The 70,907-nt window shown below is 47.2% G+C and overlaps 4 protein-coding genes across 5 annotated transcripts; 3 read left to right on the plus strand and 1 right to left on the minus strand.

Moving 5' to 3' along the window:
- Positions 1 to 1,306: 1,306 nt before the first annotated feature.
- LOC124700610 lies at positions 1,307 to 2,087 on the plus strand. The gene is made up of 2 exons (XM_047232702.1): positions 1,307 to 1,393; positions 1,506 to 2,087. The coding sequence occupies exons 1-2, from the start codon at positions 1,307 to 1,309 to the stop codon at positions 2,085 to 2,087; spliced, it is 669 nt and encodes a 222-aa protein (XP_047088658.1).
- Positions 2,088 to 17,489: 15,402 nt separating this feature from the next.
- On the plus strand, positions 17,490 to 18,287 carry LOC124700611 (NADPH-dependent aldehyde reductase-like protein, chloroplastic). The gene has a single exon (XM_047232703.1). The coding sequence runs from the start codon at positions 17,490 to 17,492 to the stop codon at positions 18,285 to 18,287; it is 798 nt and encodes a 265-aa protein (XP_047088659.1).
- Positions 18,288 to 26,704: 8,417 nt separating this feature from the next.
- LOC124704364 (casein kinase II subunit alpha-2-like) lies at positions 26,705 to 32,923 on the plus strand. Of its 2 annotated transcripts, XM_047236617.1 has the most exons (11): positions 26,776 to 26,792; positions 26,888 to 27,003; positions 28,098 to 28,227; positions 28,988 to 29,182; positions 29,670 to 29,827; positions 30,811 to 30,901; positions 30,995 to 31,060; positions 32,000 to 32,082; positions 32,165 to 32,228; positions 32,312 to 32,380; positions 32,692 to 32,923. In XM_047236617.1, exons 2-11 carry the CDS (start codon positions 26,918 to 26,920, stop codon positions 32,749 to 32,751), a joined length of 1,002 nt encoding a protein of 333 aa, XP_047092573.1. In that variant the 5' UTR covers positions 26,776 to 26,792; positions 26,888 to 26,917; the 3' UTR covers positions 32,752 to 32,923. The 2 variants fall into 2 exon arrangements, with proteins under 2 accessions (XP_047092572.1, XP_047092573.1); XM_047236616.1 differs by having other exon boundaries at positions 26,705 to 27,003.
- A 793-nt stretch (positions 32,924 to 33,716) lies between these two features.
- On the minus strand, positions 33,717 to 38,478 carry LOC124697504 (probable prolyl 4-hydroxylase 9). The gene is made up of 8 exons (XM_047230088.1): positions 38,332 to 38,478; positions 38,129 to 38,251; positions 36,579 to 36,736; positions 35,318 to 35,420; positions 34,654 to 34,749; positions 34,206 to 34,271; positions 34,016 to 34,135; positions 33,717 to 33,806 (listed from the first exon to the last, which is right to left on the minus strand). Exons 1-8 carry the CDS (start codon positions 38,476 to 38,478, stop codon positions 33,717 to 33,719), a joined length of 903 nt encoding a protein of 300 aa, XP_047086044.1.
- Between the last annotated feature and the right edge of the window lie 32,429 nt (positions 38,479 to 70,907).

The following is a 70,907-nucleotide window of genomic DNA, read 5'->3' on the forward strand; positions in this document are numbered from 1 at the left end:
TATACGTATTAACTAACTTGGCCAATGGATCTCATGCCCTAACTCCTTCCACCCAATTGTCTGATTACTCCAGCGATCCGCCTTCAAGCCGGTGACTGAAACGAAATTCATAATAAAGCTTGTTTTTATGACTGTTGCCAACGGTATGCATGTTAGCACTGGATCTGGTGGATAGATCTCTCCCTACTGTACCCTACCAGGCAGCATAACTTCGAAATGAAAACGGGCGTTATGGTAAGAACAGGACTGTCTCCCTGTTACTACGAACCACAAAGTTTGGTGTTGACATCCTGTACTGCTGTACACACGTCGGTAGAAAAGAATTCTGTATGACGTATTGCTGTCATCCTAAAGCTTCTCCTCACCATCATTTTGGCCCCAAAAAGCTTCGCATACATCCATCCACCACGCCCGTTTTCTCTCAGTCAGTGAGCAACGATCTTTTACTCTCGATTTCAGGAATAGTAATTCTCTATCGACAGATCCATGGTGGCATGTGAAATTTAGGTGGTCCGTTCCTTACTCCACCTCCAGTCCTGTCCCCTCTGCCATTCAGCTCAGCTCAGCTGCATGCAGGAGCAGGAGGAAGAAAGATACTCTCTTGTTCGGCATGCCTGCCTGCAATGCAACGCAGGCCTGAATAAAATACTACTGTGAAAGGAATCTTACATCATTCGTGTCTTGTCTCCTCCTGCCTTTTTCTCCAGAGAGGATAGAGAGGAGATGGATGGATGGAGAGGAAGGAAGGAGACGATGGTCTGCTGGGTTGTGTGTATAAAAGGGAAAGCCTGTGGCCTTTGGAACCATACAATGATCAGGAACTGAGAGTGAGAATAGAAAGAGAGGTCGAGTAGTAGTGGTGGCGGTTAGAGCTCAGGAGGATTCAGTCTTTGAGTCACTTCTCTGACATCCTAATTGATAGGTGAGAAATGAGCTCTCAATCCTTTCTTTTTTCCTTCGATTCGCTTGATCATCAGTCTTTAGTACCCCGTTCAATCATTTTTTAGCCTTTTCAGGCTTTTCTTTTGGCATTCGTTTTGACGTAAGACTGGTTTCAGAATACAGTTACTCCTTTCTTAAAGCCAACTTATACAGATTCTTCTAGCGCCATGCACTGTAGTTCTTCTCATCTTCTCATTCTTGGTTCTAGCTTCCAGGCTCCAATTCTGTGTGTATTCAGCTCACTTAAAAAAAAAGTTCATTTCTGTTTGAAAAGATGCAGTACAGTTAGAAACTCTTGAATCAAAGGCTTATCTGCTTCTCCATGCAGGTCCGGAGAGCAAGAAGCAGAAATCTCCACACAACAATGCCAATGGAGCAAGTCTACGGGCACTGTGACAAAGACACCCTGAAGATGGCCATGCTGAAGCATGAGGAGACATTCAGGCAGCAGGTAAGATACCAAAGCTCAAAATGCTTCGAATTTTGCCAAAACGAGCAATGCACTGACAAGCTGCCAGAGCATCCCATGAGGCCATGATCTCTACTGACGTTGTTAATTGCAGGTTCACGACCTCCATCGCCTTTACAGAATCCAGAAGCTTCTGATGCGAAACCTCAAGAGGGAGATCAAGAGCCAGCAGAGCAACTTGTCCGCCTCCCCCAACGGCTCCGGCGGGGCCGAGAACAACTGCGGCCACAGAGCGGCCTTGCTCGATGTGTGCTCCTACGAGCAGCAGTGGCCAGGCGCCGCCGCCACCACACGCCGCGGCAGCCACGCGGCTGCGACGCCACGAGCCGCGCAGCGTGCCGTGGAGGTCGAGTACGCCGCGCAGCTGAGCCCGGAGGCGACCGACGACGAGGAGGCGGAGCTGGAGCTCACGCTCGCCGTGGGCAACGGCGCCAAGAAGCGGTACAGCAACGAGCACTACTCCCCCGGGCAGAGCTTCTCGTCGTCGTCGACAGAGTCTGATACGCTCGTCGGCAGCCGGGAGTGGCAGCACCAGCAGCTGGTCTGCAGCGGCGCCGGCCTGCCGTACCACAAACGGAGGCCGGCAGGGTTCGACGTGGTGCAGGTGGCGGAGGACGGCGCGGTGCAGCAGCCTTCGCCCCTGCTGTTCCACTGGCTCAGCCTCCGGATGGCATGAAGGGAAAATGACCGGCCGGCGCATGCACGTACCGTCTACGTCTGTCTCGTTGCTAGTGGCAGACAGTTTGACTTCCTGTTTGCTGAGTTGTACTAGGAGTACTATGTTTCTTTGCTTCCAGCTTAGTCAAATGGATCAAGCTAATCCACAAATAATTAACTTCTTGTTGAGGAGAATGTAAGTCACTTTCTAGAAGCAGAGAGGAGAATGTACGTAGGAGCTTTTTCAGGTGAAGCTAAGCATGATTAGCACCCGGTGTAGCTTTGGTTTTCTTCTCAGCTTTTGTAAGCATGCAGTACTTTAGTACGAAATCAAATTCACCGAGAACCTTTGCAAATCAAATAGGAGTAACGGAATTGTGTTTTTTTTTCTCTCTATTAAAGCAACACGCGCCCTCATTTTAACATGAAAGTGACAAGACAGCAGAGCTCCAAAACCAAACAGACCATAAACCTCGTCAAGAAAACATTTCAGCTTCTACGTTACTGTTTTATAACTGCAAACTAAATTGACTGAACATAGTTGTGCTCTCAATTGCCTAAACGAAGAGGCCAGCTAATTTCACCTATGCTCTTACAGCCTTACTGGTGGTCTCAAACCAACATAATGTATTTAATGCTTTGATTGTATCACGTTGATTGAAGTTCTAGTGTTTTTGAAAGAGTATCTAAACCCTAAATAGATTTGATACTTAATGATAAGCAATTGAAAACTGACATGCGTGTTAAGTATATGGGACAAGTTTTATTTGCACACAGGTCTATGTTCTATGGCTGTGGGTGAGGCGATGACCGAGGCGACGCCGGAGGCGACGCCTGAGGCGCCTCGTGCGCCCGATCCATGGCTGGTGCCGGGCCGTTCCTCCCGCCGGCGATTCCTTCTGCCGCCCATCTCCTTTCAGGCCGATCCCTCCTCGTGCTCAGGGAGTCGTTTTGAGGCCTTAGAGGTTTCGGCGGCGGATGAGGAGATGACGGTGGCGGAGGAAGTGGCGTGGGCAGGGCTTGGCGACGAACCGCGAGTCTTGCCGATCGCCACGGTTGGGTCTCAAGATCGGGCAGCGGTGTTGGAGGATTTTTGGGAGAAGATTGGATTCCCAGGTGCTGATGCAAGGACATGGGAGCGGAGGACGCAGGCGACGTCGATCGGGGCGAGAGCTCGCTCGGTGTCTCCCTCGCGGCCTCCAGTGAAGGCGAATGCCAGAGCTATCTCTAGTTCACCGCCGGGACGCCGGCTTCCTCGCCAGCCCTTGAGGATCAAAGGATGGAAGGGTCCTCTTCCTCCAAAGAGGTTCACGCCGCCGGCGGTGTTCGGCGATTTCATCGACATTGCGATGAGGGCGTCGGATCGAGCGGGCGGCGGATCCTCCTCGCCGGAGTTGGAGGCGCAGGAGGCGGATCCTCCCCGTTTCGAAACTGTGGAGGCGGGATCGGCGGCGTCAGACGTTGGTGGGCCGCGGAGCTGCTGGGCCGGCCTGTGTAGGGCGTTGGTGGGCTTGCAGATGGATGATCGGCGTACGAGATATTCGATCTCTGCTGACCGACATACGATCATACGATCGCCTCCACTCCAGAACCACGCCGTCGCCGCCTCGATTTCTTCCGCGCCGCTGCGATCTCTACGTCCTTCAATCTCGCCACCCTTCTTCAGCACGCCTCGCAACCGTTCCTTCGCCGACGTGGTTGCTAGGGGAGTCGTGGCTGGAGGCATGGCCGGGCCGCCCCGTGCCGTGCCGCCGGGGGCGCAGCAGGCCCCGGTAGAACCTCCGCGTGCCGCGCCGCCAGGGGCTCCGCAAGGCCCGGCGGTGCCGTCTTCTGTGCAGCCGGCTGGTGTGGCGGCTAATGTTTCGTACCAAGGGCCGCCGGGCTTCCGGGGTGGCCGGCGGGAGCCCTCATGCCGCCCGCGCCTTCGGCTCCGCCTCGACCTCGGGTGGGGTTCCGCCCGCCTCCACCTCGGATCCCGGCTGCGCAATTCATGCCGCGGCGGCAGCGAGCCGTTTGCGCCGCCACGGCGGTACCGGCCCGTACCGGGGCGATGTTATCACTATCCTACGGTGCAGCGGCCGGTCGCACCTCCGCAGCCGGCTAATCGGCGGCGGCCGGCACAACCGGGGCAAGCCAAGAAGAGGAGAAAGAAGAAGCCCGTGGGCGTGGCTCGCTGTGGCGGGAGGGGCAGCTGCCGGTGCCACCACCTGCCGTGCGAGTATGGTGCGGCAGCCACCACCTCCAGGGGGTATGCCGGCTGCTAATCCTTTGGTGGAGGCGCCCCTGGACCGCGGCGGTTGCCCATACCTGCTCCTGTCGCCGCAGCTCCGCCTTTGAAGCCGAAGAAAGTGGGTCGCTGCTGGAAATGCGCGGACAATTCTCATGCGACAAAGAAGCGCAAGGTGATTCACTATTGCTTGGTGCTGCGACTCCGGAGCACACCCGACCATTCGGTGCCCTCGTTCGAAGACTCCCGGGCCCATGAGCTCTTTGGTTGGATGTGGTAATGACGCTACGCTTGATCTTCGGATCCACGATTCGGCTGTATCGGCCGCGAGTTGTCCTACTCCGGTGCACCTACGGCCTTGGTACAAGTGTCGGGGAGGGGACCGTCGGCTGCGGTAGATGTCCGGAACCTCATGGCTCGCATGTGTCCGGGTAATCCTACTTGGAAGTGGGAGGCGGTGCCTCATGATAACAATGCTTTCTTGATTGCGATACCTACAGTCGAGGACTTGTTGAGAATCGACGGTATGCGGATGAGTGTACCTAAGGTTAATGCGCGAGGTTGTTGTTTCGGCTTGGGTTCATCGGGATGTTACTCCCGAGTTTGTCATGGAGCTCGTGTGGGTGCATGTCGAAGGTGTACCAGATTCGCTCCGTCATTTTACTGGGTTTATGGGCCATTGGGACTTTTATTGGTTCTACTCTTGATGTGGATTTATATACACTCCGGAGTCGGGGGATAGTTCGGATCCGGGTGGCCATGAGGAATGTTTCTGTTTTGGAGAAGGATAAGTCTCGCGACAGAGCTCCATGCTTAGAGGTCTTGGCTCGCCTTCGACTTAATGGTTACGGATTTCGTTTTCGTCGTGAGGCCACGGGGTATAAGCCCGATCCGCGGTTTAGACCTTTCTTCTGGAAAGGGGATGATGATGATGATGCGTCTCACGGCTTTGAGGATGAGGGGCTTGATGATCCCGCAGCAGATTTGGCACCAGGGTCATCACATATGGAGGTCGATGGTCACGCGTCTGGACTTTCTTCTGGCACAGTTTCGGCACCGGTTACTCAGGTGGCTTTGACCCCGTTTAACCACTCGCCGAGGACGGACAGGGGCCGGGAGATTGTGGCGCGAGCTTTGACGGTGTCTCCACATTTGGTGGCCACTCCGCCACCCTCGACCAGGACGTCTTCTCCGTCTCGCGTTCGATCTTTTATGCGGGGGAGGACTCGTCCCGTTTCGTCGGCTTCGCCGATGGGTGCTTCCTCGTTAGTGCCCGCTCCGTCTTCTACATCACCTCAGACGGAGAGGGTACAGACGACGCTTCCTCTTGAGTCGGCGGAGCACACGGCCACCCCGGGGCATCAACCCACCGAGGTTGTGCCGGCGAGGGCGCAGGCGTGTGACGCCGCGGAGGAGCAGCCGCGGCCGGCCGGTGGCAGGCCGGCGACTCTGCTGCAGCCGGCGGCCTTTGGCGGGGGCCGGCGAGGGACCGGCACCGGCCGGGCTGGGCGGCGGCCGCCCTGGCGCTGGCCGATGAGAGGATGGGGCCAGTGGTCGCCCCAAGTCTTTCCTTCGGTGGCGGTACCGGTCGGGTTGGGGAGGAGCCCCAGCCCACCCGTCGCGTCTCCTTCGCCTCGCCGGGGTGGTGGCGTCGAGCCTCTCTCCGACGGGAGTGCAGGTCGGGCCGGAGAGGAGCCCCGACCCACCTTGCGCACCTCCGTCACCTAGAGGGGCAGCGGCGTCGCGGCCGAGCTCGGTGCGGGGGCTTCCTCGACATCCACCCCCGCACCGCCTGTTCCTCCTTCGACGTCGTCTATGGTTTCGCCTCGCCTCGCTCGAGTCCGTCTCCCCCACCGGCCGCACCGCGGCCTCGGCCCACGGGTCCTCCACCGGCTATGCAGCCGACGGTGAGGAGGAGTGGGAGGTATGCGGTGGCGGAGGATGGAGCGGGTGTCACGGATGAAGATGTGATGCGAGAGAGCTATGCGGCGCAAGGCGGAGCTGAACCTCGACACGGCAGGTACTAAACATACAGCCAAGTCGTTTACTTCTTTTTCGGATTCTCGAATTGCATCTAATTTATGTAGAGTAGGGGTCTCTTTAGGTAGTCGGTCTGATGAGATTGTAGCTTCGGCTAATGTGTTGAGACAAATGGAGCTTGACCGTTTAACGGTTGCTTCAAATGGATCCACCGAGCTCGCCACCTCAACCATAGACGATGATGAAGATGAGGACATCCTAGATGGTCATCTTCTCTCGGCTATAGTTGGGAGTGTTACGGAGGTCGATTTAGAACACTCGGAGCTCGGCTCGGTTTATGATCTTGATGCTTCGCTCGTGGTTCTAGATCGTCCGCGGTAAGAAGTCTCGTAGATATGGCAAAAATACTAAATCTAAAATAGTCTCTCGATGAATGGCATGTTTCGGAATAGCAAGAGGTCTTGGTGACTTGGCTAAACATTCTCACATTGCTGATGGTTGTAGAGACTATGATTTAGATTTTATCGCTATATCCGAGACGGGCGGGCGAAATTTCTCACGAGTTTTCTCGACCGGATATCCGGCGGGATTAACTTTCGGTGGTTTTCTCGCCCGCCTCGTGGTAGATCCGGGGGTATTTTATCGGGCGTCCGTATAGACACCATGACGGTCTTAGCTAGTTCCGATGGCGAGTATCATATTAAACTCGATATTCGGAACAAAGCGAGATGGTTTCATTTGGAGTCCGGTCGCCGTGTATGGTGCTGCCCAAGACGCCTTTAAGGCCGACTTTTTACGTGAGTTGGTAAATCTTGCAAAAGATAATCCGCACCCGATTTTAATCGGAGGGGATTTTAATTTGCTGAGATTCCCTCATGAGAAAAGCAAAGGTCTTTTTGTTGGACATTGGCCTTTCTTGTTTAATGCTGTCATTGATAGCTTAGATTTAAGAGAGGTTTTCATGTCGGGTCGACAGTTTACTTGGGCCAACAGTTTACTCGAACCCACATACGAAAAACTAGATCGCGTGTTGATGGATACCGAATGGGAACAAAAATATCCTATGGTGTCCGTCCGTGCACTAGAACGTATCGAAAAACTGTCCGACCATGCTCCTATCCTATTAACCACCGGGAATCCTCGATCTGTTTGTAAGCGACCGTTCAAATTTGAACTTGGTTGGTTACATCGTGAGGGTTTTCATGAGATGGTTAAGACGGTTTGGGAAAGACCAGTCCGGGGTGGCTCGCCAATTTTGAGATGGAATAATAAGATGCGCGCTATGCGCAAGCATCTCTCCGGTTGGGCTGCTCATATGGCGGGTATTTTGAAAAAAGAGAAGGCTCGCTTGTCTAAAGAGATTGATGATCTTGAGGCCATCGCGGAAGTGAGACCGCTGTCTACGCGGGAGATTGATCTTAAGAATCAATCCAATGCACAAATGGCGAGTCTTCTTCGTGAAGAGGAACTCAAATGGTATCAAAGATCTAAAGCCCAATTCATTTTGGAAGGAGACTCGAATACGCGATATTTTCATGGTTTAGCCAATGGCAGACATCGGAAAAAGCGTATTCATTCTCTTGTACAAGAAGAAGGGGTGATTGAAGGCCACGAGCAGCTTAAATCGTACATTACTAATTATTATAAAGCCCTGTTTGGTCCTCCGGAGGAAAGCTCTTTCTCTCTTAACGAGGACTTAACGGAAGATATACCCCAAGTTTCTATGGAAGAAAATGGCCTACTAACCGCACCTTATTCTGAGGATGAGGTTAAGAAGGCTATTTTCCAAATGGAATGCAACAAAGCACCGGGTCCGGATGGTTTTCCAGCAGAGTTTTATCAAACCTTTTGGGATACTATTAAATCGGATCTTCTAGATTTGTTCGGTGATCTTCACACGGGACAACCGGAATTATTTCGTCTAAATTTTGGTGAAGTAATTTTGTTACCGAAGGTTAATGAGGCGAAAGGATTCAACAATATAGACCTATCTGCCTTTTAAACGTCGGTTTCAAGATTTTCACGAAAGTGGCCACCATTAGACTTAATACGGTTGCGGATCATGTCGTTCAACCTTCACGAGACCGCTTTTATGCAAGGAAGGAATATCCTTGATGGAGTGGCAGTGTTGCATGAGACGGTACATGAGTTACATTCTAAGAAATTAAACGGGGTAATTTTAAAATTAGATTTCGAAAAGGCGTATGACAAGGTTAAGTGGTCTTTTCTCGAGCGAGACACTTAGGATGAAAGGTTTTTCTCTCGAGTGGCGCGCTCTAATTTACGATTTTGTGTATGGAGGTAGTGTGGCTATCCGGGTTAATGATGACACCGGCCACTATTTTCAAACACGAAAGGGGTTACGCCAAGGGGATCCGTTATCACCGATGTTGTTTAACATTGTAGCGGATATGTTGGCAATACTCATAGAGCGAGCTAAGTCTGATGGCCAGATTGAAGGTGTGATCCCACATTTGGTTGATGGGGGTTTATCTATCCTTCAATATGCCGACGATACAATTATTTTTATGGATCATGATCTCGAAAAAGCTCGCAATCTCAAATTAATTTTGACGGCGTTTGAGCAGTTGTCGGGATTAAAAATCAATTTCCATAAAAGTGAGTTGTTCTGTTTCGGTGAGGCCCAAAACGATATGACTCTATATACGGAGTTGTTTGGTTGTGGGCAAGGCCAATTTCCCATTCGCTATTTGGGTATTCCGATTCATTATCGGAGACTAACAATTGCTGAATGGAAAATTGTGGAAGAAAGATTACAAAAACGCCTTAGTAGTTGGAAGGGTAAATTGCTGTCCCTCGGAGGGAGATTGGTTCTCATTAATTCAGTACTGACAAATATGGTACCTGTATATGTTATCATTCTTCCTGCTGCCAAAAGGAATTTTGCATAAACTCGATTATTATCGATCCAGATTCTTTTGGCAAGGGGACAGCGAGAAAAAGAAATATCGACTGGTTAAGTGGAGTGTAGTCTGTAGTCCCAAAGATCAAGGTGGACTTGGAGTTCATGACCTAGAGGTTAAGAACTCAGCTCGCTAGGTAAATGGCTTTTTAAGCTTCTTACTCGAGGATGGGATTTGGCAAACTATTCTTCGTAGAAAGTACATTGGCTCGAAGGCGTTATCCCAAGTGGTTTGGAAACCCGGGATTCTCACTTACGGGTTGGTCTAATGGCGACTAAGAATGTTTTCTTTCGTCATGGTACTTTCTCTATTAAGAATGGAGAACGGATACGCTTCGGGAAGATGTTTGGTTAGACAATGCTTCCTTGAGTGAGCAAGTATCCTGCCTTGTATAGTATTGTCCGTCGCAAGGGTGATACCATTGCCACAGTAATGGCTACCTCACCACCTAATGTGACGTTTAGAAGGGTTTTGCTTGGACAAAGGCTTGTTGCATGGAATGATTTAATTCAACGGTTGGGAGATATTCAATTATCAAGCTGAACCGGATGAATTTAGATGGAATCTTCATGTAGATGGTACTTTTTCAGTCAAATCCTTGTACAATGCGATTCTCCATTCTGATATACCGGTTGATAATAACAAGAAAATCTGGAAGATGAAAATACCACTAAAAATAAAAAATTTCGGATGGTATCTTCGTCGCGGAGTTATTCTTACCAAAGATAATCTTGTCAAGCGGAATTGGCATGGAAGTACTAGGTGTGTTTTTTGTCAACAAGATGAAACTATTAAACACCTTTTTTTCCAATGCCATTTTGCGAGATCTATTTGGTCGATCATCCAAGTTGCTTCTACCCTGTATCCCCGACTAGTGTAGCCAATGTTTTTGGCAATTGGCTCCACGGTATCGATTCAAGGTTTAAGTTTCTTCTTAGGGTGGGGGCGCTAGCGATTATCCGGGCACTACGGCTAAGTAGAAATGACAAGATTTTTAATGATAAAAATTGTTCTTTGTTGCAGAGTCATCTACAGATGTACGAGGTATTCTCCGTTCGTGGTTACCTCTTCGGAGGATGGAGAACCGAGACCTATTTACGGAGGTGCAGTACACGGTTGGAGGATACGGCGAGGGATACTTTTTCCCTACATGGGTGGCAGCATAGTCTACGGATTGCAGCACCACCCACACCTTAGGCGATTTATGATTCATCGTTCCGATATGTACTTCGCCTAGTTTTTCTTTTACATTGTTGGTTACAGACTCTTTGAACAGCTGTGTGCATCCTGGTTATGCAGAGGCTGGATGTAATTGCTTTCCAAAAGTAATAAAGCATCCTTTATCGAAAAAAAAAAACATATAGGTTACGGGCATCAGTGACCTCCAAAATGAAAAAAAAAATGAGGCGGCTTTGAGGAAGTTTATTTCTATTTCTCTAATGTATTTGTGAATTTGTGTATTATGTGTGTCAAAGGGAAGCCAAACTATTACAAGGAGAATTCAAAGGCGGAAGAGAGTTGCGTAATTGCGTAGTGTTTATGTGTCTTATGTTGATGCCAAAATCCAAGAGACAATGTCATAATTCCTAAGTGAAAACTTGTATTACGTTTTGCTCAAACATGGGAAACAAAACTATTCGGATGGAACTTTAAACCTTGAATCCTAAACCGTAAGAGGTCATTCGGGCCGTATGTGTTTGTGGGCCTCACTCTCCACGACTTTAGGCCCACAGGTGCACATTAGACCCATTCCTTTAGCTAGGTCTTACTAAACTTTGATCCTCCGGTTTAGTGGCACCTTGGATTGTCCAAGTGCATTTGGTATAGACTTTTTTGGCGTGTATTTTTTCCCCTTTAAAAGCCACTTTCATCCTTTCACTATAAATAGTCCACACCACTTTGAAATATTTTAGATCTGAGATTCAAAGCCATTCCCCACTCCTCTAAGCCTCCATTTGAGCAAACCTAATGAGGGAGCAAGGGGATCACCTTTCTTTCAAGTCCTCCCCTATTGCAAGCAAGTTCTCTAAGTCTTCGCCGCGAGCTTGGATGGCTCCTAGGTGGCACTTGTTCACTGAGAGCATCTCATTTGAGGAGTTGCCCTAGGATTTTGTGAAGATTGGAGATCATGTAACCATCTACCATTTATGAGAGAAATAACACTTTGTCAGGTGAAGCTCTCGAGGAAGAACACCGAGTCAATGAGATCGTGTGGGTTAGTTTTCCCACAACATCTGGAATGGAGATTACAGTCCCCCTCCAAGGACTTGAACTTTGGGACATTGTCCTCGTTTCTACCCCTTCAGTTATCTCTATCCTTGCTACTCCCCAGTTCCATATTACTTGTCACTGATTTAGTACATGTTATACTAAATTAATGACGAGTAATATGGAACGGGGGAGTATTATCGTTCATAGTTTTTTCTATAGCTTGTTTGCCTTGTTGCTATTGTAACCTTTACTATATAGGATAGTATTACTCGGTGTGTAAATATTTATTTATGTATTTCTTTATAATCAACAAACGTGATAAAAAGAAGTGGTAGTGTCCTATTCATAGCCGCTCCTTAGTTGACAACATTCACCCTTCAGCCATGCAATGGACAACTTGTTTGTGTTGGCATATGTTAAAGTCACGGTGAGGAACTCGGACAAAATCTCACAAAAACTTGATAAAACTACATGACATAACATGTGCATTTTATGTTTCTAATTTTTTGAAAAATTAAATTACCTATGGATAAAAAATAAATTTTTATTTGATATAAAAAATACGAGGCCGTCTATTCTATGAGTTCTGAACAAGCATTTTTTTAGGACTACTAGTGCATTAGGCTATGAAAAATAGCATCGAAGAGTTCGTGAACATTTGTAAAAAAAGAAATTTACCTAGAAATAAAGTAATATATATTACCTAGAAATATATTTATAAAAAATATAAAAAGTTTGCTAATACTATTAAGTTCAGACATGAAGTGAACAACATCATGTTGGGACTATTTACAATGTAGTATGTCCCTTTTTGTATTTCATTAGTCATAGATCCAATTTGGTTTGTGAATTTAGGAGTGATTCCACTTTTTTACACTGTCATTTTGCATTTGTAAAATATATTACCCCATTTAGTGGAACTTTTAGCAAAATATCCCTTCTAGGAGACTTTGAACATGGTTTTATCCTAGTATGATATTTTGATTGTTATTGTTAGATAGAACATGCATGGTACGTCGATGTGATGTAAAGATTGGAGGACGTTAGCAACAATTATGTCCAACCTTCTTTTATCCACATGTTTCCTTTCTCGCCGTGTTCTTGATATTTTTCGACTCCGATCATGATAAAATGAGGACCCAAAAAATAAGAACAACATCATCATACAACCAACAACATATAACATTTATATTTTACGCATGTTTCAGTACTGAATGTTCTTCTATTTAGAAAATGACAGAAAATATTCACGTAAACTTGCATACTCCACAATACAAGATTCATCTAAACTGCTACACACACACACTACTGATATTGCTGAAAATGGCCAAACCATTGAACAACCTTCAGTAAATGACACACGTACGCTACTTCCCTTGGGAGGGAACTAAAGGAAACATCTCGATTTGTTGCTCTTTTCTTTTTATTACTTACTTGTTGTGATTGTCTTGTATTGCATCATATATGATCATCACCATGCTTAAATTGCTCAGCTTTATTTGTTGCAAAGCCTTAAAATTGAAAAATCCTTTCGCAAAAAGAAATTGAAAAATCCTAAAAAATTAAGGTCGTTCAAACCAACTTTCAGCTATAACAAATGGAAATCCTCCTTAGCCGTTGTTTTGCCCACAATTACGTGCCAACATTTAAGCCTACTTTAGGTTGAGTTGTAGAATCGGATATTCACATCAGCTCAACTCTTTCTTTGGTTCACAAGGAATATCAGAGGAATTTTTTTGGACTATGAACTTTTTTTTTTTGGCAATATTCATCCTTTTGATCCAGAGAAACGAACATATGCGAAGTGGAGAACTTTTTCTTGGGTGTGGGTATCGAAGAAAAAAATAGAATAATTCAAACGATTCACTCAAACCTCTTTTTTCTATTTCTGTGCACAAAGAACATGTAAATGTCATAAGCTGCATAAAAATGATCTAACATCTTACCTTTGCATTTTTCTAAATCTTGATTTGCTTATACGCGTGTATGTGAGCGTCTGCGTTTATATTGTGTTTCTCAAAAAAAAAATGAAAGCGCTAATCACTGGCGCTAGGATCAAATTCCCAACCGTTTTGGTTATTTCCTACCCCATCCCAGGAATTTGCTTAGCCTCGCTGCAAAACTTGGAGCCGAGCGCTCCATCGTTTTTACCCCTCTTCTTCTCCATGTGGGTTTCCACCACCTGTTGGCTTGGTTTTTGTGAATGCTGATGCTGCTCTGTTCAAGGCTGAGGATCGGATTGGAGTGGGTGTTGTGGTGCGTGACCATATGGGGTCTCTGAAAGGACACGGATGTCGCCTAGAAGGGGGGTGAATAGGCGATTTAAAACTTTTACGAGATGGGCTTCACAAATGCGGAATAAAACTAGCTTTTACTTTGTTAAGCCCAAAGCCTATATACTATGGTTCACCTACGTGCACCAACAACTTATTCTAAGCAATGCAAGCAACTTATGTGATAGCAAGATATATATAACTTCAAGCACGATGGCTATCACAAGGTAGAGTGCAAAAGTAAAGAGCTCGGGTATAGAGATAACCGAGGCACGCGGGAGACGAAGATTTATCCCGAAGTTCACACTCTTGCGAGTGCTAATCTTCGTTGGAGAGGTGCGGTGGCTTAGTGCTCCCGAACGCCACAAGAGGCTCACCTTGAGGTGTGGTTGCTCGATGCACACCAACGCCACAAAGGCCTCACCCCAAGATGCGGTACTCACACCACACACCGAGCGCCACGAAGGCGCCTCACCTAAATCTCCGGTGACCCTCGCCACAAAGGCCTAGGTCACGGTTCCACTAAGGGATTTCCTTCGAGGCGGAAACCGGACATTACACAAAGGTTGGGGCACACATCCACAACTTAATTGGAGGCTCCCAACAAATCACCACAAAGGTCTAGAATCCGTCTAGGGTTCCAAGAACCCAAGAGTAACAACCTTCTTGCTTTCACCTCCACGAATCACCGTGGAGAACTCAAACCGATGCACCAAATGCAATGGCAAGAACACCACAAAGATGCTCAAGTCCTTCTCTCTCAAATTCCAATAAAGCTACAAAAGCTATTGGGGGAATAAGAGAGGAAGAACAAATAAGAAGGAGGAACACCAAATTTCTCCAAGATCTAGATCTAGTGGATTCCCCTCACAAAGAGAGGGATTTGATTGGTGAAGATGTAGATCTAGATCTCCTCTATCTTTCTCTCAAATGGATGCAAGAATCATTGGAGGGAGAGGAAGATAGCAAGCTCAAAGAAGGTCAACAATGGAGGCAAAACGAGCTCAAACCGACCAGGAACTTTGGGGAAGAAAACCCCCTTAAATAGGGGCCAAAATATCTGACCGTTATGGCCAAAATCGCGTCCCGACGGCAGTGCCGAAGTGCTCCCGGCGGCAGTGTCGGAGTGCTCCCAGCGGCACTGCCGGCCTCCCTGTTTATACCCAAACACCCGGTACGAAAACATTAAGAACTTTTGCATCCGGACTCCGATTTCGATGATCTTGGGCTCGTTGAAATCACAACAACGAGCTCTACAACAATATGCATAGAAACATCATAGTCCAGCAAAGTAGGATAGAAACAAATGAATAAAGATTTTACCTATCTAAAAAAGGCAAACCGGTAAAACCTCCAATATGGAAAATGCAACAACTTGAGGTAGGAGACTTGGATTTAGGTGAAACCAATTTTGTTGTAAAGAGGATGACAAGAGCTAACCCACAAAGAGTGAAAAGCTTAAGAACAAGTGGGGTAGGTTTTTCTATGTATTTTAGAGTGAAATCTCTCAATACGAGAAACCGAGAAAAACTCCAATATCGAAAACGCAACAAGTGATTCATGCGGAATCCGTTTTCGATGAACTAGAGCTTGCTATGGAAATAACCACAAGCTCTAAATCACCTCATGGATAAGATCCAAATAACAACCAAGAAAGATGATGATGAAGCAAACTCGAAAACGCAACAAGTGACCTATGTGAAATCCGTTTTCGATGAACTAGAGCTTGCCATGAGAATAAGCACAAGCTCTAAAACATCACATGGATAAGATCCAAATAACAACCAAGAAAGATGATGCAAGGATGCAAAGGTTTGAGCTCTCTCCGAACGATACGATCGATTTACTCACTCGAGAGCCCTCTTGATAGTACGGCAACTAAACTATAAACCGGTCTCCAACTACACCATGAGACCGGTGAGAAAGAAACCCTATCAAGAGCAAACCTTAACCTTGCGCATTCCACTTGAGCTTGATGATGATGGTCTTGACCGCAACAAGATGGAACGCCTTTCTTGATTGTGCTTGCTTGACGAAGTCTTGTAGATTGCTCCCCCATAAAACACCATGTGAGAGCTTCTTCTTCGGCGCAACTTCACATATCCATGATCACCATATGGATGGCAAGAGTCAAAGGATCTCTTCGAGATGGCTCATCTTGAACTAGCACTTCATTTCTTCATGGCAAGCTTCAAGCTTATGATCTCTTCGAGTTGTCTCATCTTGAACTTGCACTTCATTTCTTCATGGCAAGCTTCAAGCATATGATCTCTTCGAGTTGGCTCATCTTGAACTTGCACTTCATTATGTTGATGTCTTGAAGTAACTTTAGGGCTCACTTCATCTTCATCTTCAAGACATACTTGACACTTGATATCCTTCATCAATTTCTTCTTATTGCAACCTTGAAGCCAAGATATGGTTCAAGCATTGTCTATGGACAACTCTTCATCTTCATCTTCAAGACATACTTGACACTTGATATCCTTCATCAATTTCTTCTTATTGCAACCTTGAAGCCAACATATGGTTCAAGCATTCCCTATGGACAACTCCTACAAATATAACTCAATGCAAACATTAGTCCACAGGGATTGTCATTAATTGCCAAAACCACACATGGGGGCTCCATGCACTTTCAGTGTCTCAAGGTGGCTTGCAGTGAGGGGCTTGCTAGATGTGTCTACCCTGAATTGACCGAGGCTTTGGCGGTTCGGAGAGCTCTTACTCTAACTAAGGATCATGGATTCAGGAGCATCATCCTCGCGTCGGATTGTCTATCTCTCATCCAGAAGATTTCTTCTTCCGTGAGGGACGGCACTCTTGTTGGTTCTTTGGTGGGCGATATCCAACGCCTTGCTTCAGAGTTTTCTGTTTGTTCTTTCAAACATGGGCGTAAGCTGAATGGCGCCGCTCATATTTTAGCTCGTACTAGTGAGCTGTCTAAGTGTAATCTTTCTTTTGATGTTATTCCGGATTGCATCCGTGATGTACTTTGTTCTGATGTTGTTTAATCAATAAAGCGCCATATTTCTCTCAACAAAAAAAACTCCATACAATTCGCCCAGCAAAGAGCGTTATCCACACACGGACTAGCAGTGGCGGAGCCACCCTTAGGTTGTGTAGTCATTTGACTACACAAGTTTTTGGCAATACGAGCTTAAAATGTGTAAAAAATAATTAAAAAATTATAGAAATACATGTATTTGACTACACAACTTTAACATGACTACACATGTTTGATGTTCTGGCTACGCCACTGCGGACTAGCGCCTCAAGTATGGAGATCTGAGCTCTTACGTTAATACTTTTGTTATTTTTTTTCATAGCAACTTAAGAGTCTACTACACAAGAGGCTGGCGTTGTACATGCCCTTATGTGTTTATCAAGTTGACGCTCAAATTAAACATTCCCTAGGTGCCGTGGCAGCCGCCACCTCTTGAGCCCCAGCCCGCCGCCTCTCGACTGAGGTTTACAGAACCCGAGCCGCCGCTGCCATCCACCACGAACGCCATGCCAAGTTGCCAACCTCCGTCCCGGCGCCGCAGACGATCAAGCAGCGCCTTATCCGTCGTCACTCATTGTGTCATCGACCTCAATACATAATTCACCACGTCATCGTGTTGCTACTCTTCTTCTTTTTACTAACAATAACACCACAAGAACTGCGACACGTCTGATTACTTTCCCATCATGCCTATATATTGCCATTTTGCAGCAGCGAAGGCAATCGAACTCGTGCACGAACAACAAAGACTGAACGACATCAAAAGGCAGTACTAAGGTAGTCATAGCCGCCTGGTGCCATGGCAGCAAATGTGGGGAACAGCAAGCCAGCGCCGCTCCCACTCGACGGCCGCGTCGCGCTCGTCACGGGCGGCTCGCGCGGCATCGGCCGGGAGGTATCCTCCCACCTCGCCGCCCTGGGCGCTCGCGTCGTGATCAACTACGCCTCCGACTCCGCCAAAGCATCCGCGCTCGCCACGGAGCTCAACTCGCGCGGCCTCGACGGCGGCGTCCGCGCCGTGGCGTTCCAGGCCGACGTATCCGACCCCGCGTCGGTGCGCGCGCTCTTCGACCACGCGGAGGCGGCGTTCGGCTCCCCGCCGCACATCGTGGTCGCCAGCGCCGGGCTCCTGAACCCCAAGTACCCCGCGCTCGCCGACACCACCGTCGAGGACTTCGACGCCATGTTTGCGGTTAACGTGCGCGGCACGTTCCTGGTGTGCCGCGAGGCGGCCAACCGCATGCCGCCCAGCAGCGGAGGCCGAATCGTGACCTTCTCGTCGTCCATCATGGGCACGCTCCTCCCGGGGTACGCGGCATACACAGCGACCAACAGCGCGGTGGAGGCGATGACGAGGATCCTGGCAAAGGAGGTGGCGGCCAAGGGGGTCACGGCCAACGTGGTGGCTCCTGGGCCGGTGCGCACGGAGCTGTTCATGGCCGGGAAGGACGAGGCGTTCGTGCGCAGCGTGGAGGCTCGGTCCATGGGGCGCCTCGCCGAGACGACGGACGTGGCGCCCGTGGTGGCCTTCTTGGCGAGCAACGCCGCGGGGTGGGTCAACGGCCAGGTCATCAGGGTCAATGGCGGTTTCGCGTGAGCTATAAAAAAGACTGTATTTTTTTTTACAATTTATACCACCTATATTTATAGTAATGAATAGTCCACGGTAGAGACGCATGCTTTCTCCAACTATTATAAAATAAGATCTAAAAGATACTACTTCCTCCAATTCATATTACTTGGTGCTAATATAGATATATTTAGACACATTTTAATGATATATAGATCCATTTCAGCATCAAGTAATACGGATCAGTGGGAAGCAAATTTTCGTGATCTTTAAACTCTTTATTCTTACAACATAGAATCTTGTACTCCCTCCGGTTCATATTACTTAGGCTAATATAGATATCTAGACACATTTTACTTCTAGATAAATCTATTTTAGTATCAAATAATATGGACCGGAGGGAGTACTTTTATGAAGGCATAAAAAATAGATAACAAACCGTAGATTTGTAAATACCAACGAAGGTTCTCTCATAATTTTAATTTCGGTTGCAATGACAAGGCTGCGTGCACGCACGTAACCCTTAAAGTAGTCAATCAACGTCAGCAAGAGTACCAAAACCAGTATGTTAGGGAATAATAATCGACCAGCCTTGACGATGTTGCTCGAGAGCCGAGAGTACGAATCACCATTGTTAAGGACATAGCAGTCGGGACAAAAACTTCGAGGGTAATCCTCGCCGTGACAACCATGAAAATCGGAAAGCGCATACCTAGAGAATTGTATCTTTTAACATCACCATTGATGCCTGGAAGGATATCTCGTCGTCGAGCGAAAGTTTAAGGGGAAACCAACAAGAAGACGTCTACCAAAACTCTAACATAATCTACCAAAAATACTACTTTTACTAAAAACTCCATGCATAGATCGGGTTCCCCACTCCTCCTGACACCGGCGAAGCCTACCGGAGGAAGGGAAACAGATCTATGGACACTACAACATTCTCAGTTTTCGCTGAAGATTTTACTTCATCGGTGAAAGTAAAAATAAAACATCACAGACATGCCATACTAACAATTTGGAAATCGGTGGGCAACCTCACGTCATAGATGGCCGGCTGATGGTTTGACTTGGCTGCCATGGAACCATGACAGTTAGGTCCAAGCGCAAAATCCCATTCGGCCCAGTCTATTGCGACGAGAATTATCGCCATGCTCGTAAGAAACGAGGTGGCTGAGGGAGGTCAGATATGTCAGAGACGATCTAAACCTATCGGCTCTATCATCATATGGCTGAGGGAGGAAATTTGGCCGTGCGTTGCAGCGGGAGTGAAAAAGCCTTCCAATGGTGATTCCACCATAGTGACAATCACTGACCATGCGGAGCTGCAAGCTTGTACTCCGTGTAGCTGCTCTTGGATTGCCGAGGTGTAACACCGACACGATGCTAACCAGGTTATGGTTACCTTGGTCTCTGGTTTTTCCGTCCCACGTCATTATGTAGGAAGCGATCTCGATGCCCTGGTTTTTCTGGCCTACGAAGCGACGAACGACGGAAACAAACCAAACGGACAAAACCCCGAAAATGATATGCATGAATATCTCTACCAAAGAAAATGTTATTATTGCCAATGGACCAACTAAATCAGGATAGTATGTAAAAAGTAAGTAAGCGGTTAGAGAAGAAATACATAAATAATCTTCTACAAATGATTTGCTCGAGGTATTTTTTATATTCTTAATCCCGTTTTCTAGATATTAAAATCGCAAATGATTCCCAACTCCCAAGACATATCGCATAATTGCAACAATTACCAATACTAATTTCTTCCGACGAGGAAAATGCCCACCTTACTGATCTTATTCTGATTATTAGAAAATAAAAAAGAAGACAGTTTTCCAAATTAAAGAAGCACAACAAAGCGGTTGAGATGATTTTTCAGCTGATTTTTTTTCAGAATTTCTAAGAGATCATCAAAACGGATCTGGTCAAGCTATTCAAGGCTCTTTACTCTCAATATTATAGGCTACGGGTTGAGTTTATGAAATACAACCCAGATTCCATCATGACCATTCTTGCACATGACGATTCCAGGTGAATCTGCCTTGTTGATGCTATGATATACAATGTCGTATGGCTTCATGACCTCTATGGTTGGAAATTCATTGAACAACTGGAGGCATACTTGCTGAAGTGTAGAATTTTTTTAGTCTGCAATGCACATACGTCGGTGAATTAGGTGGCTTGCCACTGCCAACAAATAGAGAGATGTAACGTAGACAATATCAAGAGCACTTCACTGATGATGTGCTAGTGGAAAGCAAATAGGAGGCGGCGGCGGGGTGCCGCATGTATAGGAGGAACTCGATCACCATCTTGCCACCTGGTGCCGTGGCGCCCGACATAGACAACGACATCCTGACGCCCTTGAGGAACTCCTTGGGGTGGACTGGCGGGAGTACTTCCTTGATAGAGGCCTCCAAGCTCAGGCTGTAGGTGGGCCTGTCCATGGGCGCCCACTAGCTGACCACCTCTGCCCGCCTGACTTGGGCTGGTCACCGCTACATGTCCGTTCCTTTCCTTGAGACTAGGTGGGCGTTCGCTACCGCACGCACAGAGGAGCTATGCACTGACGCCTCAAAGCTCAGAGTGAGCACTTCGCCAGCTGCCAGGACGAGGCAAGGATCAATTTTTGTCACATCACAAAGCTTCCTTCAGACGACAGATTTGGTACACCTCCTAGCACATACACTTACTACAGTATAATACATTCATGTATAAGAACACGTCCAGAAATTCAGACTATCTTTAAACCAGTACAAAGGGAAATGACAGGAATATGTCTCAGGATATTCACAGTATCTCAAAACAATACAAAGGGAAATTACAGGAATATGCCTGTCTTAGGGCATCTCCAACGCGGGTACGCAAACGTCCGCGTGTGTCCTTTTGGGTAAAAACATGACCCAACGCGCAGACCCAAATGCAAAACGAACGGCCCGCGAGGTCCGGCACGACCCAAAGCCAGCTCAAATTTGTGTGGCTTTTGGGGCAAGCCGGACGAGCGCGAGCGTGCTTTTCCATCCGCACATGTCCTTTCGTGGCCCATTTGGCAGTGACAAAAAAGTCCCATATCTTCTCTCTCCTTTATCCCTTCTCTGTTTGCTTTTTTGCCATGGATACCTCCATTCTCCCCGTCAGATTGGAGCTCGCCTAGCTAAGCTTCGTCGTCGCCCTCGCCTAGAGACTCCCAGCGCCGCCGCCTCCTTTTTTTCAGCCCTGCTGAAAGTCCCCGGAGCAGAAACAAGCGCCGCCGGCCTCGACGCCGCCGAGCAAGACGAAGACGGGGCGGAGCTTGCCGGGGCGGGACGTGGACGGAGCCCAAGACGGCCACACGCCGCTCTGCCCACGACGCCCGCGCCATGGCTGGGGGCGCCGCTCCGCCCAGCTGCCCACGAGCGACCGCGCGCCAAGACCACGCCACGGCCGACTTCTATTACACAATGAAGACCATTGCACTAGTACTGCACATTTCTGCTGGCAAACTTCATCAATTGCTTTGTAGAATCTGAAGAGCTGATACTGCTGGCAAACTTCATCAGCATTAGTTGTACATGATGATACCACGTTACTACTAGCAGATTTCCGTTGAAAGGTTGTGCAATATTGCTACAGTAGAGTGATGGATAATAAGAATCAAGTACTGAATTGCTCAAGCTGAGGGATTAAAAAAAGTTCCAGATCTTGACAACAATAATAAACACTAGCCTCTGAAATTATAACTTCATGCATATTTGGATGATCACTGAAGCTGAACAACAAAAAGAAGAAATTATAACTTCTGCATCAGACATCATGCATACAAGAGACACAGGAACATACAAATGGTAATCTTTACTGAGATGAAAGGATTCAGCAAACAAACTAGACAGAACACTCCCTTCTAAATTTAAAGTCATGATTTTAAAGTCATGCATGCGCACATTATCAGATCATGGAAAAAGTAATTGAGTGTGCAACAGTAGATTCTTCTGGCAAGAGAAGCAACACATAGGCAACGGGGCCAAACTGAAAAACAAACAGAACAGCAACATTTCTGAAGTGATTAATTTCAGGGCTTCAGAGAAGGTAACACATAGATCAGACCAACGCAACACTTAATTCTTATTACGAACAGGTTAAAACCAAAGAGTAAGAACTAAAATGTCATTGAACAAACAAATTCATAGTAACAACTACAGTATCCCCAGATCCAAATTGAAACGGTCATGAGCAAGATTGAAGCAGCAACAGTAATATTTCTTCAGATTGAAATAACAGTTGTAATCATTTCTTACACGATGCGACATGGTTACAAACACACTTCAGACATCTAAGAACTACAGACGAAATAGATGACAGAGACTTGGGGACTCTCCAAGAACACAACGACAGTCTAGGAGGAGGTGAACTTGGTAGCAACCATTCAAGTGATAGTTCTAGTTGCTACACTGCAGCATGTCGCAAGCTCAGTGACGACCGTCTCGACCTCGTTGGTTTCTCGCAGGCAGCTTAGACAGTGCCGCGGTCGTGGTCGTCTCGCATGTCAATGCCCTCGCCGAGGCCCATGTTCAGGTCAAGCCGAGGAGACTGTCGCAGAAGAACGCAGCGGCTACAGCTCGTGAACTCGTCATGTGATTCCAACGGTGAGGAGGTATACATCAGCAGCCTGAACCCGTCCTGCGCCGAGGTGCTCCCTGATGCTCTGCTCCACCTGAAGGGGAACATAATTTTCATCTCCTGCTCATTGCATTGATAGCCATAGCCCATAGGTATATAAAAAATATAGTACAGGGATATAGTCGGTTAACTAACGGAATCAAATTAGAGTTACTAAGGGCATCTCCAACCGGGCGACCCATCCTGCAAGCCAAGCGTCCGGATGGAGTCCAGCCGACAAAAACCCGCCCAGCCGCGTGACCCATCCCTAAAACGGATGCCCGCGGCGTCCGGAACGACGCAAACCCGGCCCAAATCTTGGCCGGGTTTGCGTGGCCGCTGACGCGAAAGGCTGGTCGCTCGCGTCCGCCCGCTGTCCGCCCTCGGCCCGCGTGTCATAGGCATAAATAATATGTTTCATTAAATAGAACTCATTACAATTTTTTTAGCTACTACTTCTATCCTATACGCACGGGGCCGGCGGCCTCGCCGGCGACTCCTCGCCGGCTCGCCGTCGGGGCCGTGGATTTCACTCGACGCGGGCGGCTCAGCACGCGTGAGGATTCCACTCCAGCCTTCCTACGGGCCGGGTGGCGCGTCGGCCGGCGGCGCGGGCGTCGGCGGCGGCGCGGCGGCGGCTCGCGGGCCTCGGCAGCTTGGACGGAGGGCATCATCCTCCTCCTTTCCGCCGGCCGTAGCTCGGGCGCGCTCGCGCTCCGCTCCCCGAGGCGGAACCATCCGCTTCCCGCATAGCTCAACCTCCTGCAGGGCGGCGCGTTCCACGGCCGGTGCGCGCCTCCGAGCGGACGCGGCCGGCTTTCGGGCCTCGTGGTTGCCCCTGCCGCCGGCGCATGCGCTCTGCCGGCCGCGCTCCGCCGACGCAAAGCATCCTCCCGGCGCGCCGCTCGGGCGACGGCATCCGGATGAGGTCACGGGCTGCTCGCATAGCGAGCGGCTCGTTCTTCCGGCCGGCGAGGTCGCCTGAGCGGCGGCGGCCGGCCCGCCGGATGCCCTCGTGCTCCTTCGTCACGCGCGTGAGGTCGGCGAGACGCTCCTCGATGGCGGCGTTGATGTTCGCCGGCGCGAGGTCCTCCGCGGCGACGGGCTCCTCCGCGGCGTCCGCCCTCCTCCACGGCCGCGTACCGGCCGTCCGGGTCTCGTGCCGCCCTCCGCGGCCGCTTCCCCATCTCCGCGTCACCGGCCTTCTTTGCCGCCGCTCGCGGCGACGCGGAGCGCCTCGTCGTCGGCGACCCACCGCGAGTCCGCGCGTCCTCCTCGTCCGTCCGCGGGAACCCGGCCCGGCGGCGAGGAGAGCTTGGCCCATGTGGACTCGAGGGTGCGCGGCATGGCGCCGGAGAAGGTGGAGGAAGAGAACGGTGATGCGGTTCGGGCGAGACCGCCGCCGTCTTTTATAGCCGGCGGTCCGGCGGGAAACTTGGGCGCGAGCGCGCGCCAATGGCGTCGTGCGCGGGAACCTTGGTGCGCGCGGGATCTTTCCCGCACGTTCCACCTCCCGCCATGGCTGTCCCGTCGAGGCCCGCCATGGCGCAGCGCCGCGCAGCCGAAGACGAACCACGTGGCGTCTCTTTGGGTCGCCGCGCTGGGCGCCGCGTGCGACCCAAACGGACACGCGGACGCGGGGCGCTGTCCGCGTGTCCGGGCGGGCACGCAAACGGCCCAAAACGGACGGCCCAGCGCGTCCGTTTGGGTCGCCCGGTTGGAGATGCCCTAACAACACAAGGATACCTAAGCTATATCTCCGATGCTTCCTCGACGTGGCCGACTCCTGGTTTGTATGCGTGTGCGTGTCGGTCGGGAGGTCTTGTCCGCCGACCAGGTCGGTGCGGATGGGCCACCGCACACCCACCCCAGGTATGCTGGGCCGGCTCAGTTTGTTTTTCCTTTTTCCTTTCTCAAGTTTTTTCTTTCCATTTTTTCTCTGTTTTGAATCTGAACAACAAATTTGAAAAAAATTCGAATTTAAAAGATTTTTGAATTTGAACGATTTCTGAATTTGAACAAATTTCAAAATTGAACGATTTTGGAATTTGAACAAATTTCAAAATTGAACGATTTTTGAATTTGCACAATTTTTGAATTTGAACAATTTTCGAATCCCAACAATTTTCAAAATCTGACATTTTTTCAAAAAACTCAAATTTGCACATTTTCTGTTAAAAGCGCGGAAGATATTTGCACCATCACCGTCCTCAAATAGAGTGTTTTCTATGGTCGCTCTATGAATAGCGCATAGCAGAGCCGCGCCTAATACTCCGGATTTTTTCAAAATTCATTTTTATGAAATTTAAACAATTTAAAATATGCACACTTTTTGAAAAATATTATTTTTTAAAATTTTAGAAAAAATATACAATTTTTCAAAATTTAACGTTCTAAATTAAATCTTAAAAGAAAACAGGAAAAAGAAACAGAAAAGAAAACAGAAAAAAGGAAAAAGAAAAAAAGGCCAGCACCTAACTGGGACAGCCCGTACCGCGCGCGGTACACGCCGACCTGGTCGCTGTATAGGAAATTCCCGGAATTCCTATATGCCGACCAGGTCGGCACCTGCACCGCGCCACACACCCCCGCGCGCGGTGTGGGCCGGCCCGGTTAGGTGTTTCTTTCTTTCTTTTATCCTTTTCTTTTCTGTTTTCTGTTTTTTTTTCTTTTCTGTTTTCTTTTTCACTGTTTTTTTCTCACATTTTTATTTTATGTTTAAATATAATTTTCGAAAATTATAAAATTTGAAAAATGTTCAAGTTTTGAATTTTTTTTGAACGAATTTCGAAATTTGAACAAAATTTTAATCTTGAACGAATTTTGAAATTTGAACAAATTTTAAGTTTTGAATGATTTTTAAAATTTGAACGAATTTCGAATTTGAACAAATTTTTAATCTTGAACGAATTTCCAAATTTCAGAACAATTTTGAATTTTGAACATAAAAAATTCGAACGGTTTTTGAAATTTGAACGAATTTTGAAATTTGAACAAATTTTAATCTTGAATGAATTTCCAAATTTCAGAATAATTTTGAATTTTGAACAAAATTAAATCAAAATCTGAACAGTTTTAATTTTCAAAATTTCGAAACTGAACAGATTTTAAAATTTTGTTCTCCAAATTTTTTTTTTTAAAGTTAGATATTGAAAAAGAAAAATATTTACAAAAAAGAAACAGCAAAAAAAAAACGTACCTACTACTAATGGGCCGCGGCCCAATCAACCGGCCTGGTCGGTGGGGTGTGCGGTGGCCCGTACACACCGACCAAGTCGGTGTACAGCACTCCCCGGAAATGCCGTGTCAGTCGGCTGGCATATCCTAGTTCTATGTCGGTCGGTCCGGCCCAAGGTTACATACTTACATGGCCTTCCGGGAGGGTGAGAGCTGTCGGCTGCAGATTATTTTACGAATAGAAGTCTGTCTTTGTCACGATTTGAAATTTAGAATAGCTATTTTTGAGCGATTGACTGAAACACCCACGGACGAAACCAAGGCAGACGAGACGGATGAAACGGACGAAAATTTGCATACCACGAAAACACTTCGTATTTTATTATTAGGTAAAGCTAAAGATTAGATATAGATTGCTTTTTATTTCTGAGAATCAAACACATAGCTTCACGACGCAAACGCTCCTATCATAGTTGTGTTTTTTTTAAATATACGTATATTCGGACCTTTTTTTATCTTACAAATAAAAGAGTGACATTGTTGGCTGGCCCATGTCGGCACGCCAGCAGATTCAGAGTCTCCGTCCCGCTCCACCTCTCTGTCCACGCCAGAATTATTACTTAGATCATCTTCACCTCTCCCCTCCACCAACCTTCGGCCGGAAACCCTAGCCCGCCCACGCCGCCGGCGATGGCCGCATGAGCGCTGCCCCTCCGAGTAAGCGCCCACCAGCCAGCTTCGTATTTTCGACCGCCGCCGCCGTCCTCATAGCCGCCCTCGCGTCCTCCTTCATCACCCTCTCCCCTCGGCAGGCTCCGCCCGCCGCGGCACTCAGGCCCAACATGTCGAAGGCCAGGGTTTACACCGACGTCAACGTGGTGCGCCCGAAGGAGTACTGGGACTACGAGGCGCTCACCGTCCAGTGGGGGTAAGACGCTGACGTCATGTCCTAATCAGCAGCCATAGCTGCTAAGTTTTATGTTCTGTCTGCCTCTGTAAACTGCGGGTTAAGGTGGAAGCCGAAGGATGTCTTGCTTGTTTTCCTGTGGATTTTGGTTAGTGTTCGGTGTGGGTTATTCATTGTGTTCTGCAATGCAAGGATAGGCGTTTGTTAGTAGGATTTTAGTGAGATTCGCGGATTTACCTCTGATCACTGTCAACTACAGCTTCTGTGTGTTTGCGCGCGTGCACGTCTGACAAGAAAATTAGATTGAAATAATGGAGTTTGACTTTGCAGTATAGTGCTATTTTTTACCTTGTCAAGCATTATCTTTCACCCCATTTGTCTAGCATTAACTTAGTCAGCCGCTGGTGTAGTTGCAGAGTACATAGGCAGCTTTTGCACTAGAGTTTCAGAGATTGATAGATGAAGTACATAGCAGATAATCGGACCGATGTTGATCAGAACTTAGAAGTTAACAATTGTGTATACTCCGGTCATGCGGCTGTAAGATTGGGAAAACTTGTGGATGTAGTCATGTCCGGCCTTCACCTCAGCCCCTTCAACGCATAAGCATCAAAATCATCATGTGCATGTATGTTGATCAAATGAGGATTATTATGCAAATAATATTTTAAAAATATGAAGGATCAACCCCAGAGCACCATGCATGATTACTCGAGATCCCTGGTGATGGACGGGTTTCACCGCTGCACGATGCATATGGTATAGTAAGAGAGCCCATATTAACTCGGGAGACATGCAGATATTACATGATTTACTTAACCAAAACGAAATTGGAGTGAAACTGATTTGATTGGCTGTACGCGCCAAAATCTAGAGGGAGAATTCGTGAAAAGATTGCCTTTCATCGACCCTCTTCCTTTTTATGGAACTGGCTGTTTTCTTCCTTTTGGAGGCGTGATTGAACGAAAACAACCGGTTCAAAGGAAATGAAGAGAATCAATGAAAGACAAGTTTGTTAACGGTTCCTCCCTACAGATTTTGGCGCGTACAGCCTTTTATGCTTTTCATGTTACCATAGAAATATTATCTCTAACGATTACCACATCTCTAACCAGTGAGCAGGATGACTATGAAGTTGTCAGGAAAGTTGGAAGAGGTAAGTATAGTGAAGTGTTTGAAGGCATCAATGTTACCAATAGCGAGAAGTGCGTCATAAAGATACTCAAGCCTGTAAAGAAAAAGAAGGTACTATTAATGGATCTTTTAACTCTTATTGAGGTATCAGACTATCAGCTACTCACTTGCATTTGGAACTGTAGATTTTTTCGATCCAGGAAGTATCCATCTAGCAACTAAATAGATTAGTAAAACCAAAAATATTTCCATCTAGGGTAGAGCAAGCAACCAAGAAAATATGGGACAGAAACATAGAATGAATTGAGCAAACAGTACTAGAAGATGAGGACTTTCCGATGAACTTCTAGAAGTGCCCAGTAGTATCCAGAAATTGTGAGTGTGCAATACCTTCCTCTCGGCATCCTTGGCAAGTCCTAGGATTGTCTTTTGACCACTCTTAGCTGGTTTTTTATTCGTCAGTTTCTGCTGGAGACCTTCCATTGTGCCATTCCTCAAAAAGGCACATAAGATGCTTGGGATGTTGGTCGCAAATTTTTGGAGCACGTAAGAAGAATAAAAGGTGGAGGTGGTGTTGGCTCCTAGGTGCATATGAACGTATTATGAAAACTGCATAAATATCAATATTTAAAAATGTCAAAAAAATCTGAAATAAATTTCGCGTGTACATCTGGACATTCTATGTTATCACACAAGTTTTAGGGGAAAATGAACATTTTATGTGGCCTGTGTAAAAAGTAAAAAAAAAATCTTGTGAATAGTCATGTTGCAGCATTTTTTTTACAACGGACACAAAACATATTCTTTTTTCCAAATAAAATGACTTTCTTGGTGATGAAGTTCTTAACCTACATGTCATGTGTTTATACAGATCAAAAGGGAGATAAAAATACTTCAGAACATCTGCGGAGGTCCAAATATCATTAAACTGCTTGATATTGTCAGAGATCAACATTCGAAGACTCCCAGCTTGATCTTTGAATATGTCAACAACACAGATTTTAAAGTGCTCTATCCCACGTTGACAGATTATGATATTCGCTACTACCTATACGAGCTACTAAAGGTTCTGTTTACCTTCCTACCTTACTTTACTGTGGTGTTCAATAAAACACTTCGTTCTCTTGATTGGCAGAAAGAACAATACTGTTCTTTTGTTGAAACTGCATATATTTTTATTTATTTATGCTCCAATTACACCTGGTATTGTAATCAGCTCAAATTTATTAGCAACTCAAGTTCAGAATTAACACTTGATAAAAGATTTGTCCGTGAATCATAAATGAGCTTTATGACTAGGATTTAGTAAGACACCATTTATGAAATTCTTGTATTCTTAAAAGTGCTGGTTTCAATTCAGTCATCAGCAAGTATTATATTGTCCAAGATAAGTGCTAAGGTCTCTGCTAGTATATTTTAGTGCCTTCTGGTCATGATTTCAGAGTTGTATGGAGTAATATTATGATATATTTTCTTAAGTAAGAACTGACAACACCAATCGAGTTGCTATTTGTGACAATATTTCCTTTTTGCTCCTGGTTCTACTGTTACAGGCATTAGATTACTGCCATTCACAAGGCATTATGCATCGGGATGTTAAGCCCCATAATGTTATGATAGATCATGAGCTTCGAAAACTTCGCTTGATAGACTGGGGCCTGGCCGAGTTCTACCATCCAGGCAAAGAATACAATGTCCGTGTTGCTTCAAGGTTTGTGTAGATACAAGTCAACAACTGTTTGGTTATGTTATTTCTTGTGTCCTGCAAAAAATATATACTCCATCCGTTCCTAAATATAGGTCGTATAGTTTTTGGCACGGAAACTAAAGAACGCACATGGAGGAAAGTTATATCATTTTTGGGCGAGATTACCCCAGACTAATAGACGTGAGAAAATAGAGGAGTTCGCATGAGATAAGAAAACGTAATCAAATCAGTAAAAGAATCTCTAGATGAGTGGTGCCACACAATATACCTTATATTTCGGATTTTTTCTCAAAAACTTTTATGCCTTATATCAAGGAACGGAGGGAGTATGATTTTTCTTTGCTCCATAACTGAATTGGATTAAACCCTTTTGATCATGTGCATTGCACGGCAATGATAACTTCAGAATATGGTATATTATTGGGAGTTCACATTATATTGACTCCACCCGGGTTCGAATCCCCATCTCACGGTAATTTCGCAGGGAGGGGCGAACTTTAAACCGGGTTATCATCCTAGCGTCCATCCGCGGGGAGAGTCTCATCCTACCTAACAACGTATTGCCAATGGAGGGATCATTCCCCCGTTGGTCAACGTTTTATGTTGACTCCACAACCAGAAGCAATATATGAGCAGAAAAACTTAACTTGTTTGAACTCACCGGTACTGTTGGAGCTGCCTAATGAAGTTCTTTTAGTGATGTTTCCATGCTCTAAAATATAAGCAATTAAGTAATTAAATCATACATATAAAAATCTGACCAAATGATAAAGAAACGTGTTCTATACTACAAAATAACATGTTTTCACCACTACATATTCTTCATAGCTAATTAAGTGTATTGTCAACTCGCATATGTACTTGCCTATATACGTATCCTGCAATTTATTGATTATTAACGTGTTAATTCAAGCTGCTTGTTCTGACTTTAATTTATTGTTTTAATTTTTAATATCTGATAGAAGCATTTTTTTCATTTAATTTAGGTATTTCAAGGGACCTGAACTTCTTGTTGATTTGCAAGATTACGACTACTCTCTGGACATGTGGAGCCTTGGGTGCATGTTTGCCGGGATGGTATGTATGCATTATTATGAATACTGCGTGTGTATCCAGGATGTCCTGAGGTCCATAACTGACTTAGTTCCTACTGATGTGTCATGGCTGCAGATATTTCGGAAGGAGCCATTCTTCTATGGCCATGATAACCATGACCAACTTGTGAAAATTGCAAAGGTGAGTCCCAGTTTGATTCCGGTATTTTGCATATCTCTGGTTATATAATAGCATCTCCACCGGTGACCCTCATATAGTAGCTGGCAGCACACATGCCGGCTATGTATTGGGGTCGCCGGCAGCAAATGCTGGCCAAAAAAATTAGAGTGTCCACCTATGGGTGCTGGCAGTAAATGGCAGAGGAGAGATGGGGGCAGGGGGGAGAAAAGGAGAGAGGGGTAGGTGGGGAAAGACCCTTCGTACCGGGGTCGGTTGGGGGATGCCGGCTATTCTATTGGCCACGTAATGACTTGGATGCGCTATTGGGGACACCGGTGGGAGCAATTTTTTGGTTTGGACTGCTTGCTAGAAGTGTTTTAGTGATGCAACCTAGGGTTTGGATTTTTGTTGCTAAAACTGTTTCAGTACTTGACCTGTTTTCATTAGCATGGAATGCATACTATGTTCTTGAGTTCGGTTAGGAATTCGATTACTCAGTCTGATTAGATAAGATTGCCAGTCTGATTAGAGAACACTGTATTGTATGCAAGATCTGTCTCCTATATCAGAGTTGAGGTAGTTTGCTCAATAATCAAGAAAATAAGTTACCCGTCATCTTCCTTTCCACGTGCAGCCCATTGACATGACCACCCAGAACCATCTCTTTGACTCCATCGATTCATCTCATCTCAAATAGAAAATGTGCTGTACCGAGCCAATTTGCGGCGAACCAATTTGCGACCGAGATGGAACTAATGCAGTAACCAGATAGCATAACATACATTGATATTTGTCCTAAGGAGCTTTGCAGATGTTACGCCTACCTGGTCTATTTTGTTTTATATTTATTTGCTACTCACTTTAATATGGAACAAAACCACAATAACTTGGACACTAAATACCTTGATACTTTGACCAGCATAGTAGCATCTAATTCGTGCAACTCCCCATTATTCTTAGGTGCTTGGAACAGATGGGCTGAATGCTTATTTGAAAAAGTACCACATTGAGCTTGACCCTCACCTTGAACACCTTGTTGGAAGGTAAGTTGCATGCTTGGGGATGTTAATACGCTCCCCGAAGATTAAGAATTCTTACCTTTGCGTCATTCCATATCTGTCACAGGCATAGCCGAAAACCCTGGTCAAAGTTCATCAATGCTGATAACCAGCATCTAGTATCCCCCGAGGTTAGTTAATGCCACCTGCATGACTAGTGTATGTCTGATTGTAAGTTCTCTGCTTGACTGCGTCGTTTCATGTATATTTGTAGGCCATAGATTTTCTCGATAAGCTTCTCCGCTATGATCACCAAGATAGGCTCACTGCGCGTGAAGCTATGGTAAGTCGAAGACCGAAGGGATACTAGTTTTGTTTCGTTAGACTTGTCATAATGAAGTTGCAGTTTCTTACTTGCACATATCTCATCAAGTGTTCGCAGGCCTATTCCTTGATTAGTGGGTGACTGCTGACCTGCACATAGCTAGTATACTCTTCAATCATTTGCACACAATATGTTCGATGCATTTGACCATATGTTGAGCCGTGATTATTTGTTTTGAGTTCGATATAAAATAATTTCACACATCCAAGGTTCTATGACATGAATCATCTACTCTTAGAGTAATATGGTGCAAACGTGTATATATGCAGGCGCATCCATACTTCCTTCAAGTGAAAGCAGCGGAAAACAGCAGGTCGCGACCACAATAACATTCAGTCTGCACCGTGTTAAGTGGAGCAGTTGCTATCGCATGATGGAACTGTTGCTGTCAGCAACTTTATCCAACTATCTTCTCTACTACTGAGACGACGGTCAGAGTCGCTGCATGGAAAAAAAATTGAAACCTTGTATCTGTAAACTTCAAAGCACCCTAATTTACTTTGATGGCTTTTTTTTTTTTTTTTGAACAAGAGAGGGGACTTTGATGGCTGTGGTTGTGAATGCAGTGACATGTATATCATCTCTGTAACAGGGTTAGCAAATTGTCTGCAATGTATTATGGCGTGGCATTTAGTGGTAGCAGCCAAATGTACGGGCTATTTTTTTTACTGGTATTATTATGTGTGATTTTTCTAATACAACAGTGTATCATTATACTTTCAGCAATTGCTATAGCAAAAAGAAACAATAGAGCTGTAGCTATAATGTTTGAAAAGAGCTTCTCTTTGGAGCTTTAAACATCTGGAAATAAATCATATGGACTGTCAGATGATTCAAACAGCTTAAAACAGGCATTGCCTCAGTTCCAAGTTAGTCAATGCAGATTTTTCAGAAAAAGTATGAGCAAACCTACACATTGGAACGCTTCTAGATACATGCACATCTACAACAAATTAAGTCTCTTGCCTGCTTAAAAACCGTTTAAACAACACAGCCCTCAGCCCATGCACGAATGTGCAGACCAGTGATGAGCCACCATCATGAAGCAGCATACTTCCTGACATCCCGAAGGATTAAGAGGATCGCCAATCTAAGATGATGTAAACAAACAGATACAGACTTGTCAACTAGCACATGTTACTGAGAAGTTGATTCACTTCCTACAACTTTTCATGAAAGCCCGTCAATTGAATAGATGTAGTGTACGAGTACATGATCGTTACAAAAATGTTTACTATGTGTGTGATCTATATGGGACGTTGAGCCCGTTAACCTCATTTACACCTTCTGATCTCTAATCCATTTTCACCTTCTGATCTCTAATCCATTTTGTGGCGACCCATTTCTCTCCTTTGACCACCGGGCAGCTTCCGTGAAGTGAAGTCTGCAGCAGCATATCCACAACAGAATTAGAAGACATAGTTTGGCTGTGGCCTGTGGGGCCATACGGTACCACTATGAGAACAAACATATGCAAGTCTAGATATCTTTCGCGGACTCCGGTGATCACTTCAGATGGAAGTTGAACTTTGGCAAATCCTACATCGAATAAAAATTGTAACGTAAAGTCGAATTTGTTTGCCAAGAACGTACCGGATCAATGGTGCCATTTACCATAAGGGAGTAAAACAAGAGGCCATCGCCCTTCCTTGGTTTTACCTTTAAGCCAATGCACTGTTCATAGTCATAGCCTATATCCATGTTTTCCCCATTCTGCAAACTCAACAAAGCATTCATCAGAATCTACTCAAACAATGCAGAGCAAAATTTTGTTAGTACCCACCTCATACGGGAACATAGTTTCTCCACCTTCTTCGACGTCCGTGAGATAGAGCAAGAAAGATGCCACCTGTGGAAATGCAGTTCAACGATTCCTTAAATACATTCTTCAACTGAATCATGTAACTGAAGTCCTCTTTTGTAGACTATTCATCAAATGGACTATAATATCAACATGATAAACAGACAGGAATGCAGGGGATAAAACTTAATGATAAAACTTGCTACGTCAGAACTCCAGCCCAGCTCCTCGTCCACATAATAAATAAGCTCTGATGACCAGATGGTTCCCCAAGGTTGACTGATATTTTAAAGAGCTAATAGATCCCTTAAGCTGTAAGTTTGGGTCAAAATAACCTCTATGCTGATGTTGTAAAAAGAAATCCATCTGCTCAACATCAAGAAACAATAAGCTCCAATTTAGGCAGAATGCAAGCGAAACTAGAACATACCCTTTGGCTTTTTTGTGGACCATATTGAGCCGGGTCAAACGCGTCATAGTGTGAAGCATACTTCTGTCCAATCTCATAGCGGAGGATGTTAAAGGGCTGCCACATATGACAAACGTAACCAGATTATCAGTGAAATATTACAGCAGAATAGCTTGTTTTCTTATGTCTTATTCAGAAACGACTTATTTTCAAGGAACTACAGCAGGAGAGGCCCCTACTGCTGATGTACTAATGAAGGCAATTCAAGAACTCTGACTTATCTCACAAATACATGTCAGTATAGGTATGATTGTATGAACCTGAAGGTTCAATGGGGATGAAAGCCAGTAATCACACTCAAGAAACAATGAATATATCAACATGAGAAAAAAAAAGTTTGAGCAAAGGGAAACAACTAGTAAAGGTAGATAACTTATGTACAATATGGACAGTCTACAACCACAACACCGTGCATGTTCCTGCTAATCTTACTACCCAAGAATAAATTTCTCTTTAAGTTATCTTTGCATATGATGTAGACAATAATTCCATTCTTTACACAGGAACTAGCCATATGCCAACATCATGTCAAAAATTCTGGTTAGTTCAATAGGAAACAGTGCCAATTAATGGAGAAAAAAAAGGACTGAACGTGGTATGCAATCACTAACTTACGGAGTAGTACCTCTCCATTACTCCTTGGTATCGTGGTAGCCTTTGCAATCTTCTTTTCAACTTCTGCAAGGGCTCCAGTTGGATCTTCATCAGCACTGAGGAATGTGCCTGAGCTGTTTGGCAATATGATACAAGTACAACCATTAGCTCATTGCAGAATCAGAAAAGGTCGTAGGGGTTTAGCTATACTTATACTCATAGTTGTGCATGCAATGCAAAGCTGAAGTTCTTGCTATAAGAGGCATAAATTACTACAGATCAGGACAGTGAAGCCAAAACAAGAGTAGTACTTCTGTAGTTTGAGCTTTTGGACATGCCAGCCATTTCACGTGTTAAAATGGGTTGACAAAAACCATGAAGAACACCCTTGATCAGAATGTCAAAGTAAATTATATGGTTGACACTTCTAGATGTCAATACTCTAATAAACCGTGTGGGTTTTACACGACCACATAATTTTGTCTTCTTCCCAATCTTTTGACGCCTCACACCCTAATTGGCCAATACCGTGCCAACATGTCACTGGGTGTGGTGTGTGTGTGTGTGTGTGGGGTGGGGGGGGGGGGGGGGTCACGAGCTCTGCAAAGCCTTGCATGGAAACTCGCAACCAAGGCTCCAGGATCTTGCCATCTCTCTCTCTCTGCAACTACGTGTTCTGGTGCCGACCACTTTCCATCTGGTCAAGCTCTGGTGCCCACCGGCTACCGCCTCCATACGGTCAACCTCCCGTTTCGCACCAGCTGCAACCGGCAGCCAGTATTTAAATGAAATATTTGTAGGACTTGTGGCTTTGCTTCAGTATTAAATCTGGTAGAAACGATTAAAAATCTTGAAGTAATTCGCTAAGGGTAACTACGAACCTCAGTGACAGATAAGATTAAGGATTTGGTACATATAAGAATCAAGTCGCACTTATTAAGCCCTTTCAAAACCAAATACATATCTGATCTCACCATGTATTTGGCATTTCACAATCCCTAATAAGCCATCTCAATATATCTGAATATTATGGAACTAGGTGAGTATTTTCCTGAGAGTACTAATGCTGGAGTGATGGTGTTGAGTACTAAAAGAAGTGAACAATTTAGTAGATACTAAACTGGACCAACTTCGTTTGCTTGAAGTTTACATGTTACACTTTAATCAAACTAACCTGTGCAACTTAAAATACTCCAGTAATAATTACCTGCTAGCCTCTAACTGACTGGTCAAATTATCTATCCTTTATGATGATCGCAGACTGTAAATAAGGAATTCGCGCAAGGAGTTACCTTGTCCTTATTCCTTTGGTAGTCTCTTCGGTTTCTCCTTTCCTTAATGCCAATGTTGATGGCCTAAGCCGCGCCTTAGCAGTTTTTACTACGTTGTCACACTGTTCTGCTGTTGCAAATTGGGGAAAGTACAATGCACGAGGTTGCCAACTCAAAATCTGCTCAAGAGATCACAGTTACATTATTAAAGAAACTAAAAGAGGTAGGTGAGATTATGATACGGCAGAAGGAAAACATACATCACACAACCAAAAGGCGCAGTGCAACTTATTAAAAGAAGTTAGTGTTGCCATTCTTAAGGGGACGGATAGTAGACAGCAAAGTAAGAAGCTGAACGTGAGATTAGAATGCGTACAGGACACATATGATCACTTTTTCCTCAATGTTTTGTAACTGCACCTAATTAACATAAATTTTCAAAATATTTGAGGCTTTCAAGTTACAAACTCGTGAAAGGGTGCACATGTACATAGGTTAATATTAGACTTCGCAACACGAGATTCGCGTATACTTAGGGATCTAGTGCCCATTTATTAGGTACATGGGTTACAACAATGAAAACTAGCAGTTCCATCTTTCACTCGTAATGAATTTCTTTGAAGTACCAAATAGCCAATGGCAATTTTCCAATATATAGACCACGCAGGTAACAAACAACTAGATAAACAGTGTCTTTTTGTTGTGAATAAGCTATTTCCCACGCAATTGGCAGTTCCAAAAATAATAGGAGCATAGCTAAACAAAACAAGAGGCAGTTACTGAAGACTCGCACATGAGGCAGAAATGCGGGGTTACAGGCGCAACGTACTCACAGAATACACACCTCTTGCATTTGTTGGTAACTGCCGTGATGCACAAAGGTCGTGAAATTTCAAATGCCTGGTATTCTATTATACATTTACACTACACTAGCTAGCAACCATCAGTTAAGTGGCCCAGAAAAACGCTATGTATCAAACTATTGACAGCACATCCCGCATGACTGGCTAATTCCACTAGTAATACTAAATCATGCAAGACTCACACAAGAGGCACAAATTCGGGGTTATAGGCGCAAAGTACTGCTCACAGAATCCACACCTCTTGCATTTGCCAGGGAATGTCATGATGCACAAAGGTCGTGAAATTCCGCATGCCTGATATTCCATTACACATTTGCACTACACCCAAGCCCATGAAAATTGCATGCGAGCTAACAACCCGCCAGTTGAGTCGCCCACAGAAATGCTGCGTATAAAACTACTCACGCTAAATCCGTTGTATCAACAGCAAGTTCTAATTCGGCAGGTACTCTACACCAGCAAGTTAGTCCAACAGCACGACGCCGTCAGAACAAACCATCCTGGCGAATTGCACAACCCAAGGAGGAACTAACGTCGCCGCCAAATGCAGCGCACATCATCCTGACGTGAAAACAAGCGCAGGTCACATTTGGTCCCCAGTGCTACACTAGTCGGTAGCCACCGGTACCGCAAGGCTAGATTAAGTTTTTTTAAAAAAAAATTACCGACGACGCAATCAGGAGGGAATTCATCAGAAGGAGCGGTGACCTGGTGCGGGATCAAAGAGGGCGCGGGATCGCCGGACTCCCCGTACGCCATCTCCGGCCAGGCCGCCTCCATGAGCCGCTCCCTCCGCAGCGGCCGCTCCACGTCCTCCTCCCCCTGCGGATCCTGCCAGCCGCCAGAGGCGCCCCAGATCAGAAGCCACGAATCTGTGAGCCGCGGCGACGGGGAGGCGGATGCTGCGGTACCTGGGTGAAGAGGAGGGAGCCGAAGAAGCCGGCGAGGAAGAAGAGGGAGCAGGAGACGAGCACCACCGGGAGCCGCAGCCGCGTCCGCATCAGGCCCCCGCCTCCGCCGCCGCCGCCGCCGCTCCTGATGGCTCCGCCGCCCTTCATGGCCGCGCCGGGGCGCGCTCGGCTGGTGATGGGCGCGCGAGGTAGGGGGTCGGCGAGGGCAGAGCGAGGCGACGCGACGCGGGGAGAGATGGAGCTCGGGAGGCGGGTCTTCTCTTCTCTAGGCGTCGCGGAAAATGGATACTGAAATTAATGTGGAGTTATTAGGCGGGCGTGCGTGCGTTTGTTAGTACTGTACGGCGCAGCGAAATTGCATAGGCTGATCTCAGTCTCAGACGAGTGCGTGCGAATCAATCAAGTGGCAGCACATTTCTACGTGCACCGCTTGGTTCACAGGTGGATTTTGCCACCCATTTGTATTACTCGCTCTTTTTTTGAAAGCAATATATTTATATCAAGCTAGCAAACCGCCTCATTAAAAACCTTCCGCTCTTCTTAGGTACCCTGGTAAGGAAAAGACTGCATCAAAAACTTGCAGCCACCAGTTACACACTATTACAATCAGCTCGAAGACTGTGAACTAACCAAGGCGGTGGCTCAGCATCCCAAGTATCAGGCTCACCATTAATAGCAGCAAATTTGGCACAACAGTGAGCCCCTTGGTTAGCTTCGCGACCCTCATACATAAGGTGAAAAGAAGAAAAAGCACTCTTCAGCTCACTAATCTCATCTAAGATGGGACCAATCATAAATCTCTCTCGTCTTCTTTCTTCCCAATATTTCACCACAACTTACAATCCGTAACCATAACAACTCTATCAAATCCTCTTTGAATCGCAAAGGCACAAGCATCACGCAGGGCTGGAGTTTCTGCAACCAAGGGGTCCAAAACCCCAGCATAAACCTTGGTCGTTGCACCAAGGAAAGACATATTGTCTCTAGCGATAGCTCCAGTAGCTGCCCTATTGTCCTCCACACAGATCGCCCCGTCCAGGTTAATTTTAACATACCCCTAAGCCGGTTTGCTCCATTGATCAGGCTGGCGAGTTCTCATATTCGTTTTATTGTTCTTTGGTAGCTCCAAGAACCGCAGCGTCTCGGATATGAACTCCATGGCTGGATTATACCCCACCTCACCATGTGTAATATTATTCCTGGAGGTTCAGATGTTATACATCACCGTAGTGATCTTTGCTCGCTCATCAGCAGTATAGCTCGGATCACATAAAATGTCCTTTGTCCAAGTCACAAGTCACAGGATGTAGCCTAGGTAACTTCAAAAGAAGAATTTCTTTGGCTGCACTCCAAAACTGTTTTGCATGACTACACTCAATTAGAGCGTGCATCAAATCATCAGATTCAGCTTTGCAAATACCACAAGTACTGTTCTCCATGACATGCCGCCGTGTAAGAGTCCTATAATTAGGTAAAATTCCTTGAAGAACTTTCCACCAAAAGACACGCACTTTAGGTACAACACAAAGCTTCCACAAACGGCTCCAAACATCAGCATCATTATCGGATGTAGATGCAATTTCTCCCCCGCTGATCGTTTGAGCCCTCTCATGTCGATCCATCAGCGCCTTGTAAGCCGATCAGACCGAATATAAGCCATTATTCTCCTTAGACCATGCAATACTGTCACCACCCCAACTGCTCCTTAGCGGAATCTTCAAAATAGCTTCGGCGTCCGGGGCAAAAAACAGCTCATTGATCACATCAATATTCCACTTATGATCTTCAGTAATTAGTTCACTCACCTTCTCCAAGTCCGTGTAGTGAAAAAAGAGTTGTTTGCCGTGGTTAACCCCAACCGGCTGGCTCGTTTATATATTAAGATCAACTTGTACAACAAGATTACATCGGTATAAAATACCTTACATGTATACAGACGTATATACAACTCTAACACTCCCCCTCAATCTAAACCGTCGTGAACAAGGTTAAGATTGGAACTAAAACGACGAAGCGCAAGCTGAGTAGCAGGCTTCGTAAACACATCAGCCAGCTGGTCGGCGGTGGAGATGAAACGAACATCAAGCGCACCAAGCGCGACTTTCTCGCGAACGAAGTGAAAATCAATCTCGATATGCTTCGTGCGAGCGTGGAAAACCGGATTGGCAGATAAGTATGTGGCACCGATGTTATCACACCATAAGACAGGAGGTCGGGGTTGAAACACCCCAAGCTCCCGCAGCACAGACTGAATCCAAACAGCCTCAGCGGTGCCATTGGCCAGAGCCTTATATTCTGCCTCGGTACTCGGAGCGAGACACAGTCGGCTGCTTGCGAGAACTCCAGGACACAAGATTAGGACCAAGAAAGACTGCAAACCCGCCCGTGGAGCGACGATCATCAGGGCAGCCAGCCCAATCCGCATCAGTGAAGATACTGAGGTCCATAGAAGGAGAGCGACGAAAACGTAAGCCAGTCGAAACAGTGCCTCGAACAAAGCGCAGAATACGCTTGACCGCCTCATAATGGGCAGTAGTCGGCTGTGACAGGTACTGACAAACCTTGTTGACAGCAAACGACAAGTCAGGGCGCGTCAATGTGAGATACTGGAGTCCCCCAACCAAACTCCTGTACTTGAAAGCATTCTCTGAGCCAAGCGGTGTGCCGAGATCGCGTGTCAACTTATCAGAAGTGGACATAGGCGTAGAGACCGCCCGACTCTGCTCCATGTTGGCCCGATGTAGGAGATTGATGACCCACAAGTATAGGGGATCGCAACAGTCTTCGAGGGAAGTATTACCCAATTTATTGATTCGACACAAGGGGAGACAAAGAATACTTGAAAGCCTTAACAGCGGAGTTGTCAATTCAGCTGGACCTGAAAACAGACTTGCTCGCAAGAGTTTATCGATAGTAACAGTTTTATAGTAGTAGCGGTAGTGAAATAACGACGACGAGCAACAAAGACAGCGAGTAGTGATTTTAGTAAACAGCGAGGATTAAAATACTGTAGGCACGGGGACGGATGACGGGCGTTGCATGGATGAGAGAAACTCATGTAACAATTGTAGCAGGGCATTTGCAGATAATAATAAAACGGTATCAAAGTACTAATCAATCAATAGGCATGTGTTCCGATTATAGTCGTACGTGCTCGCAATGAGAAACTTGCACAACATCTTTTGTCCTACCAGCCGGTGGCAGCCGGGCCTCAAGGGAAACTATCTGGATATTAAGGTACTCCTTTTAATAGAGTACCGGAGCAAAGCATTAACACTCCGTGAACACATGTGATCCTCACATCACTACCATCCCCTCCGGTTGTCCCGATTTCGTCACTTCGGGGCCATTGGTTCCGGACGACGACATGTGTATACAACTTGCGGGTAAGATCATAAACAACGAATATCTTCATGAATCAATAACATGTTCAGATCTGAGATCATGGCACTCGGGCCCTAGTGACAAGCATTAAGCATAACAAGTTGCAACAATATCATAAAAGTACCATCTACGGACACTAGGCACTATGCCCTAACAATCTTATGCTATTACATGACCAATCTCATCCAATCCCTACCATCCCCTTCGGCCTACAGCGGGGGAATTACTCACACATGGATGGGGGAAACATTGCTGGTTGATGGAGAGGCGTTGGCGGTGATGGCGGTGATGATCTCCTCCAATTCCCCGTCCCGGCGGAGTGCCGGAACGGAGACTTCGGCTCCCGCGACGGAGTTTCGCGATGTGGCGGCGTTCGGAGGGTTTCGGCGACTTCGACTTCTCCCCGTGCGTTTTTAGGTCGAGGCGAATAAGTAGTCCGAAGGGGGCGTCGGAGGCCAGCCGAGGGGCCACACCACATGGCCGCGCGGGCCCCCACGGGCCGCGCCGCCATGTGGTGTGGGGCCCTCGGGCCTCCACTTCAATTGTCCTTCGGCTCCGTCATTATTCTGGGAAAATAGGCCCTTTCGTCAAAATCCCGAGGTTTTTCCTGAAAGTTGGATTTCTGCACAAAAACGAGACACGGAACGGTTCTGCTGAAAACAGCGTTAGTCCATGTTAGTTGCATCCAAAATACACAAATCGGAGGCAAAACAATAGCAAAAGTGTTCGGGAAAGTAGATACGTTTTGGACGTATCAACTCCCCCAAGCTTAGCTTATTGCTTGTCCTCAAGCAATTCAGTTAACAACTGAGCGATAAAAGAACTTTCACGAACACATTTGCTCATATGATGTATATATTCTCATGATATGGCTAATACTTAAGCAGTTCATAATAAGGTATATGCAAATAAGATCATCTAACAACTATGTCAATCATGAAGAGGTACCAACAATTAATAATAAGCATCATGAATCATGTATATAAGCAGGATTGCAATGTTCATAAGAGAGTATGATAAAGTGGTATCTCGCTTGCCTGTATTTGATCGGCAAAACATAAATGCCCGGGCACCTCTGGAGTTCATACAAAGACTAGAAATAGTGATTGTCAAAGATAAAAGTATCAAAGTTATACCACAATCAATCATATTTTGAGACAAGCATATTATACTAAGAATGACAGTTGTGCTCTCAAGAAAGTGCTCAAAGAAATAATGGAGACACAACATAAAAGTAAAAGATTGACCCTTCGCAGAGGGAAGTAGGGATTAACATGCGCTAGAGCTTTTCATTTGTAAAGTAGGAGTAAAATTATTTTGAGAGGTGTTTGTTGTTGTCAACGAATGGTAATGGGTACACCAACTACCTCGCCAACCGGACTTTCAAGAGCGGCTCCCATGAATTATTTGCATTTTATGTGGCACTCCTTCCAACCTTTCTTACACAAACCATGGCTAACCGAATTCTCGGGTGCCTGCCAACAATCACATACCATGAAGGAGTGCCTTTTTATTTTAGTTTTATTATGATGATGACACTCCCCCCAACCTTTGCTTACACAAGCCATGGCTAACCGAATCCTTCGGGTGCCGTCCAACAATCACAAACCATGGAGGAGTGTCTATTTAAGTTAATTAATTCGGGACTCGGGAATCCCATTGCCGGCTCTTTTTGCAAAATTATTGGATAAGCGGATGTGCCACTATTCCATATGAGAGTCCGTCAAAAGTAAATGACAAGGTTGAAAGCTAAACACCACATACTTCCTCATGAGCTATGAAACATAAACACAAATTGAGAAGCATTTTGAAGGTTTTAAAGGTAGCGCATGAGAATTTACTTGGAATGATTTGAAATGCCATGCATAGGTATTTATGGTGGACACTCTGGAATAACTTGGTTTTCATGTGTTTGGATGCACGAGCAGCGTTCCCGCTCAGTACAAGTGAAGGCTAGCAAAAAGACTAGGGAGCGACAAATCAAGAGAGCGATGACTCGTCATAATCATGCTTGCGGCAAAATAAATTAACTGAGGCATAAAAGTGATACAAGAACTTTGAAGCAATGTAAATCATTGAGGCTTAATTGACTCTTGTTCAGTCATATGCATGCGTGAGCATGTGCCAAGTCGATATAAATGAATTATTCGAGAGGAGGATACCACAATGCCATACTTACTTATGAATAAAACAATGCAAGCAAACATCCATGACATGCTACTCATATTAATAGATTGGAGCTAATCATGAGAGATCATGAACTACTAGACTTTATTAAATGACATATACCTCACATGAACCAACTAAGCATGCTCACATGGATGAGTATATGTACAAAAATGAAAACAAATAGAGTTCATACCAGCCTCTCACCACAATCAGATTGTCGTAGATCGTCATTATTGCCTTTCACTTGTGTAGCTTGGATAATATGAAATGAAAACCACGCTCCAGCCACCGAAGACCATTGAACTCATGATGAACTTTACAAACCAAAGAAGAACAGCAAATATTTTTGGTGTTTTCGAATTTGAGAACAAGAACAAAAGGAAACAAGCAAACAAAGCAAAATCTTTTTGGGTTTTCTTATAGCAAACTAGCAATAGCAAATAAAGCGAAACAAATGCAAGAAACTAAGATAAACAAATGGTGAAGAGAAACAACAGAAATATTTTTGGTCTTTTTGTGTTTTGGGAAAGAAACAAAGTGGAAACAAGGAATAGCAAACTAAAAGAAACACAGAAAAGCGAGATGGCAGAAATCTGTCAAAACATGACAGCAGTACAGAAATCGATTTTTACAAAAATCTTACGTTGCTCAGTTCGAAAAGTGTTCAACCAATGAAAGTGAGATAACAACCTGGGGAACATGCACAAAAATTTGCAACTCAAAATACTGTTCTGGCTGGGCGCACGAATTTTTACAGTAACAGCCCAGAATCTGTTTTCAGGCAGCACTTCCCCAAATATCATCTTCCTCTCATTAGAAAACCACTCAAAGAGACTAAACAAGTATATACAAGTATCCAGCAATCATAATATGCAAAGAATGAGTGATGCCGGTATACCTCCCCCCAAGCTTAGGCTTTTGGCCTAAGTGGAGTTCAATCCCATCGATCCCATGAAGTAGCGCCTCCGTAGTATGACGAAGATGGATCGTATTCCGGGTTTGTGCTAGAAGACGCACCGGGATGTGTGACGGTGTAATCATAGGAAGGCTCGACATCCTCGGAGTCATGCTGCTGGTGGAAATCTTGTATCTTCATATGTTCATCCACCTCCTCCTTAGTGCACGACCATGATTGCCTGTCAATACTGAACAAACCTGGTTGGGGAAGAGGAATTTCTTTCTCATCCCCGTCAGAAAACAACATTCTATAGACCATATTATCTAAAGTAGAATCGGTAGTCACAAAATGATGACTCTTCATAGCAGCAATATCAAGTCTCCTAGGGGCCAATGGCACATCATTAGGATCAATAGGAAGATTTAGATATGTTAAAACACGCAGTGCAATAGTTCCTCCAAAAATAGGTCCCCTGGTAGTCAGGCGGCGAGCAATAAGAGCACCAAGGTGATAGGATGTTTGACCAGTAAGTGCAATATTCAGGAAAGCAAGATGGTAGCTAGAGATATTACTAGTGTTCTCCCTACCAAGAATGCTAGTAGCAACGTAATATGCAAAATACTTAATGGCGGGGAGTTGAATGTTCCTTATCTTGCCCCGCTGAATGGTGCGACAATCATCATCGGTGATCCCTCGATAGAGCTCCAACAAGTCCCGGGGGTTGTCATCAATCCTACTTGCTGTACCTGCAGGGACAATATCCAACGCAAGACAAAAGTCCTTCAATTGCATAGTAACAGGATTACCATAGATCCTGAATGCAACCGTTGGCTCATATTGTTTGTTGTTGAACTGGAAACTCTCGACGAAAATTTTTGTGAGCATATAGTATTGCTCCCTTTCATCTCCCATATAGGTGGTTAACCCTGCCCTGTTGACAAGGGTTAAGAAATCCTCCAATATCCCTGCATTCCTTAGAAAATCATAGCATGGGAAAGTCGAAGCATTAGGAGGCCCGTTGTCCTCTTCGGGCGCGAAGCTAGGCGCGATGATGTCCTCGTTGTACGACCGCCTAATTTGGGTGGCGGTCCTAGAAGGCCTCCCCGTCGTTGGTTGTTCCCTTCTTGAACAATTCTCCAAATTTGAACTTCTTCATTTTCTGAAATTTTCAACAAACAATATAAAACTTGATTTGGTGACATATAATTGAGGGAAACTACCATAGGAACTTGCTAGAGTACTAATCATGCATCAAAACTAATTTCTACCAATTAGAACAAGCATGCAAGCTCACCAAACATGTCACCTATAGCAGCAAAATATTCAAGATATACTCAACCAAACAAAATTCTACTTGGAGGAGTCACATACCAAGGAGCAAATGTGCCAAATTTCAACAGGAAATCTGAGCTGAGCAAAGAGATCGAGAAATCTGGAGTTCTTGAGCAAAAACGCGAGTGAGAGGAAATTGGTTCGAGTTTTTTCGGGAGAGAGAAGGTGCTCGGGAGAAAGAGATGACAAAGTGGGGCAAGGAGGGGCCCACACCACATGGTGGCGCGGCCACCTCCTTGGCCGCGCCGGCCTGTGGTGTGGCACCCTGTGGTGCCCCACGGGTCATCCTCTGGTGCTCCCAGGTGCCTCGTCGAAAAATAGGACCAACGGTGTAATTTTCGCGAATTTTTGAAAACTTTGAAATATGCACATTTTCTGGGTATTAAGTTTATTATTACTGGCCAGGAAAATTTTTGAAATCTCAAATCAATTAAGAAACCTTGCAAATTAAAAATGCTACAGCAACTAAAGCAAGTGGAGAAAGAAAGAGATGTTGTTTACCTCCTCTATGCATATAAAAGGTATTTGTTAACAAGGTTGATCAAGTCTTGCCACCAAATAAATTTTATATAGCATATGAAGAAATAAACCTCAAATCAATCATGTTACCTTGAATTGTATTGATATGGATCCAATCACAAGAGTTTGATATTCTTCTTTAGGCTCATATATAGGACAATCAATAATTCCAACTTTGATAGTTCTCACATGAGAAATAGTATTAACTCCGCACGCTTTTTCAATCCTCTTGGGGAAATAGACGGTGTGTTCCTTGTTATCAACATTGAAAGTAACCTTTCCTTTATTGCAATCAATAACAGCCCCTGCGGTGTTAAGAAAAGGTCTCCCAAGAATAATGGACATATTATCATCTTCAGGCATTTCCAACACAACAAAATCGGTTAATATCAAGCAGTTATTAGTAACTTGAACATGAACATCCTCACATATACCAACAGGAATAGCAGTAGATTTATCAGCCATTTGCAAAGATATATCGGTAGGTATCAACTTATCTAAATAAAGTCTCTTGTATAGAGAAAAAGGCATAACACTAACACAGGCTCCCAAGTCACATAGAGCAGTTTTAACATAATTATTCTTAATAGAACAAGGAATAGTAGGTATACCGGGTCGCCCAACTTCTTTGGAACTTTGCCATTGAAAGAGTAATTAGCAAGCATAGTGGAAATTTCCTCATTGGGGATTTTCCTTTTGTTAGTAACAATATCTTTCATATACTTTGAATAAGGAGGCAATTTAATAGCATCGATCAAAGGGATTTGCAAGAATAAAGGTTTCATCCAATCACGGAATTTATTATAGTGTTCCTCTTCCTTTGATTTTAATTTCTTAGCAGGAAAAGGCATTTGCTTTTGCACCCAAGGTTCTCTTTCATTACCATGTTTCTCAGCAATAAAATCTTCTTTAGTATACTTTTTATTTTTAGCATGCTTTTCAGGTTCTTTTTCAACCTCTTCTTTATCGGGAGTATCATTCTTATCATTATCTTTATCATGTTCATTACCACTTTCAGTTTCAGCATCAGAAATAGAAATACTATTAGGATCATTAGCAGGTTCGAGAGGATTCTACAACATTTTTATGTTTCTTCTTCTTTTTCTTAGAATGAGCTCTAGGTTCAATGCGTTGAGAATCTTGTTCAATTCTTTTGGGATGCCCTTCAGGATATAGAGGATCCTGGGTAGAGACACCACCTCTAGTTGTTACTTCATAAGCTTGTTTTTCTTTAGCATTATTTCCTAACAAGTCATTTTGCAATTTAGTGAGTTGATCAATTTGAGTTTGAATCATATGAAAATGTTTAACAAGCATCTTAACATCATTGGAGGTTCTCTCCACAATATCATGCAATTGACTAATAGCTTGAGAATTTTCCATTAGATGATTCTCTACTCTCATATTAAAATTTTCTTGCTTAACAATATAATTATCAAACTCATCTAAGCATTGCGCAGGAGGTTTTGAATACGGAATATCTTCCCTAGTAAAGCGTTGAAGCGATTTTACCTCAATCATGGATGAAGGGGGAATTATCTCACATATATCTTCTATTGGAGGTAGATTCTTCACATCTTCAGATTTAATACCTTTCTCCTTGAGAGACTTCTTGGCTTCCCTCATATCTTCATCATTCAATTTAATTAAACCCCTCTTCTTCACTATTGGCGTTGGAGTTGGTTCGGGTGTATTCCAATCATCATAATTCCGGCCTATTTTAGCCAATAATTCTTCGAGCGTCGTCTGGAGTTCTTTTCCTGAAAACACAACCAGCACAACTATCCAGGTATGCCCTAGACTCAATGGTTAGTCCACTATAAAATATATCAAGTAAATCATGCTTTTCTAAATCATGGTCGAGGCGAGCTCTAATAAGAGAGCAAAATCTTGCCCAAGCCTCGGGCAATTTCTCTTCATCTCCACGATCAAAATTATAAACTCTCCGCAAAGCAGCATGTTGAGCACTAGCAGGAAAGTATTTCCGGAAGAAAACAGACAAGCAATTCTTTTGGACTTTTAATAGAGCTAGGTGGCAAACTATTATACCAAGTTTTAGCGTCATCCTTTAATGAGAATGGAAAGATTTTAGCAACAAAGTAAGTACGCTTCTTAACATCATCGGAAAACAAGCTACTCAAAGTAGATAACTCAGTCATGTGTTCAACAAGCACTTTCTTTTTCAGTACCACAAAAAGGTGTTTTCTCAACAATAGCTATATGAGATAGATCAAGAGAAAAATCATAATCTTTATCCCTAATGTTTATAGGAGATGTGGCAAATTTAGGATCGGGAGACGAGTTTATATCTAACGAGTATGTTCTGCAAGCAACTTTTTAATTTTTCTTGCATCAGTAGTAGCATTGCATTTTTCAATAAAATCATCATCAAGTTCCACATAATCTTCATCAAGATCATCACTAGAGTATTCAAGTTCAGGTGAATTAACAGGTGTAGTAACATCAGGAGTTTCAGCATTTTCAATTTGTCTAGACCTAGCAATTTTAGCATCTAGAAAAGTTCCCAACGAACCACTGTCATCAAGCACAGCAGACATATTATCAGTATTATGAGAGTTTTCAGATTCAGCAGAAGTACCAGCAAGCGAAGCATGTGGCGGTGAAACAAGTTTATCAATCACAGATGGTGAATCAAGAGCAGACGAGAGGTACTCGAGTTGTACCTTTTCTTGTAGTGGATGGTAATATGGCGACCTTAGTATCGCGAGGTTTACCCATGATGGAGAATTTGCAGCGAACAATATTAATCCAAGTGAACTTCCAAATAAAGCTATGCTCCCCGGCAACGGCGCCGGAAAATAGTCTTGATGACCCACAAGTATAGGGGATCGCAACGGTCTTCGAGGGAAGTATTACCCAATTTATTGATTCGACACAAGGGGAGACAAAGAATACTTGAAAGCCTTAACGACGGAGTTGTCAATTCAGCTGCACCTGAAAATAGACTTGCTCGCAAGAGTTTATCGATAGTAACAGTTTTATAGTAGTAGCGATAGTGAAATAACGACGACAGAGTAACAAAGACAGCGAGTAGTGATTTTAGTAAACAGCAGGATTAAAATACTCGTAGGCACGGGGACGGATGACGGGCGTTGCATGGATGAGAGAAACTCATGTAACAATTATAGCGGGGCATTTGCGAGATAATAATAAAACGGTATCCAAGTACTAATCAATCAATAGGCATGTGTTCCGATTATAGTCGTACGTGCTCGCAATGAGAAACTTGCACAACATCTTTTGTCCTACCAGCCGGTGGCAGCCGGGCCTCAAGGGAAACTACTTGGATATTAATGTACTCCTTTTAATAGAGTACCGGAGCAAAGCATTAACACTCCGTGAACACATGTGATCCTCACATCACTACCATCCCCTCCGGTTGTCCCGATTCTGTCACTTCGGGGCCATTGGTTCCGGACAGCGACATGTGTATACAACTTGCGGGTAAGATCATAAACAACGAATATCTTCATGAATCAATAACATGTTCAGATCTGAGATCATGGCACTCGGGCCCTAGTGACAAGCATTAAGCATAACAAGTTGCAACAATATCATAAAAGTACCATCTACGGACACTAGGCACTATGCCCTAACAATCTTATGCTATTACATGACCAATCTCATCCAATCCCTACCATCCCCTTCGGCCTACAGCGGGGGAATTACTCACACATGGATGGGGGAAACATTGCTGGTTGATGGAGAGGCGTTGGCGGTGATGGCGGTGATGATCTCCTCCAATTCCCCGTCCCGGCGGAGTGCCAGAACGGAGACTTCTGGCTCCCGCGACGGAGTTTCGCGATGTGGCGGCGTTCTGGAGGGTTTCTGGCGACTTCGACTTCTCCCCGTGCGTTTTTAGGTCGAGGCGAATAAGTAGTCCGAAGGGGGGCGTCGGAGGCCAGCCGAGGGGGCCACACCACATGGCCGCGCGGGCCCCCCGGGCCGCGCCGCCATGTGGTGTGGGGCCCTCGGGCCTCCACTTCAATTGTCCTTCTGGCTCCGTCAGTATTCCGGGAAAATAGGCCCTTTCGTCAAAATCCCGAGGTTTTTCCCGAAAGTTGGATTTCGCACAAAAACGAGACACCAGAACAGTTCTGCTGAAAACAGCGTTAGTCCGTGTTAGTTGCATCCAAAATACACAAATCAGAGGCAAAACAATAGCAAAAGTGTTCGGGAAAGTAGATACGTTTTGGACGTATCAGAGATCAAGAGCATAACGGTGTTGTGACAACACAAGCCCCGAAGAAGAGTAAGCAACCTCAATCCCAAGGAAATGCTCCAAGCGCCCAAGATCTTTGATAGGAAAAGATCCTGACAAGGTGGCAACAAGCCTCTCAACTGCAACTGAAGAGGATCCAGCCAGGACAATGTCATCGACATAGACAAGCATACCACCACACCGGCATGAGCAAAGATGAACAAAGAGGTATCCGTTGTACTGGCAACAAAACCAAGCTGATGGAGCTTATCACTAAGGCGCGCATACCAGGCACGAGGCGACTGTTTGAGACCATAGAAAGCACGTTGCAACTTACAGACATGCTGCGGATATTGCGGATCCTCAAAACCAGGCGGCTGCTGCATATAGACTTCCTCAGTGAGAAAACCATGAAGAAAAGCGTTACTCACATCAATCTGACGCAGGCACCAACCACGAGAGACAGCAAGAGACAAAACAAGGCGAACTGTGGTCGGCTTGACCACCGGGCTGAACGTGTCATGATAATCAATGCCATCGTTGTTGCGTGAAACCTCGAGCGACAAGCCGTGCCTTGTATTTATCAACCGAACCATCAGGACGGAACTTTGTTTTGAAAATCCACTTGCTTCCAACAATGTTAGTGCCAGGAGGACGAGGGACCAAGACCCACGTCCGATTCTTCTGAAGGGCATCAAACTCGGATTCCATAGCGCTACGCCAAGCGAGGCTCGATCCAAAGCAGTGCGATGTGAGGCTGGTTCCACCAGAAGAGCACGGCGGCGATAGGGATCATAGCGAACCGTGTCGTCCTGATAAATCATGGGACGAAAGACACCAGTGCGCTGCCGCGTGACGATGACCCGAGGTGGCTCAGCGGCAGGTGCTGCGGAAGAGGCCGGCGAGTCGAGGGGACTCGATGGTGCTGGCGACGGCCCAGGCGAGGCCGGAGACGCGGCAGAGGGCGAGTCTGGCGCAGCACTGGACGAGGCATCCACCACGCCAGGCGTGGATGTGGTTGGCCCAGTAGAGGGCCCGGTCAGCCCAGGCGTGGGCGAGGAAGGCGTCGGCCGCACAGGCGGTGTCGTTGCCTAATCGACGGTACCTCGGAGGAGGGATCCTCACGAGGGGGAGAAGAAGTAGGGGCCATAGGGTGGAGTGCACACGGGACGGTGGTACGCGGTTTACCCAGCTTCGGAACACCTGCACGATGACAGGGGCCTACTGCTCGCTTGTCCGGAATTATCCGGGCGCTTTCGCGTTGTTACAATGAGTTGTGGTTGTGCCTCTAGGGCTCCCAGGATCCGGCTTATAAAGGCGCACGGATCTAGGGTTTACATGGAGAGTCCTAGCCGGATTACAGGTTTGCCTAACTACGATACTATGTCTTGTCGTGCACGCCAAGGATCCGCCTCCCTCTATACGTCGTCCCGGATCCGGGTTCCTACTGGGCCTTCATGGATCCGGGTCCTACCTAAGGTCGGTCGGATCCGGCTCCCCTGCTCCTGGGCCGGACATCTTCCGTCAGGATCAACAGCAACTGGGCCGCCCGATGGGCCACACGCCTCATCACCATCTGTGGGCCACCCGGGCTTGCCGGATCTAGGCACCGTCGATGGTACACCCATGAAGTATACCCACAACAGTAGCCCCCAGAGTTCTCCGAGTTTCGCCTGCTGTTTCCGCCTTGTTAGTCCATCATGGTCTCCGACAATGTCAGTAACGCGGAGAAACTTGAAGAACTCCAACTTCACACTTTCTTCTTTTCCCAACCTCTAGTCGGAAAATGCTCCCATTCTGCGGGACTTCATCCATCGACGATTTGAACATGTTTCCGGGTTACCCCCTGCTTTGAATGAAAACCAACTTATCCTCACGCAATTACCCGGAATTTTAAAAGACTCAAACGGTTCCGCCAATTCTGGCGCCATTTTCGCGCGATTTGTGCGGTAACTTATCTCTAGCCATTTTTATCGTTTAGGGTTTGGACACGTGTCACGCATCCAACGGTGCGACGCTTGCGTTCCGACCACATGATGCGGAGCACGAATCTCCTCCCCGCGGCCTATAAATATCCACCGTCAACCCTAACTTTCCCATTCACCCCCTCTTTCACCTCTCAGCAAAGCGCCGCCCACGAGCTCCTCTTCCGCCGTGCCGGAGTCTGCCGGAGAACTCGCCGGAGTTTCGCCGGAGTGACTTCACCACCGTGCAGTTCATCAAGTTCTTAACTTCGGCGAGCCACCGCGCGAAATCCTCGTCGCCGGCGACTCCGACCACCGCGGAATCCATTACGGTGAGTTCTCAGGCTTCACTCTTTCGCCGTAGTTGATAGAGATGATGCTTAGGAAGACGACATGGATCCGACTAACACTATGTTTTCCGTCACCGCTTCTTTTTTCTTCAGATGTCTTCTGCAACTCCGCCTCCATCCTCCGAGCCAATCATGGCGACGCCTATTTCCTCCGCCCCACCTCCACTCGTCCCAGTTCAGCTGGAGTCCACAAAGGATTCTGGCAAGAATATCGAGGGCACCTCTGCTAACCCGGAAGACATCGCGAGCGCAGAACGAATGGCAAAGAAAGCGGAGGAGGCAGCCGCCAAGAAGTCCAAGACTCGTCAACGAGACAATGAGTCTAAGGGAAAATGGTGGCCCTGTACCACCACCGACGCGGAACTCTCCAACCTCGAAGCGGAGGGTTTCATCAAACCCGGATCCTGGCGGACACTTCCGGGCGCCCCCACTCCAGCTCCCGAAGACGGAGAGATGGTAGTGACAAAGGCGTTAATGGAGCGCGGATTCTCCTTCCCGCCATCTGATTTCTTTTCAGAAATCTTGAAGACCTATGGGCTCCAGCCCCACAATATTTCCCCTAATTCTGTCTTGGCGATCAGCAACCATGTGACGCTCTGCGAGGGCCATCTCCGGGTAGCTCCTGACCTCGCTCTATTTCAATACTATTTCTCCGTGAAAAAGGAGAAGATTCCCAAAGCTTCCGAGTTGGCTACCTGCGGATCAATCACTTTCATGCTCCGCCCCGGCCGCGTCTACCCTCCAACCGATCGCCACGAATCCGCGCGATACTGGTCTGGGGGTTTCTTCTATCTGAAGGATGTCTCTGACCCGCCAAGCGAGAAAGTGTTGCCGCCTTTCAAGAACAGCCCTGCCAGTGAGAATCCAGCCTGGACGCAATGTCCTCACCTCTCCGAGTCGCCTCGGATGACTCGAATGGTTAGGCGGATCTGCAAGCTGACAGAAGAGGGTCTGACGGGGAAGGACCTTACCATGTCCTGGTTTACCAAGCGGATCCAACCTCCTCAACACAGGGACCGCCTGATGTTCCAGTACACGGGGCGCGACGATCCTATGCGTGCGTCCAAGGACAACCTCTCCGCCGACGCCATCGACAAGCGGATCCGACTGTTAATCAAGATTCAGCGTGATCTCCACGTTCACGTGTGTAACAAGGACATCCATACCAACGGTTCCGGCACCGCGGTATGTTATCGCGTCTTAACTTTGTTATTTTATTTGTAGTCTATAATTTGTCTAAGTACTGGCTCTGCAACAAAGCTCGAAGCCCTCGAGGAAGGCGATCTCGGAACTCTCCTCCGGGTTCCTCACACGGGCACTATTGACCCGGAGGCCGCATCGGAGGCGGAAGCCCCTGAAGCATCGCGCCCATCCAAGAGGAAAAGGGCTGCCCCCCCCCCCCAGTCCTTCAGCCAAACGTGCCCGCGACGTGCTCAGCACCGCGGCAACTCGCAAGGCGGAGGCGGAGAAAAAGCGCCTCAAACTCATCGACACGAGCAACCGAGCCCAGCCAGAAATCCACCGGTTTTTCAGACCTTCCGGGTAAGTGCTAAATTTCCGAAGGAAAATCATTCCGCCATCGTGAATCAGCACATACTTAATCATAACGTTCCTTTATTTTCATGACAGAAGTTCCGGAAGCCAGCCCCCCAAGGCCCCTAAGGCCCCCAAGAAGAGGACGAAGCCGTCTCCGGCTTCCATACCAGTCACACCAGAAGTCGAAGTTCCGCCCAAGGCTTCCTCTGCCACCAAGCCGGATCCCAAGGACGTTATTAATATTGACGACCTTCCTGAAGATCCGATTGGCCATGGTGGTTCCGGGAAGGGCGCATCTTCATCTGCACCTCCGCCTGAGCAACCAACCGCCACCTCCGCCGAACCTACACCTGAGCAGTATGAGCAGAAAGTGCAGCTGATTCATGCCACCAGCACGCTCCAAGCTGACCCTCAACCTACTCCGTCTCTGCAAAAGCTTACCCTTTCCCAACGCCATGCGAAGGTTTCCGAAATGATGGAGAAGGTGTGGGGGCCTGCAGACACGGAGATGAAGGAGCTCACCGACCTCGAGAGTGATCTCAAGGTCTTCTTCACTAAGCATAAGGAGGTGCGCCAGGTAACACTAGCCCCCAAGCATTGGTTCAGACATTTTTCCGTGTAACATGTATTAGCCGATGCTTCTCTCAACAATTGTCTTAGACGGAAATTTAAAATTTTCTCGATCCAAAACTTTGAACTCCTCGTCAGCCCCCAGAATTTTGAATTTCCGGCTAAATCCTCTTTGCGTCTCAGAGCACGCGGAAGCTGCACGAAGACCTGCGTGTTCATGTGCTGGAGCAGATGACGGAAATAGAAGGGCTGCGCCAGACTGCTGAGAATAATCGACAAACTGTGCTCCGCCTGGAGACCCGTTTGAAAGGTGAGAAATCCGAGCTGCTTAAATTTGTACTGTATGAACAATCGTAACGCATAACTTGTGTGATTTTCTGTCTTCAGAAGAAACTGACAAGCGCCCCACCATCGACGCCTTGTCCGCCAAGATCCAAGTATTGGAGGCGGAGAATGAAACTCTGAAGAACTTCTTGAAAGAATCCTCCGCGAAGGAAACCAAAGAGAAGAAGGAGCTCTCGGAGAAACATTCCCGCGAAATGGCGAGCCGGCTGAAAAACTCAAGAAGAGCCATCACAGGGTGACCACCCTGGCGGCCAAAAACAAGAGCCAGGAGGCGGAGGCGGAGGCCATTGACAAGATGATCTTCCGTAAGGACTCTTTTTGTTATTGTTTTAACCTCGGCTTCCTCAAAATAGTCTCTGTCCGCGGTAGAAACTGATCATTTTTACTTCGCAGCAAGCCTTGGCTTTGAATGGACCAAAGAGTCAACCCTCAAAAGGACTGAGGCATATGAAGAAGCGTGGATCTCAATCGAGGACCTTGTCGAAGCATGTCGCGGAATTGCCAAGTCCCTGAACCTGAAGAGAGCCAAGACAACGGTGATTGACCGAATGACGAAGCTCATGAGGAACGTGCCGGAACTCGTCAAGGATTGGCAGGAGTCTTCGTCTCGCGGAGTTGCTGCCCTCGTGCTAGCCACCTGCAAGGCGCACTTCCCCACCATGAAATTTGCAGATGTCGCACGCGGAGTCCCCAAGGGTACCACCATGAGACATCTCCTCGCGGAAGCCATGGGATTTGATCGCCTTTTTGCTGGACGAGTTAACCACTCGTTCTGGTACAACAAGTATGATCTTCCCGAAGGCTTTTCCGACCCGGAGGAAGAGGGAGAAGAGGCTGCCGAGGAAGGCGACGAGGAAGGCTCCGGGTCAAGTGCTGACCATGACGAGGGAAACTCCGACTGCAACGGCGACGGCTCAGGCGATGGCTCGGACGACGGCTCCGCCTACATAGCTTTTGATGAAGAGCAGTCCTCCAAGAACCTGTGAAACAAATGAGAACTGATGCATCACTTTTGACCCCGGAGTGGGTTTGTAATGAATAACTTAAATTCTTAAGTAGCTAGGGACGAAACAACTATGCATGGGGCGGAAACACTTATCCTGCTATCCTTTACAATTATGTGCATGTTTCGTTTTGTGTCGGAAAGCAAGTGCTGACTTCGTTGTTTTCCGGCTTGCCCGCTTGACCTTCCGCGAGCTGGAAGACCTTAGCCGGAAACGCTCGCCAGCGGCGACGAAACCCAATGGTAATCCGTCAATAACCGCGGAAACAAGCCCCCAAGCATAGGTGCCGGATATCGCTACTAGGAAACCACGAGTTCGCAACAGATAACAATTTAATCAGAAAACTTAAGCTTACGTCCTAAAGGACGGTTTTTGAAAATCACAACTTTTTATACACGCCTAGGCGGAAATATCCAGCTCTGCGGTTTTAGTCGGAAAACACACATCATCTAAAAATGAACAAGTAAAGGAGGTAAAAGACTCGAAGAGTGAACCATAAGCTTTATTTCATTGATCATGTATAACTATTACGAGTTTATAACTCGGAAAGAATACGCTAAGTGTGGAAAGGACGTAGCCGTGCGATGTTCCGGGGACGATCCGTCTCGTCGTAGATGTCATCCGGATCCTCACGCTTGCGTTTCCGGTGCCAATTAGCAGGTCTGTCCCTCAGCTCTCGGAAATCGACAAGGTAGTACGATCCGTTATGAAGCACTTTGCTAACGACGAAGGGTCCTTCCCATGGGGACTGCAGCTTATGGTCTTTTACCTGCCGAAGGCGGAGGACCAGGTCTCCTGTCATGAAAGAGCGATTTCGAACTCGACGACTGTGATAACGTCGGAGCTTCGCTGGTAGATGGCGGAGCGCCGGTCGGCCTAAATTCCGAGCTTCTTCGATCAGGTCCACGGATAGCTGTCTCGGCCTCGTCAGCTGTTTCTTCATTGTAGGCGGAAACTCGCGGCGAATCGTGGATGATGTCGGAGGGAATCACGGCTTCGGTTCCGTATACCAGGAAAAATGGGGTAAACCCTGTTGACCTGTTAGGGGTAGTTCGCAAACTCCACAAGACAGCGTCCAATTCGTCAGCCAAAGCTCCAGCTGCTCGTCGCAGTGGTTCTTCAAGGCGTGGATTGATTCCTGATAATATTAGACCGTTAGCCCTTTCAACTTGACCATTGGATTGTGGGTGAGCCACAGATGCAAGGTCCAATCGAATCCCCATTGTCTCACAATAATCCTTTAATTCTCCCTGAGCGAAGTTTGTGCCATTATCTGTGATTATGCTGTGTGGGATGCCGAATCTCATCACGAGGCTGCAGACAAATTTTAGTGCCGTAGCACCGTCCGCTTTTCTCACTGGCTTTTCCTCGATCCATTTGCTGAACTTGTCAACGGCGACCAAGAGGTATTCAAAACCGCCAGGAGATGATCTTTTCAACTTACCAACCATATCGAGCCCCCAGACTGCAAACGGCCAGGTGATAGGTATGGTCTTCAGCTCTTGGGCTGGAGCGTTTGGTTGAGTAGCGTAGTACTGACAACCTCGGCAGGTTTTGACTATCTTGTCAGCATCTTCTTTAGCTGTGAGCCAATAAAAGCCTAGCCGAAAATCTTTTGCAACGAGTGACCTGGGAGCGGCATGATGCCCGCAATCCCCTGCGTGGATCTCTCTGAGGATTTCAATGCCATCTTGATTAGAGACGCACTTGAGAATACCCCTGTTGCGCTTCGTTTGTAGAGTTGTCCATCAACAATTGTGTAGGATCTTGCTCGTCTGATGATCTATCGCGCGAGGATCTCGTCCTCTGGCAACTTCTGATCGATGAGGTAGTCCAGGAAAGGCTGTGTCCAAGCCGGAATGATAGCCATTACTTCTCTAGCCGGAGATACTGCCACGTCTGGGTTTTCCGGGTTAGCGCCCTTCACCGAGGGTATCCGTAAGTGCTCGAGGAAAATACCAGGCGGAATTGGTTTCATGTCGGATCCGAGCTTGGATAGCATGTCAGCCGCTGCGTTGTCGTCTCTCCGGACGTACTTGACTTCGTATCCTAGAAAGCACTTGGCGATCTCGTCAACTTCGTCTCGGTAAGCCGCCATGACGGAATTTCTGGCGTTCCAGGTTCCGGCTACTTGCTCGTGCCACCAGGTCGGAATCTCCGCAGCAGATAATGTGCTTGATCCCTATTTCCTTAGCGATGCGCGATCCGTGTAGTAGAGCCTCGTACTCCGCCATGTTGTTTGTAGCTTCGAAGTGGATCCGCAAAACGTCTTGCAGTTCTTCTCCGGTAGGGGACTTCAGGGTGACTCCGGCTCCTGAGCCTTGATGCTGCTTGGATCCATCGAAGTGCATAACCCATGTCTCTAGTTCCGGCTCCAGGTTTGCATCCGGAGCTTCTGTCCAATCTGCAACGAAATCTGCCAAGACCTGTGATTTGACCGCGGTCCTGGCTTTGTAGCTGATGTCGAAGGCGGATAATTCAATGCCCCATTTTGCTGTGCGTCCTGTTGCGTCAGCGTTGTTAAGAATCGTTGACAGCGGAGCCTTGCTCACGACTGTTACTGGATGTTCTTGGAAGTAGTGTCTCAGCTTCCTGCTGCCTAGGAATACTCCGTAGGCTAACTTCTGAAAATGAGGGTAGCGCTGTTTGGATTCCGTAAGGACCTCGCTAATATAGTAGACTGGCCTTTGGACTCCATATTCGTGACCTTCTTCCTGTCGTTCCACCACGATGACGAGGCTGATGACCCTGTTGGTGGCTGCCAGGTAAAGGAGCATAGGCTTTGACTCTCCTGGAGCTGCTAGGATAGGTGGGGAGGTGAGTATGTCCTTCAACCCTTGTAGAGCTGCATCCGCTGCCTCGTCCCAAACAAACTTGTCTGTTTTCTTCAATAGCTTGTACAGGGGAAGTGCCTTCTCGCCAAGACGGCTAACAAACCTGGTGATTGCTGCGACACAACCAGTTAGCCGTTGCACATCTTTGAGACAAGTTGGCCTTTTTATGCACAAAATTGCCTTGATTTTTTCCGGGTTCACTTCAATGCCCCTGTTAGAGACAATGAAGCCAAGGAGTTTTCCAGCTGGTACGCCAAAGACGCACTTCAGCGGATTCAACATCATCTTGTACCGACGGAGATTCTCAAAGGTTTCTGTGAGATCGCTGATCAAATCGGATCCTTTCCGAGTCATGACCGCGATGTCGTCGACGTAGGCGTGTACGTTCCGGCCAATCTGGTCCATCAAGCACCGCTGCATCGTACGTTGGTAGGTGGCACCTGCATTTTTCAGACCAAAAGGCATAGTAACATAGCAGTAAGTGCCAAATGGGGTGATGAATGAGGTCGCCTTTTGGTCAGACTCCTTCATCCGGATCTGGTGATACCCGGAATACGCATCAAGAAAACACAGAAGTTCCGCCCCTGCCGTCGAATCAATGACTTGGTTAATGCGCGGCAGGGAAACGGATCCTTCGGGCGGTGTTTGTTCAAGCCGGAGTAATCGATGCACATTCTTAGTATTTCGAGTATTCTTTTTGGGTACAAGGACGGGATTTGCGACCCAATCAGTGTGGATTACTTCTATTACAAAACCTGCCTCTAGTAACTTTGCTAATTCCATTCCTATGGCGCGGCGCTTCTTATCTCCAAAGCGTCGCATAGCTTGCTTCACCGGTTTATCCCCCGGGTTTATGTTGAGGTAGTGCTCGGCGAGTTCCCTTGGTACTCCGGACATGTCAGAAGGTTGCCATGCGAAGCTATCCATGTTAGCGCGGAGGAACTCGACGAGCGCGTCTTCCTATTTGGGGTCCATGTTGGCTCCGACTGAGACCTGCTTGGAATCGTCGCCTTCCTTGAAGTTGACTTTCTTGGTCTCTATCGCGGCCCTGAAGGAGTTTTTCTGCTCGGAGATCTGCTTCTTGGTGGTCTGCATTTCAGTCGGATCCATCGCGGCTCTGTAGCCTTTCAGCTCTTCTCCGGATATCACAGACTCTGCGAAGGCGGCTTCGCCCAACTCGCACTCATGAGCCTTTTTGTAGTCTCCGGATACGGTAATCATACCCTTGGGACCCGGAATCTTGAGCTTGTTGTAGATGTAGCACGCTCTTGCGTGGAACTTGTGGTAGGTGGGCCTACCGAAGATGACGTGGTAGGAGCTCTTGAAGGGCACAACTTCAAACGTGATCTTCTCTTCGCGGAAATTGTGAACATCGCCGAAGGCCACGGGAAGTGTGATGCTGCCGAGGGAATTTGCCTTCTTACCCGGAACCACGCCATGAAACTCAGTGTTTCTGTGTTTGAGCTGTTCCTTGGTGAGGTTCATCCGCTCTAGAGTCTCCAGGTACATGATGTTCAAGCTGGCTCCACCATCCATGAGGCACTTGGAGAAGTCGTACCCGTCTATGCGGGGGCTTACAACCAAGGCGTAGCATTCTTTTGGCACAATGGCAGGATGATCCTCCCTGTCAAATGTGCACGGAACTTCCGACCACCTGACATACTGCGGCACATCCGGAACTGTGGCGTTCAGGATCCGGGTAGCTGACTTGGTAGCGCGGACTGTTGGGGTTCCGAGGAAGGTGTGGTACGCGCCCACGCTCTTTTTCTCGAAGGGGTTGGATTTACCTGCGGATCCGGCTTTGGGATCCGGCGAGTTATCATCCTCGTCCATCGCCTCGGAACTGTCCTCCTCCTTGTCTTTGTTCTTGCCCTTGCCTCCTTTGCCACGAGGGCGGTGCTTCCGGGCTCGCTTGTATCCTGCTTCCGGGTCATTCTTTAGATCATTGACCCATTTGCAGTTGCGGTTGGTGTGAGTGGACTTCCCTGTAGCCGGGTCCAGGTGGGCTAGGCAGGGCATGTCTCTGTACTCCTCGTAGGTTTGCGGGGCGCGGGATCCGCCAGCTGTCACCTCAGTGCCGTGCTGCTGACCCCTGCCGGCTCCGCCTCCACGGCCGCGTCCTCTTCCGCCTCCCCGAACCTCCGCGTTGGAACGCCATGGCGACCATCTCGGATCCGCCACTCTTCTGGTCATCAGGGTTTTTGCGTTTATGGCTGCTGTTGTTGCCGTTATCACGGTTCTTCTTTTGTTGATGTAGGGGGATTGCTGTAGCTGCGATATCACCGCCTGCGTCGTCATCGGCGGCAGTATGGTCACTGGCAATGGATATCATTTCATCCAAAGTTAATTTATTTGCGTTAGCCAGACAAGTGAGTTTATGCCTCAGCAATCCTCCTCTCTGCAGTCCACCAATGAAGGCGTACATGGCAGTGGTGTGGTCGACGTTTTCGCACTCGTTCCTGCATGCCAACCATCATGTGAGGAAGTTTCTTGAGGATTCTCCCTTCTTCGGATACAAGCTTGTAAGTCGCTTGCCGTGGCAGGTCTTTTGTAGGTGCCTCTGAAGTGTTTCTCGAAGGCGGTTTTCAGGTCAAACCAACAAAAGATGGAGTTCTTCTCGAGGTCGCTGAGCCAGATCCGGGCTGGACCTACAAGGTACAACTGGAGCATGCGGCAGGCGATGTTAGGGGTTCCTCCGGCGAAGGTTACTGCATTATAGTAGTCCTCGATCCAGGTATCCGGCCTTTCGGTGCCATCATAATGCTTCAGGTTTCCGGGTATCTTGAGGTTCATCCTTGGCTTTGGTTCCTCTCGAATCATCCTGCCAAAGCACTTCGGACCGATGTAGTCGGTTCTGTATTCGTTGAGGCGTTCCCGCGCGTCGCGCGAGCCGTGGCGGGGAGACTGTGAGCGAGAGCGAGATCTTCGGCCGCCGCCTCCGCCTCCACCTCCGCCGCCACCGCTAGGTGGTGGTGAGGGAGACCTGCGAGGGGGCCGATCCGACCTTTTTCTTCCGCCTTCAGATTCTCCCCGGCCTTCCCGGTGCTGGCTCCAGCTTCTGTGGCTGCCTTCGCCGTGGCGCTGGCTGCCCTGGTCGTTCCGGCTCCGGCGAGGTTCCGGGTCGCGCTCCTCGTTCCGACTCCTCCTGGGCTCGGGCTCACGATCATTGTTCTGGTTCCGGCGAGGTTCCGGCGTGCGCTCCCTATTTCTGTTTCTTGAAGGCAGCACGTTGTCGCGGATAACAATTCCACCATGCCCCTGGGGCCTGGTGTTTCCGGCTGGACTACGGCGGCGAGGGGGGCGCGGGTAACCATTGGGTGGAGGAGAGGGGTTGCGGTACTTGTCCCGTCCAGAGTACATTGCATCCTTTCCCTTTCTTGGATCTGACGGAGGCGTCTTTGATGGTACGGGGATCGGATTTGGATGTTCTCTGGCTTTCCTTCTGCGTTACGAAGATCCGGTTCGCGATTCGTCATCTCGATGGTGATTGGCGTGGGCGTCCTTCTGCGCGGTGGAGACGCAATGCTCCGGGTTAGACTCTAGCTTGCGCGAAGTGTCTGCCTTGCTCTGCTGCCTTACTGCTGAAGCAACGAGCGTGCGAACATAGTCGATGTCAATCTCCTCATTGTTTTTCTTCAAGATCTCCGCAGCCTTCGTCATATTGTCCTTTGGGGTTGCGAGCGGCTGCTGCTCCGTTGGAGTTGCGAAAGTGATCCTGCGGGGAGCTATCAACTCACGCCGGACCTTTTCGACCTCCTGATGAGCTTCAACGATCTTGTCCTCCCAATGCTTTCGGAGTTCCTTGACCTTTGCCAGTCCTTCGTCCACCTCCTGCTCGCGCTGGATGAAGTCTTCCACAAAAGCTGCGGCGTGCTTCCTTTCCTCCGGCATGGCGGCTGCGGTGTCCTTAAACTTCTTGGGCTGTGGCCAGCAGCTCCACTCTCTTAGCTTCTAATGCTTCTACGTCTTCGGGAGTGATGGGTTTGTTAATAATATCCGAGCGATAAACCGCATCCATGCCTGCTTGTGCGACCATCTCTTCAGGCGACAGGAGGTCTTCCGAGGAAGAATCCCTACGGGGTCGCTCCCGCGACATTGGAGATCTTTGATGGGATGGCTGGGGGTCGGATTGGGTGCCTGCCTCTTCTGATCCGTGTTCTCCGAGCGCCGCTATAGTCGCAAGTACCTGCTTTGGCTGGGCGGAGTCAACTTCAGGCTGACCACCGTATCCATATTCCTTCACCTTGCGATCGAAATCTTCAGTGTCCATGGATTGGGTATCTCCGGAAATTGGGCTTAGGTTGCCCAAAATCGACTCTTCAACCGGATCTCCACTTTCTCCGACAGCCTCTTGCTGATCCGGAGCAGCGTTGTTTTCGGGGCCACGACTCTGCTCGGGACCGGCTCCGACTTCTTGAGGGGCGGTTCCGGCGGTATGGGCCAAGAAGTGCACGAAGTGACACCTTTGCTTCTCTAACACCTGGGAGACCCAGGCGGATCTGCATTGGTCTTCCACCTTTATTTCCTGCTCGGGGGCGGATTGGGTGGGTTTTGATTTTTTCAGATCTAAGGCGGAATCTTTGCTAGGAAGTTCCCGCATCTCGGATCGGATCTTCGCGACCGCGTCCTGCTCGGCGGCGGTCGCGTCGGCGCTACTTACCGGTGGGTTTCCGTCGGAATCGACGGTTTCCCGATGAAGATGTGTATGCCGCCAACTGGGACGATGGAGAGCTTGACGGGGTCGGTTTTAGCCGGAATCCAGCACTCATCCGGAGGGACGATCGGCAGATTTCCGGCGTAAAGGACATGCCCCACAGCGATGGAGTCGTCGTAGCTTCCCATGGCGGAACCCTCCCGGTTCCGGCCTCCAGACGCCGCAGGCCCCGCGGTGGGCGCCAACTGTCGTTGCCTAATCGACGGTACCTTGGAGGAGGGATCCTCACGAGGGGGAGAAGAAGTAGGGGCCATAGGGCGGAGTGCACACGGGACGGTGGTACGCGATTTACCCAGCTTCGGAACACCTGCACGATGACAGGGCCTACTCGCTGCTTGTCCGGAATTATCCGGGCGCTTTCGCGTTGTTACAATGAGTTGTGGTTGTGCCTCTAGGGCTCCCGAGATCCGGCTTATAAAGGCGCACGGATCTAGGGTTTACATGGAGAGTCCTAGCCGGATTACAGGTTTGCCTAACTACGATACTATGTCTTGTCGTGCACGCCAAGGATCCGCCTCCCTCTATACGTCGTCCCGGATCCGGGTTCCTACTGGGCCTTCATGGATCCGGGTCCTACCTAAGGTCGGTCGGATCCGACTCCCCTGCTCCTGGGCCGGACATCTTCCGTCAGGATCAACAACAACTGGGCCGCCCGATGGGCCACACGCCTCATCACCATCTGTGGGCCACCCGGGCTTGCCGGATCTAGGCACTGTCGATGGTACACCCATGAAGTATACCCACAACAGGCGGGCAGGCAGGAGCTGGGCCGCCAGGCGCGACGTTGCTCGAGCCATGCATAGGCGCACTTCCCGAGGCATGCAGAGGCGGGACGTCAACCCGCTGGTCCGGCTGCATGGAAGAAACCTGCACAGGAAAGCTCTCAACAGAAACAGGTGCATTAGCTGGTAACATGGTAATGTCATAACTACGCGTGTCGGTGCTCTGAGTAACTGGTTCAGTGGAAGGGAATGACACAGTAGCAGTTTAGAGACATCAACGACAACACCCGGAGTAGAGAAAGGAAACACCTTCTCATCGAACACGACATCACGTGAGATGTATATGCGACCAGTGGAGCGATCAAGGCACTTGTAGCCTTTATGCATGGGACTATAGCCAAGGAAAACACACATCTTGGAGCGGAACTCGAGTTTACGTGAATTGTATTTACGCAAACTAGGCCAACACGCACAGCCAAACGTGCGGAGAAAGGAGTACTGAGGAGGTGTGTTGAGCTGGCGAAAAACTAGGGTGGCGTTGTTGATGATGGGCGTGGGCATTCTGTTTATGAGATAGCATGCAGTAAGGAAAGCCTCATCCCAATACCGAAGTGGCAGCGAGGAATGGGCTAGGAGGGCTAAGCCTGTTTCGACAAGGTGGCGATGCTTGCGTTCGGCGATACCATTCTGTTGAGAGGTATGCGGGCAAGAAACACGGTGAGCTATACCCGTGCGTGCAAAGTAGGCATGGAGGCGGTGATACTCTCCGCCCCAATCGGACTGGACAGTGCGAATCTTAGCATTCAACAAACGCTCAACATGAGACTGAAAGGTGTAAAAGATGCTCTCAACGTCAGATTTGTGCTTAATCAAGTAAATCCAAGAATAGGGCTATAATCATCAATGAAGCTAACATAATACTTAAAACCTCCGGAAGAAGGCAAAGCAGGACCCCAAACATCAGTATGAATAAGCTCAAGAGGAGACTGAGAAACATGGGTCGAATAGCTATATGGTAATTGATGACTCTTAGCACGTTGACATGCATCACACACTAAAAACTCAATGTTTGAAGAACATGATAGATTATTGGAACTAACAATAGTTTGCACTACTTTATTGGAGGGATGACCCAGACGTTGATGCCAATGCTCAGAAGACAGTCGTACCTCGGAAGACGCATGAGGATCAGAAGCCATGGCGCGACTGAAAGGTAGCGGGTAGAGACCGCCACGACTCCTACCGCGAAGTAGAATTCTCTTGGTGACCTTGTCCTTGACACAGAAAAAATATTTATGAAACTCGATGAATATATGGTTGTCAGAAACAAGACGATAAACTGAAAGCAAATTCTTGCTAAGACCAGGGAACAAGAAGGACATTTTTAAGCTCAATGGGAGACGATGAACCAGGTAACTGAGAGCGACCAACATGCGTAATAGACAAACCTGCACCGTTGGCGACTTGCACTTGATCCTTGCCGGGATAGCGATCCTGAACGTTCATCCGACTCATGTCGTTGGTGAGATGGTCGGTGGCGCCTGAGTCGAAGAACCAGGGCTGAGACTCCTGGAAGGCGGCGGCGTTCCCGGAGCGAGAGTCCTTTTGCTGATAGGCCTGGTTGAACCGATTGCAGCACTGGAGGGCACTGTGTCCCCAGTACTCGCAGATTTGGTAGCGTGTGCCACGCTGGCGGCCAGAGCGACCGCCGCCACCGCCACCACCTTGCCCTCCTCCGCCGTCACCACCACCCCCTTGGTTGGGGCGGTTGCCACGCTGGCCTTGCTGCTGCTGCTGCTGGCCACCGGATGCATGGCCGCCACCAGGTGGTCCGGACGGGCGGCCACCGGAGCGGCCGCTGTTGTTGTCGATGAAGGGGCGCCCCCCTCCACGGTTGTCACCGCCTTGCCGCGCCACGGCGTTGGCGGAGGTGGAGAAGTCGGGGGCCTGCGAGTTCTGCTCCATGAGCGCCTCACATGAGAGAAGCATGGAGTAGAAGTCCTCCACGCTGAGGTTGTCCGCGCCGGCGGCGGCGAGCACCGTGAGAGAGTGTTGCAGGGACTCGTACTGAGGCCCAAGACCAACAACGATGTAGTCGATCAATTCGTCGTCTGAGATCGGAGAACCGACCATGGCCATAGCATCGGCAAACCCCTTCATCTTGTGGAAGTAGGCGGCGGCGGTGAGGTCGTTCTTCTTCAGCGACGTAAGCTGTCGTCGCATCTGGCGTGCCCCTGCTCGGTTTTGTGCCGAGAACATGGACACGAGGCAGGACCACACGGACGCCGAGGTGTTGCGTCCGATAAGATGGCCGAGGATCTCCTCCGTCATGGAGCCGACGAGGATGCCAAGGACGCGTTGATCCGTGTAGAACCAGTTGGCGTAGTCAGGGTTGGGGCTGGTGACGGCTTCGGCGCCCGTGCCCTCGGTGATCGTGGCGGGGGCATCTTGCAGGGGCCATCGAGGAAGCCGTACCACCCCTGGCCGGCGATGTTGGGGACGACCTGCATCTTCCAAAGAAGAAAGTTAGTGTGATCTAGGCGCACGGTGATGGTGTTGGTGTTGTGGCCGGTGGGTGCGGTGATGATTGCGCCGGCGGGGATCGATGGAGTGGAGGAGGAAACCAACGCGCCGACGGTGGTGATCTGCATCGCGGAAGAGCTCATCGCGAGAGGCGGCGCGGCGACAGGGAACGCGCGGAGCTGCGGCGGCAGGGAAACCCTAGGGGGTCGACCTGCTCTGATACCAAGTGAAAAAAGAGTTGTTTGCCGTGGTTAACCCCAACCGGCTGGCTCGTTTATATATTAAGATCAACTTGTACAACAAGATTACATCGGTATAAAATACCGTACATGTATACAGACGTATATACAACTCTAACACGTGTCTCCACGACTACCCATAGGTTTCATCGAGTGCAGCTTTGGGATCCAGTTATCATTCCAAATTGAAATGCTCTCACCCGAGCCCACCCTCTTGATCATCCCAATTTCCACAGCTTCCCTTCCCGCTAAGATAGCACGCCAAGTTTTGGATGCCGTTCTTGGAGAATACTTCATGGGCTAATGCTTCAAGGAATTCATCCTCAGAAAAAAAAAGGAAAACTATGCTGCACCCGGGCCAAAATCGTGTGAAGAGCATGCATGTTTTTGGAATGACGCAAGTTCGTCCTTAATTGGGTGGTGGGCACATGAGCAAACTGTGAAACTATTGCACTTTGAGCATGATATAGTAGCACAAGTCGGATGATCTTGGCATTCCATTCCAGTACTCAGCGTTCAAATATAGACGGGGCAGCTATAAAAACACATCCTCCCCTGTCACTCATTCAACAATATGTACTAGGAAATATGGCTCCTCCGTGAGACATTGGAGTAGACCAAACATATGTCATACCTATATTAATCATTTTCATCGTTGCTTCCATCGCATGAATACCATCTGCGTTCACTCCGCGTTAAGGAAGAGTTCTTATTATCGCAATAACGACCTAACAGAACTTGAGAACACAAAGATGTAGGGTTAGTCAATAATCTCCACACCTGTTTTCCAAGGAGAGCAATGTTGAACAAGTGCATATCTCTGAATCCCATACCACCATTGCTCTTAGGAACTGAAAGCTTGTCCCATGATAACCAATGCATAAAACTTTTATCTAAATTTCCTCCCCACCAAAATCTCCCAGAGATAGAATTTAGTTTTTGACAGGAGCCTTTAGAGAGAAGAAAGCAACTCATGATGTATGTCGACATGGACTGAATGACGGATTTGATTAGGGCTTCTTTTCCCGGGTATGAAAAATTCTTTTCCGCCCAGCCATTTGCCTTGCTCCTTGCATTATCCGCGATGAACTCAAAAGCATCACTCGTGACCTTTCCAACTGCCGTTGGTAGTCCAAGATATTTCTCACTAAAAGGCTAAAAGCCTCAACTTGAATATTCAGATTTGTCTTAACTTCAAGCCGATGAACATCAGACGTACATTGGCTGAAGAAAATAGCACTCTTCTCTTTATTTACCCTTTGGCCAGACGCCTCATCATATATTTGCAAAATCTCACTTAGTCTGCTGGCGCTTGTCCCATTTGCATTAATGAAGATTAAGCTATATTCTGCAAAAAGAAGATGTGAAATCTAGGGTGATCTATTACAGAATCTCGCCCCTCTGTCCACAAAACCAGTGTTGTAATTATGTAACAAAGTAGTCAAACCTTCTCCACAGAACAGAAAAAGGAATGGCGATATAGGATCTCCCTGCCTAATTCCACGTGTGGGGTGAAAGGGCTCCAATAAGCCTCCAGTCACTTTAACTGAAAAATTGACAGTAGATATGCACTTCATAATTAGTTGAACTAGCCTCGCCGGGAAACCTAGTTTCAACATCATTGCTTTAAGAAAAGGCCACTCAACTCGATATAGGCTTTCATCATGTCTAATTTGACGGCACAGTGTTCCTTCTTTCCTTTCTTTTTTCTCTTCATTGAATGAATACTTTCAAAAGCCACCGGTGCATTATCTTGGATGAGCCTCCTAGGACAAACACGCTTTGTTCTTGGCTAATAGTATATTCCAAAACTAGTCTCATCTTGTTTGCAATCGTTTTTGTACCAATCTTATAGAGCACATTGCAAAGAGAGATCGGTCTGTATTGCTTAGTTGATTGAGGATTCCTAACTTTCGGAATGAGAGTAATAGTTGTATCATTTAATCTTGCTAGCATCTCTCCTCCATTAAGAAAACTCAAAACTGCATTACACAATTCATCTCCAAAGAGATTCCAATGACGCTGGTAAAAACCAGCTGTAAACCCATCAACTCCAGGAGCCTTCGACGGATGCATTTGAAAAAGAGCCTTTTTAATATCATCCGCTGTAAAATCTTCTCCAAGCATAATTTTATCTTCTGAATTTACCTTCTCTTCGACCAGGTCTAGGACTCGCTGAAAATTTGGTAAGCTTCAGAAGAATACAAACCAGAATAGAAATTCTGTACTTCATCTTTAATATCATCCGCATTGTCACAAACTGAACCATCTTCACGGTATAGAATATGTATGCCATTGATCCTTTTTCTCTGGGCCGCATGATAATGAAAATATGTTGTATTGTGATCCCCCGCTTTAAGCCAATTAACTCTGGCTCTTTGCTTAATCCATATTTCTTCTTGGTAAAGAACTTCATTTATTTTTTCCATGAGTCTCCTCTCTTCCCCCGATGGGCCACTTCCCATGGAATTTTTCCTCACACGATCTAACTCCTTCCGCAGATTTTGAAGCTTACGCTTGAAATTGCCGAAAGTCCTCGTTCCCCAGGACTCCAAGCCAGATTGCAAACTAACTAGGGAGTTCGCAAAACCACTCAGGCCTATACCTTTCTCCGCTTTACCCCACAGATCATTAACAATTTTGTCATAATCAGCGTGAGTCTGCCAAACATTCTCATATTTAAAACTCCGGCTATTGGATAGCCGCTGCTTCACATATTTATTCATCTCAATAGCCAACATGCAATGATCAGACTGAACCATATTAACATGTTTAACTCGCAGCACTTGATACATTTGACGAAAATCTTCCGTCCCAAGAGCTCTGTCTAAACGAGCCTTGACATTTGCCCTTCCATCCTGTCTATTATCTCATGTGTACGGCTGACCTGAGAAGCCCAAATCTTGAAGATCGCAGTCTTCTATAACCTCCCTAAAAGCCCTCATTTGCCATTCATCGCGAGCGTGCTCACTAAAATGATCTGTGTTGTACATAGTTTCATTGAAATCACTTACACACAGCCACGGAAGATTCTGGAGCCCTTTTAATCTCCTCATGAGAGTCCAAGTATGGTGTCTATTCTCTCTTCTTGGATCTCCATAGATACCTGTAAACCTCCATTTAGGAACTGAATTATCCTTAGACTGAACAATGGCGTCGATGTGGTATTTGTTGAAACTCTTCACCTCAACATTAACAACTGAAGACCAAAAGAGACCAATACCTCCACTCAACCCCACACTATGGACAGC

Source organism: Lolium rigidum, chromosome 3, assembly GCF_022539505.1.
Source record: "Lolium rigidum isolate FL_2022 chromosome 3, APGP_CSIRO_Lrig_0.1, whole genome shotgun sequence".
Taxonomy (NCBI): Eukaryota; Viridiplantae; Streptophyta; class Magnoliopsida; order Poales; family Poaceae; genus Lolium; species Lolium rigidum.

What these genes read in the sequence shown, in the direction of transcription:
- LOC124697504 (XM_047230088.1), bottom strand. Translation starts at nt 38,478, where the DNA reads ATGAAGGGCGGCGGAGCCATCAGGAGCGGCGGCGGCGGCGGCGGAGGC. An exon ending in GCTCCCTCCTCTTCACCCAG is followed by an intron (nt 38,252 to 38,331) that starts GTACCGCAGCAT and finishes GGCGGCTGGCAG; the next exon opens with GATCCGCAGGGGGAGGAGGA. An exon ending in ACCAAAGGAATAAGGACAAG is followed by an intron (nt 35,421 to 36,578) that starts GTAACTCCTTGC and finishes ATTGCCAAACAG; the next exon opens with CTCAGGCACATTCCTCAGTG.
- LOC124700610 (XM_047232702.1), top strand. Translation starts at nt 1,307, where the DNA reads ATGCCAATGGAGCAAGTCTACGGGCACTGTGACAAAGACACCCTGAAG. An exon ending in AGGAGACATTCAGGCAGCAG is followed by an intron (nt 1,394 to 1,505) that starts GTAAGATACCAA and finishes TGTTAATTGCAG; the next exon opens with GTTCACGACCTCCATCGCCT.
- LOC124704364 (XM_047236616.1), top strand. Translation starts at nt 26,774, where the DNA reads ATGAGCGCTGCCCCTCCGAGTAAGCGCCCACCAGCCAGCTTCGTATTT. An exon ending in AGCCTGTAAAGAAAAAGAAG is followed by an intron (nt 28,228 to 28,987) that starts GTACTATTAATG and finishes GTGTTTATACAG; the next exon opens with ATCAAAAGGGAGATAAAAAT. An exon ending in AGCATCTAGTATCCCCCGAG is followed by an intron (nt 32,229 to 32,311) that starts GTTAGTTAATGC and finishes GTATATTTGTAG; the next exon opens with GCCATAGATTTTCTCGATAA.
- LOC124700611 (XM_047232703.1), top strand. Translation starts at nt 17,490, where the DNA reads ATGGCAGCAAATGTGGGGAACAGCAAGCCAGCGCCGCTCCCACTCGAC.